Here is a 72,089-nt window from a genome sequence, read left to right as displayed (position 1 = left end):
GAGGCAGAGTCTCTCCCCAAACCTGTAAACCATTGATTCAGCTAGACTAGCCAGCCAGCAAGCCTCAGGAATTCTCCTGTCTCTGCTTCCCCAGAGCTGAGAATTCAAGCTCATGCCACCAAAGTCAAATGTTTTATGGGGATTCTGGGTGCTGGGTTCACACTCACATCCTCATGCTTGCACAACAGGCTCTTTTCTGACCGAGTCACATCATCAGTCCTTGTGATGTCATTTCTGTTGTTATTAGGTAATACAGAACAACCTGGGATCTGGCAGCGAGGGGGTCCTAGGTGGATGTGGAAGCTCATTAGGAAGAACTTCCTGGAATTCCAGAGCCAAGGCTGTAAAGCAGACAGCTTGCACTCCCCTGGGTGTGTTGTATAATGAAGATGCTCCCTGTGGACCCATGCCCACCTTTCAGTCAGTCTTCTAAGCCCAGTTTCTCTTTTCCCTGGAGCTTGCAAAGGCTCAGTGGACTCAGAGGAGCTGGACATCATTCCCCATCATGCCAATTAACTTGGAAACCTTAAAATAGACCACAGGCTCTGAGTCTTGCTACAGAAAGAAAAAATGCCCCTGTTCTCCACAGCTCAAAGGCTTCTATGAGCCATCCACCATGGGCTTTGTACTTCCCATTGCTGTGACAAAACACCAAGCAAGGTAGCTCAAAGTAGAGCTGACTAACAGACCACAACCACCAGAGACCTTATGCTGGGGATGTCTTTTTGTACACCATGAATATATGTTGTTCTCACTGGTTAATAAATAAGCTGCTTTGGCCAATGGCAAGGCAGCTTAGAGGAAAGAGGAAAATCCAAGGAGAGAGACAAGAAAGAGAAAGATAGAGTCTAGACAGTCGCCAGCCTGCCACCCAAGGAGCAACATGCCAGCAGACAGTTAAAGCCACAGAACATGTGGCAATACACAGATTAATAGTTATGGGTTGAGTTAAATTGTAATAGCTAGCCAGCAAGAAGCCTACCATAGGCCATACAGTTTATAAGTAATATAAGCCTCTGTGTGCTTACTTGGGACCAAGCAGCCACAGGGCCAGGCAGGACCAGAGAAAATTTTTGACTACATTGACCGAGGGCCAGGCAGGACTGGAAAAAGCTTTTGACTACAACCTTAGAAGGCAGGTTCACACCACAGGAAAATCCCACCTTGGCATCCTGTCTCCACACACTCAGACCTGACAGGGCTAGAACAAGAGCAGTCAGTCCTTCTGGGGCTGTCTTGCCTCTCTGCTCAGGCGGTCCCAGCCATCACTCTGGGACTCTGTGATTCTCTCCCTACCTTCCTCTTCTCTGGACATCTGGCTCAGGTGGGTCCTGGAACACTGAGTCTGTTTAGTGTCTGTCTACATTAACCCTGTGTTACTCCAGTCAGCACCTGGGCACTGGGGCCAGTGAGAACAAACAAGCCTTTAGCCATGTTCTAGGCTGTTGATAATACACACGCAGGTTCCTCTCTACATTCTGGATGCAAGTGTCCCGAGGCATTCACCCCCAACGGGAGAAAGGATTTATTTGGGGCTTTCAGCTTCAGAGGTTTCAGTCCATGGTCATCCAGTTTCTGCTAGGTTCTAACACAGCCTGAAGGTCCTCACTAGGTGCTAGTGGCCCCATCTTAGGCTTCCCCATCTCCAGAACAGCTGCTTACTGCTGGCCTGAGTCTTCTGCTACCATTCCAGTCTGCCTGCTGTCTGGTTCTCATCCTCCACCTCTGGTCTCACATCTGGAAAGAGGCGCCTCTGCAGAGAACTCTAGCACCTTTTGTTTGAATGACCACAGAGGGGGCAGTGAGGGTCTACACTGTTGAAGGATCATTCGTTGTGTCTGGGCTTGTAGCCTAGATGAAAGTGAGGGAGTGTTTTAAAGAGAGAATCGCCATGTATTAAGCCTAGTACCTCCTAGTCCAATTCTGGACAAACCATCCAGCTGACCAGCAGACCCTGTGTCTCCTCTCCTCTCAGCAGCCCCCAAATCTCTGGTTCTATACCCCATTGCTCAAGTGTTTCACCTCACACCACACTTGCCTATTGAGAAGCTTACAGTCACAATCAGGTGTAGTTATTACTGTCCTGGGATGGGGGTAGAGCAGGCATCTTACTACACTACAAAATCAATACACAACAGAGTTTATTTGTTTCATTCTGTTCTTCAATTTTCAGAAATGACTTTTAAAGTTAATTTTCAATGTGTGACCATGAAATGTTCATAGACTACAAAGTCAAATTTGCAGAATAAAAGGGCTCTGGGTGAAGCTGAGACTTGAACTGTTTGGCTGCTCTCTGCTCAATCTATGCACACTGGCTTTCGCTTAGCAGTACATCTTAGCAGTCTATGCACGGCTTAGTACGTCACAGCCATGTGTGTTGTTCCTGGACCAGTGCACAATTCCCCATTATTTATTACATATTCTTTTCCTTGAATGTGAGCATCATTTTCAACATTTTGCTAAGGTAAGCAGTGTTCCTGCCAACAGTCCTTTTGTATCAGCTCAGTGGTGTTGGGGACACCGCCTCCACACTGGGGTCTTTAGCTCAAAGGATAAGGAGTGCGTGTAGGATTTTTGCTGGCTGTTGCTAATGCCCTAGCACAGCCTTCATAGAAGAACACTAGAGTGGTTTCCATGGTGCCAAGTTGATCAAGTTAGATCCACTTTCCCACTAATTTCTTTCTCTGTATGATACCAAAGTACAGTTGGCAAACCTGGAATTTGCACAAAATTGGAAGAACAACTAGAACAGGACGTTTTCCTCATGGCACGTTGCCGTGGCCACCAGCAGTAGCCACAACCGTACACCAGACAGTGGGTTCCAGCCCCAGCTTCTCCCCACTTCCTGTCCCACTCTTCTCTTCCATTGCTAAACCCACTGCCTCAACCACACATGTAGCTCCATCGCTGCAATGAAACGGCACCTACACAGAGGCCCTGGCTCCCCCTTGCAGCTGGATCACACGGCTTCTCAGCCTGGTGGCTGCTGACCCACCTCTGACCCACCAGTTCTGCCTTCTCTAGCTCCTGAAAGGTGGCAGAGGGTCTAATCCTCCAGTGGACCCCTTTACCCACCTTGAGAATGTCTCACCCAGAAAAGAGAGGTGTGTTATGGAGAACAACCTCAGCCCTCAGCTGCAGGAAACCAGGCTAGTTCTTTTAGGCTTGGGAGTAAGACAGCTTGTCAAACCCTGACCTCCAACACTATAGGCTCAGCTGGCCTTAAACCTCTCACTTCTTGTGTACCGGCCAGCACTTGCCCACTGACTAGAGGCAAGGGGTGCTGTGAGAAATAACCCACACAAAGCTAGCAGGGCTGCCTTGCCTGTCTACACCAGAAAGCTGTGTGTGGCAGCTTTCTGATTAGCTTGTGGGTGGGAAGTAGTTTGGTTTGTTTCTCTCTCTCTCTCTCTCTCTCTCTCTCTCTCTCTCTCTCTCTTTAGCTTAGATCAAACAAACTCATTTCTGAAGGTGCAAACCTGGTGCCTATAAACACCGTGGGTCATGTTTTTAAGGTGCCCAAATGAAACCCTGTGATGACCAGGACAAGCTAATACGTAATATTGTACATAATAAAGCCCACAAGGCCTCTACTATAAACAGCTACAGGCAACTAAAGTGTGTTGAGAGCTGGAGGGGTAATTCTCCCAGGGAAGAGAGCAGCAATTGATTACCCAATGACAAATGGTCAGCCCTGAAAACATACAAACAATATTATGTGGACTGAGCAGGTAGAATTTATGTTTTTAGGAATACTATATATATGTATGTGTATACACACACATACAATTGAAGAAGAAAAGGTCATAAATTTGAAATCAAGCAGAGAGGAGAAAGAAGGGAGTATGATATAATCATTTGAAAAATATATACAAGACAGAGATAAGCCAAAGTAAATCTGGAGCCATTAATCCCACTGCTCCTCCCTCAGCTTTCCCAGCTTTATCTGCCGTTTTTCCAAGCTTCCACACATCTGCCCCACCACACTAAAACCCATGCTATGCTGGGTAAGGTACCCTGGTAGCTGGAAAGGGGAGCCCTGGCAACCATATTTTTCCTGTGGTTCTAGTTAACACACATGCCGGTACACACAGTTATCACACTCATCTCAACTACTGTCTCCACAGGGTCACACTTTGTACTCCTGTCTCTTAAGTGAGCCCCTCCCTTAGTGGGGACTTTGTTTGCTGCGGAGCAGAATACCCATATGGCAGATGTCACTTTAGAGACGCAAGGTACAAAGACAGTGGGTCAGGTCTCGCTTGGGTTCCACAGTAGTGGAGGTCAGTGGCCCCTAAGGGCTCTTTTAAAGATGGGATTCTGGCCTTTCCCCATGAAGTTTGATTTTTCTCTGTAGGCTTTCTGTACATACTAATTAGGGCTTACAGTTACAGTCAACAGAAATCCACTCCCATTACACTCACAACACGACCACAGCAGCCGAGTAGTATCTGGTGGCACAGAGAATCAATGCAGAGTCTGGCAAAATGGCTCAGAGCAGACCTGAGTCAGGAGAGGCCACAATTCAACCCAGAGAACAAGGAACACTCGGGAATAGCCCAAGAAAAACACAAGACGCCGCCTCTGCCCTTGTAGCCGGAGATAGCCCCGGACCTGGCTGCTCCCTTGTCTAGCCCACCGGCTCATGCTCAGGATCTTGAGGCAAGCACCAGGTTGACAGGGCTCAGGTCACCGGTCAGCCGGATGCCAGAAAAGTTGACAGCTCCTCGATCTTGAGATTCTTGGCGTTTACAACTATGAGAAATACCGTCTGCTCTTTATAAACAGTATTCTGCTACAGCAACACAAGACACATCTCCTAGGAACCCTTGCCCCCAGATGGACCGTGTGACCAACTTCACATTAACTATTCCTGGAGAGAGGAGCAGGCTGTGCATCTGGTCAATTTGTCTTTCTGCCTTATGGGAACGTATCATGAAGATTTTTTTTTCTGTTGCCATTTTCTTGATTTCTAGGTTCTCTTTGTTCTGTTTTGGTTTTTTGTTACTCTTATGTTGTTTCTTCTGTCTCTAAGAGTATTAACTCTTTTTTATTTTCTGGTTTTTTTTAATGTTTTATTTATTATTATTGTGTGTGTTTGATGTATGAGAGTGAGGGCCTGTGTGCCACAGCATCCATTTGGAAGTCAGAGCACAACTTCTGTTATTCACTTCTTCTCCTTCCATCGTAGAGGTCCAGGAATCAAGCCCGTGTCAGACTCAGGTAGCATGCACCCCTCACCCACCGTGCCACGCTGCCAGCCCTAATTCTCATCCTTAAATACTTCCTCTGCTCTCTCCAGATCCTTCCAATCACTGTGATGAACACCAGCACCAAAAGGAACTTGGGAAGGAAAGGGTTATCTCAGCTTACAACTCTCAGGTCATAGTCTATCACTGAGGCACGTCAGGGCTAGACTGAGGACAAGGCCTGAAGCAGAGGCCAGGAAGGAAGGAGTGCAGCTGGCTGGCTTGCTCCTCACAGCTTGCTCCATTTGCTTTCTTATACAACTCAGGACCACCTACCAGGGTTGGCACTGCCCACAGCGAGCTGAACCCTCCCACATCAATCCTTAGTCAAGAAAATGCCTCGAGGATTTGCCTACAGGCAAATCTGATGGAGTTAATTCTTAAACTGAAGTTCCCTCTTCCTAGATGACCCTAACTTGTGCCAGGTTGACAAAAAACTAACCAGCACAACTGACCCCCTGCCAACTCAACCCACAAATGCATGGCCTTTCTTTTGGATTTATCCCCAAGATCTCTTCTAAGTCACACAATACAAAATACAGTGTAACTTTAAAACTCCCACAGGCTTTAAATTTTTCAAAACTGTTAAAGTCCAAGTTCTCTTCAAAAAAAAAAAATAATAATAATAAAGTCATTTTAAAAGTCCAAAGTCTCCCAACTGAAAAATCTTGTAAAATCAAAAATAAGTTAAGAGCTAGAGAAATAGCTCAGTGGTTAAGAGCACTGGCTCTCTTGCAGAGGAGCCAGGTTCAGCTCATGGCTGTTTGTGACTCCAGTTCCAAGGAGTCCAGGCTTTTCTAGCCTCTGCAGACAGTACACATATGTGGTACACACACATATATATGCAGACAAACATAATCTTTAAAACCCTGTAAATGGGCCAGAGAAATGTATCAGTGGTTAGGAGGTCCTCTTCTAGAGCACCCTGAGTTCAGTTCCCAGCACCCACTTCAGGTGGCTTCACGACTTCCTTTAATTCCAGCTTCACATGCTCTTCTGACCTCAGAGAGCATCTACACACACATGCATGCACACGCACGCGCACATGCACGTATGCACGCATGCACACACATACCAATTTAAATGATATATTTCTCATTTCAAAAAGGGAGAACCACACCAAAGCAAAACCCAAACCGAGCAGTATGAATACCTGAGTGCCTGATGTCTGAGATTCACTCATGATCTTCTGGGTTCCAAAAGGCTTGGGACTTCACCTAGCTGACTCTGCCACCTGCAACACACATAGCTTGCTTTCTAAGGTCAGGCCAGTTCCACTACACACCTTCGGCCATACTTGATGGACATGGCATGGTCCTGGCATCTCCAGTGTGCTGGGGTCTCTATAGGCTGCACCTTCATGGATGGCTTCCTGGTCCCTCTTTGAGACTACTTTGCCACATGGCCCAAGCTTCAGTTGCTCTCCATGACCCCTTCAATCTTGGGGTTTTCACTGCTACTGAGGCCGCACCTTCATCAGTGGCCTCTCCTGGCCGCTCACCATGCCAAGCCTCAGCTGCTCTCCATGATCTCTTTAGTTCTTCAGCTCTCAAGAGGCTAAAACCAGCACCACATGGAAGTCTCTTGCACGTGACCAGCTGCCAGCATCAGATGCAGCTTTGGGCCCCTCTGGACTGAAGCTTCTGTATGCTGACCCTGAGGGTATATTTCCAGAAGACTTTAATTTCGTGCTGTTCTCTTCTTAATCACATCTGATTTTTCAGCCTCACATGGCTAGACACAACAGGTTCTTAATTCACATGAATGATACGATAATGATAGAATCTTTGAGAAACTCTCAACCTTCTCAAGTCAAGCCTCCATTGCCTGCATGGATCTCAGCAATCTTAACCTTACAAACCCCCACAGAAGATCAAGTTAAACTCTGAGCACTCAATGGTCTTATTAGCCCAGAGTTCCAAACATTTCCACAATCATCCCAAAACCATGTTCAGCTGTGTCACAGCAACAGTCCACTTTCTGGTTCCAATTTCTACTCAAATTTGCTCTCTATTGCTGTAATAAGACATTGACCAAAGGCACCTGGGAGGAAAGGGTTTCTTTCAACTTACAACTCTCGGGTCCCACTCCATCACACGGGAAGTCAGGGCAGCAACCTGGAGGCAGGAACAGAAGCAGAGGCCCTGGGAGGGGTGCTGCTTACTGCTTATTCTATATGGCTTGCTCAGCTTGTTTTCTTATACAGCCAAGGTGTCCAAGGATAGTCCACTATAGTGGATTGTTCTTCCCACATCAATAATTAATCAAGAAAATGCCCCAAAAGCATGCCCACAGGCCATTAGACTTAATTAATTCCTCAGTTGAAATTCAATTTTCTCAGATGACTCTAGCTTATATAAAGTTGACATTAAAAACTAACTACCACATCCTGCAACTAATTGCCTTAGAGTTAGCATTAAACATATGCTTGCTACCTCACAGTTTTGAAGGCAGAAAGTGTAGATGTAACAGTCTTATTAAATAAGAAACACAGAGCCAAATGTAGAGTTAAAAGCCCAAGAGGTCAGAGCAGTACCTAAGAGCTAATACTTAAAACCACCTTCTTACCCTTCCTGCCACTGCTGTCCTTCCTCTCAGCAAGAGGTCTACTTCCTGTGTATCTGTCTTTTTATTGACTTTCTGTTCTGCCTTCTCATTGGTTATAAACCCAACCACATGACCTTCTCATCACTGCCTGTCTGAACAGACCTCCAGGTCTTCTATGGTTGGTATTGAGATTAAAGGTGTATGTCTCCATGCTGGCTGTATCCTTGAACACACAGAGATCTGTCTGTCATGTGATCTGTATTAAAAGTGTGTACCATCACCACCCGGCTTCTTCTATGGCTTGCTATTAGCACTGACCCCCAGGCAACTTTATTTATTAACATACAAATAAAATCACATTTCAGTACAATTAAAATATCACCATAAGAAAGACTGCCACACTCATCAGAGAAAGTCTGTGTGTTACCATCTTACCAAGGCTATCCCAGGAGGTACTGGATAAATCCACTCCAACTCTGTGTTGCTAACAGTTTCAGCTCTGCAGGACTGAGGCCCCATCTCCTTCCTGGCTGCTAGCTGAGGGGCCCCATTCCCAATGCACACCCACCATCAGCTTGCGAAATGGCTCTTTCCCCATTCTGGAACCTCTGCGTAGTCCAGAGCAATCTCTGCTCTCAAAGGGCTCCCAGTCTGGACTCATCCAAGTCATGCCCCATGATGAACTCAAAGTCAACTGATCCTGAACTTTCATTACATCTGCAAAAAATCTGTTTAAATCATGCAATATGGCATAGCCACAGCTGTGCTGTCTCACTGGATTCTGTCCCAGAGATCAGAGCACAAAATCCCAAGGAACCATAACAGAAGTCCATGAACACCTTATAAAGACAGCCATCATCTGGCCCCAAATTGTCTAGTCTTGTTTTAATAACTTGGACTTCCCAAACAAAGATCTTGTGTGGCAGCTTAAACATCAGGCAGTTCTGGAAGTCTGGGGTCAAAGTGTTGGTCAACTCAGTTCCTGCTAAAAACATTCTTCTTGTTATACAAACAGATATTTTCTTATCCCCTATTCTGTACCTTCTTTGGCAGAAAGGGTGGAATTCTTGTAGACTAATTCATTACTTCTCAAAGCATTGAGCCCATCCATAAGGGCATTACCTCTCAAAAGCCCTCTGTGGTGATTTGAATAGGTATAGTCCCCCATCAGTTCGTGTGTTTGAATGCTTGGCCCATAGGGAGTACACTATTAGGAGGTGTGGCCTTGTTGAAGTAGGTGTGGCCTTCTGGAAGGAAGTGTGTCATTGTGAGGATGGGCTTTGAGGTCTCAGATGCTCAATGTATGCCCAGTGTGACACACAGTCTTCTTCAACTGCCTGCAGATCAAGACATTGAACTCTTAGCTCCTTCTCCAGCATCATGTCTGCCTACATGCCACCCACCATGATGATAATGGTCTAAACCTCTGAACTGTAAGCCAGCCCCAATTAAATATTTTCCTTCATGGTCAGGGTGTCTCTTTGAAGCAACAGAAACCCTAAGACAGCCTCCAAACATGACCACATGGAGAAATAGGCTCCAACATATGAATCTGGGGGGCACAGACAGTACACAGCAGGCCCAGCCCTGCCCAGCCTCTTCCAACTCTGATCTTTATACACGAGCATCCTCTTCCCTGGTCCACCATGTTTCTGCTTCCATCTCCCCAGAAGCCCCTGCTGCTCCTGTGTGAGTGGGCTCACTGAGTTTCCATTTGCTTGTATGCTCTGGAGAGCTTTTCTGGTACTTCAGAAATACTGTTGGTGCCTGTCCCATTTCCACTCGTCACAGCTACACTGTACTATCAGCCTCCTTAGCTGTCATTTTCTTTAATAGAGAATAAATTTCTGCCAGGTGTAATACACATCTGTAATCCTCGTACTCAGGAGGGCCAGTCAAGGGGATCGTGAGTTCAAGGCCAGAGTGGAAGGAGGGAAGGAATGAAGGGCAGGAGGAAGGAAGGAAAGAAGCTAAGGGAGTTAGGAAGGAGGGTGCTCTAGAAGCTTTATTGTGTTGATATGCGGCAGTCACTGGTCCAGAAGCTGGTGGGAAACTGATCTAGCCCAGCCAGGCCTCCTTTAAGATCTGTGCCTTCAACCCTCATCTGAATTCCAGGTATAAGGCAACAGGGTTGAACTTCTGTCTACTTGACAAACCGTTTCCATTCTCTGAGCCTCAGAGTCTGGGACTTCTCATGCATGGGGTCTCCTCTTCCACAGTTCAGAACCCGCAAATCACAGAAAAGTCCTAAAGGTTAACATCTCACCTCAAGCACTATGATTTAACATAATATTTGAAATCTCAAACCAGGAAGAAGGGAGCAGAAAGCCTTACTTGGTTCTGGTGTCATCTCTGGTCCACAGGTAAGTGGAACTCAGCTTCACCCTCTGAACATGGAGTGGGTGCTTGTGTCCGAGGCCCCTCCCTGTCTCCTGTTCTTGGTTCTAACCTGAGGAGAGCATTACCAGAATTTCTGCAGTTCACTGCACTAACATAAACATTATCTAATTGAGGGTGGGCTGGGTCTCATCACAGAAAGAGATCTAATTTCTGAGTTCCAGCTCCATCTGTGCTGACAAAGGGCTGTGCCCACAAAGCCTGCAGAGCCACAGTGCCTCCAGACAAGAAGAGAATACACAGCCTTGTCATGAGGGGCTGGCTGTGAATGGCCTGGCCCACCCTCCCCGCCTGCACATGCCAGATGGAAAGGATGCTTTCCCTGGTCCATAGACATCGGTCATAAGGTCCAGAATAATTGACAAACCTAAAATAGACCACCTTTCTCTACCACCTTAAACAGTTCTGCACCACAGGACAACGCAGATCAAAAAGGCTTCGAGACAATAACCAGCTACTTCTTCATCCAACCAGTGTTGCGTATGGCTACAGAAAGTCACCTGGGCTGGAGAAATAAATGGCTTAACCAGTAAAGGCACTTGTCACCCAGCCGGACAGCCTGAGTTTGATTCCCAGAACCCACACAGTGGGGGAAAAACAAAAAAACAACAACAAAAAAAAACAAGCTCCTCTAGGTGGTCCTCCAATGGGAAGGAAATCATTATACCACAGTTGTTTTCTGTGTGTGTGTGTGTGTGTGTGTGTGTGTGTGTGTGTGTGTGTGTGAATTCTTGCACATAGGTGTCACAGTACACCCATGGAAGTCAGGGAAGACAACCTCCACTGTCATTTCTCACTTTCCACCTTGTTGTAGGCATTTGCCACCTTGTATACCAGGCCACTTTGCCTGCAAGTTTCCAGGGAATTTCCTCTCCCATCTGGATAACACACTTCTGTTCCCAGCTTTACATCAGCTCTGGGGATTCAAACTCAGATCTTTTTGCTCATGTGGCAAGCACTGTACTCACTGATCCATGTCTCTAGCACCTCCTCTGGCTTCTTCATAATCCAGTGCAGACCACCGTGTCTGTCATAAAGTAGAGGAATGCAGGGGTGAGAGCCTTGGGAGGTGGGGAAGGAGCAGGTCATACTCTGCCCTCCCATGTGGTAGGAGCAGTTACCAGAGGTAGGGTGCTGTCCTCCACCAGGATGGTCAGGATATCCTGGCATGAGGGGAACAAGCTGAAGACAGCCTGGGGAAGGCTATTCTTTGGAAGGGTTTTTACACTAAGAGAAAAAGAGAAAAGAGGCAGAACTGGAGGGGGTGGTCTGGAAGACAGTCTGTGTAAACAGGGAGAGCATGCTGTGTGCTGAGGGACTGTTCCAGAAGGGAGGGGGTACCAGAGCTGCAGATGGGACCAGCCTTCCAGGGGCCCACAGACAGTCTCCACAGTGTCACGGAGAGGCAAAGTGGAGCTGGTGGGTGAAGAGAATTAGTGCCATTGAAAGCTGCCCATCTCCAGGCATCCCTGCACTTTCATGCCCAGCCCTCTGGACCTCCCTGCCGGCTTCCAGCTTCTGTTTGGTCCCTGAGGCTGGCAGAGGAGGTGAGCAGTACAGAACATGGGTACGGAGTTTTCCAGGGCTCTGCGGCATGAGATTTTGGGCAGTCATGTCAGAGTCGAAGGGAGACACTTCTGGTTCATCCACTTTATTTCCATTTAAGTGATACATGAGAGATCGAGGATCCAAACTGTACCTCAAAAACAAATAATTACCAAAGACGCCAAAGGCACAGCCAATCAATTCAGAAGATTAATTCCTTAAGCCTAAACAATAGAAAATTACGCCAGAGAGAGAAATTCCAAAGAATGGTTACCTACTGTCTGGATAGCTCCACACTGCTCACCCAAGGCTGACTGTCCCTGAAAGCATTTCAAACTGTTGCTTCCAAAATACGATTGAAACAAGAAGTCTCCTTGTATTTCAAAGGTAAGCAAGGCTCTTCAGCAATACTTTCTTAAGCATACAAAATCAAAGCCAAATTAAATTAAAAAAAAAAAAGTCTTTCCAGACACAAACATCAATGGAAAAAAAAAAAAAAGCCCAATTTTAGACCATATGGATATTGCTAACTTCAGAGGAGCTGTAAGTTAGAACCACCCACATACATTATGCTGCTTATAATTCAACTTTTATTAAAGATAAATATCATTATTAACAAATCATAAATACATATACCCGCTCCCAAAATACAGTACCAGCCTGTAGAACCTCCTCAATGTACAGGCAAATGACAATTTCAAACACCATTCAATGACATAGACTTCTAATTTTTTTATCCCTTAGGAAATCAGATTTGATCACAAAGTGTCCTCAGTTCGGAGAAGTTGCTTCCAGTCATGGTGGGTGTTTTTTTGTCTTATGTGACCGAGTGAAATGAGTCAGCTCTCCCCCTCTGTGAGGAGTTCACAGCTTGCTGGGCTCCCCTCTGTTTGGGACAGAGGGTTAGCACTGGCAATGACATCCAGGGGCGTGGTGGTGTGAGAAGGGTCCGAGACCCTGAGTAGGTATGGCCCTGAGCATCAGTGTGAGCTTCATTTCTGTGAGTGTGATAAACACCCTGACAAACAGCAATTTAGGGAAGAAAGGGATTATTTGGCTCACAATCCCAGGCTGCCATGTCTTACTGCAGGAAGCCTAGGCAGGACTTAAAGCACTGGGGCACATCTGTGGTCCAACAGAGACAGGGTAAACACACGGGTCCTTGCTTGCCCTCAGCTGGCTTTCTCCTCTCATACTGCTTAGGACACCCTAAGGAACTGCCTAGGGAACAGGGTCACCCACAATGAGCTGAGTCTTCCTACATCAATTGACAACAAAGAGATATTTCTCATTAAAACCCTCTTCCAGGGTGATTCCAGGTTGTGTCAAGTTAACAGTCATAACTACCCAGCACAGCACTCCAACTGGCTGCAGGCATCAGGAGCTGGTCTCATGACCCCCTGCATGGAGGTAGTAGAATGTATGGTGCAAAACAACTCAACAGGGTTTGGAGAGAGCATGTGTGCAGCCATGGGCTCCATCCCCAGCACCAAAACCACAAAGCAATACCACACACACACACACACACACACACACACACACACACACACACACAAAGACATTTGGCCACAGAATCCATATTTCTACTTGTATTTAAAATGACTATGCCTGGTAGTTAGAGAATGCTGCTTTTAACTGATTTAAACCATTTTGCTCTTGTTATTATGCTTCATTCCAACTCATTCATCTCAGGCCCATACGGCCTGTCTCAACTCTGAGCTTGGACAGTTTCTCCAGGAACAATCTAAGGCCATCTCTGAGGATCTGTCTTATCCTGAGAGTTAGGTTAAAAGACAGAGAACCAGCAACACCTGAGGCAAGCCCCCAACAAATTTTCCTATCAAATTATCAGCCAAATGAAAGCACCTTGCAAACCCTAGAGGTGTAACTGGGTCTAATACACCTCTGCCAGTGTTCACACACAGGGGTTTGCATCACGGAGAGCCATCGAGAAATAAAAATAAGCAAAGAGCCTTAGAGGTCAGTGTTTGAAGGAGCCTTTGCAAAAACTAGTTTTGCTTACATTTTATTTATTGTGTCTCTGCATGCACATGTGTGCAGGCCCACCATGAGCTTGTGGAAGTCAATTCTCTCTTTCACCATGTGAATCTCAAGGACTGAACTATATTTGCCAGACTTGGCAGCAAGCACCTTAACCCACTGAACCATGTTACCCAGGCCAAAGGGACACTGGTGTTCACCTCCAGGCCGGCACCCTCACAGACTGCAGCAGCCTGGCTGGTGTCAGACACCCCCTTTGGAAAGCCCCCTTAGGACTTATGGATAACTACAGGTGTCTCCTCCCCAACACACCTGAGTCAAAGTCCCAGACAGAGAGAGGAGCAAACGTCCCAGTCTACCAGGAGAGACCCAGCCTAGAAAAGACTAAGATGCCAGTTCCAATGCAATGGATACAGAAAATTAATTCTTAATTTTAAAAATGTGGTGTGAGAAAGCAAATGCTTCCAAATGGAGGGATGGAGAAAATGTAAGCACCATCTCATCTATTTTTTAAACGGTGCTCAGCAGCTACCATATTAAATTCGGTTTGTTAATTATTTAGTCTGCCATGAGGCCGCAGGCTCCGTGGAGAAACCAGGGAATGTCTGAAGCCTGGCTTTGTTCTTTCCAAACAGCATCCTGAGGCCAGCGGTGGGCACTAGAGTGCCACCGCCCGCCGTGCAACTGTGCTGGTGAAAGCAATGCTCGCTCAGCAGGGCGGTATGTGTTCCACTGCTGCCGGCAGGCTGGAGTTCAAGAAACCCTCTGGGTTTGTACCTGCGAGCCACTCCTTCAGCTCATGTCCTCACCAGAGCACACCTGGCCTTTGGCCCGCACATGCAAGACAACCTAACACACGAAAGAGAAGATCGGAGGCACTCGCTATGTCACATCCCAAGCGATAAAACTAGCCTGGTGCCCGCATGTAGACACCTGGATCTGTCATTCGTGCGTGTGCAAAACGCACAGGGCCTCAAGGGAAAGCTAGTCTAAACAGGAGGTTTGTGAGAATTCTACAGATAGCCCCAGGGCCAAAGCACAGAAATCAGACAGAAGCAGAAGAAGTAGACCAACACGCAAGCCAACACCCAGGACGGAGCTGGCAGTGTGTAGGCAAAGGGAGATGCTGGTGACTCCTTGGGTGGCACCAGCTCCAAGCTTCTGAGAGAAGTAAGCACATGGGAAGGTATGTTCGTGGTGTGCCAGTGGAGAAGGCTGAGGGCTGGGTCTCCACATCTCAGCCCCTGGGTGAGTCACTGAGTCTCCCAGGCTGCCTCTGCTGTCAGGCAATTTGGCTGTAAGAATGAAGAATGTCTACCTGCAATGGATGCCTGACATCTTTCAATGCAACAGCAACCATGAGCACAGGTGACCACATCTGTTTATACTCCAGGGTACTGTGCATAGACCAAGAGAACCTGTTCCCGACCATCTTCTCAGCACTGAGTGCTTACTCAGATCTGCTCTCTGCAGACCCCTAACTTTGACCGTGCTCATGATGTGTGTAAACGCAATGAGCAAATATGGCTAACAAATGAATAAATAAAGGGAAGGTCTGACGCAGAGTGGCTGGTGCTGGGTTCTGATGCCACCTCTTCCATCCACAAGACAACAAAGCCACCATATTGCTACGAGCCTTGGCTTCCCTTTCTGTCAAAAGAAGATCAGGTTGGGTGTGGTTTTGGTGGTGTATGTAGTCACTAGCACACATCCAGGAATAATTACCCTTTCTCTCTATCTGGCTCAGATTTTCACATATTCTGAACTAAGGGTCCAGAACTTGATGCTGCATGATTCTGAAGAATGTCGCAGACAGAAGAATTTTTCCCAAGAGTTATGGAAGAGATTCAGAGGAAGGACTCCTCCAACATAACGGTGTTCTGACCACTGAGTAGGTTTTCCTGAGTTCAGATGAGAGCATATTGCAATGCTTAAAATTACAGTCACATGAAGCCTTTGCTCCAAGCACATAGTAAAATCTAATAAAGTAAAAAGCAGGGAAAGCAATAATTCCCGCAGTACAGAGCAAGATTACGTGTCTGGTGACAGTAGCTGAATGGCCATGAGCCCCTGGTTTTACCCAGCTCTGGAAACCTTCAGGGTTAAATTCCAAACCACAACACTCAGCAGATCTATGACCATGTGATAAACCCAGTGTGAAGAGCTGGGGTCCAGCCTAGGTCCCAGCAAAGTTCCTGGATACCCATAGAGACCATGCCTGTGCCTGGCTGCCCTTGAGTTTAAACTTAGAGATCTGAAGTGCTCCAGGGCTGCCACTGCTTGCCATCAATCCATCAGTACATCCATAACAGAGACTAGGTGTCCCAGAAGGCTCAGGGGAGAGATCACCCTCACTGGGATTTCAGCAGTGCGATCGGCCTATACAGCAACACTCAGCAATGGCTTCTTAAGCTGATTTATACGGTCATATAACCCAGTTTCCTTCTAGCATGGAGGTGAGCGAGTGTCTGCAGGCATGCATGTCTCCTGGAACCATATTGAAGATACACTGGGTACCAAGTAGCTAACAGATTCTGCCTAGCTACATCATTCAAGTGAGGGGAGAGGCCTGAGAAAGCTGGTTCATCCCAGACTTAGAATTTAAAAAGTATAAGGATTGGGAAATGAGGGGCAGGGGACTCAGGAAAGGGACGGAAGGATGCTAGTTAGCTTTAAGACACCCACCCTAAACTCCTCCCACTACCACCCTCTCCCAAAGAATGGGACACTCAGTTGGGGCCACCAACTGAATTCTGATAGCACTCGATTCTCATTCCTGCTGTGTCCGCAGGCTGAGTCTTTGGACCAGGGAGTGACTTGACCCTGGCTGCTGGTTCCTAACCTGTCAAATGGGAATGATCACATCCATGGCTTCATATGTATACTAAGCCCTGAAATGAGCAGATGAAGGCGTGTCTCAAACATTGAGAACGTAGTGCAAAGGCCTGAAAGATGAGATCAGTTATTGCTCTGGGTGCCAAGTGGGAACAAGCAGCTACTCTGCAGATACTCCATTCTTGCGGCAGGGCGTTGAGATTAGCGCTTTGTCTTTCTCTGCCTTCTCTCTCTGCCCTGGACAGTTCCCAGCTAGGCCATCCCAGATCTTCACAAAGCATCACCAAAGGTTCTCAGAAGTTTGTCCCAGGGGCTGCAGGTTCCCCTCAGACAGCAGGACAGTCCTGTTCCTGAGAGCTCTCCAGTGCCTGCCAGTAAGTGAGCAGGTCCTGAGGCTTCATGAAGTGGCAAGCCACAATTTTCTGAAAGCGGCACACGGAGAAGCGTAAGCCACCGGGGAAAAAGGTCTGCTTGGTGTGGAGTTCCTCGGGCCGGATCTTCAGCTTGGCCAGGCAGAGCCCCACAAACACATCCTCCAGCTTGAGGAACGGAACACTCTCTGAGACATTGTATACTTGGCTCGCCACGTCGCTCGAAAAGACATAGCCAGTACCAGAGCAAAAAGGCGGGTACCTGTCCCAGGGATACTCAAACTTACTGACAAACCACTTGTTGAACCGCTGCCTGATGGGAAAGTCGTTGGGCTTTATGTAGCCCGTGAAGAACCGGGCCGTTTTGTTTTTCTTCAGCAGCAGTTCGGTCAGATAGCCAACGTTCACAAACATGTCTGAATCGGTTTTCATCACAAAAGTGGCCTGGGGGCAAAAGTGGTGGACCCACTCCATGCCCATCATGGTCTTCAGGGTCAAGTTGAAATAGACGTCCTTGAAATCCTTCTGGATGATGTCATGGTGCTGCTCGCTCTCCTGGGCTGTGGCATCCATCTCCTCGGTGCTGTCTGAGGTCCCCAGAAGGAAGAAGGTCCTCACGTGCTGCCCCTGCACCTCTGTGTCTCGACCCCATGTCTTGCGGATGGCCATGCGAGCCGCCAGCTGCCTGTGGGATGAAGTCACCAGCAGCACGAGGAAAGGGGGCTTCTGCTTGCAGTCTATGTCCGGAAGCCGCAGGAACTTGCCCTGATCTTTCTTGAGAAGAAACGGCAGCTCTTTGAAAGGCTCCATGCTGAAGTACAAGCAGAGCGCGCCCACCATCAGAATGAAAGCGTAAACCAGCCTCATCTTCGTGTAGACCATCTGAAAGGACAAAGACAAACTGCCAGGTCTCCATAGTGAGAGGGCGGAGTAACAGATACCCACACACAAGGAGATCAGAGGGCTCCGTTGAGGGGGGTGTTCCAAGTCTAGCACCAGGGCCAGAATTTACACTTTATAAGTAACTAACAGAGAAGTGTTTGAAAGTTCCTAACATAGGGCTGGAGAGACGGCGGCTCAGTGGTTAGGAGCTACCAGCAACCACCTCTGCCGTCCCAGAGGATCCAACGCCCTCTTCTGTGGGCGCTGCACACACGTGGTGCACAGATAAACATGCAGGCAAAATGTCCATACATACAAACTAAAATTGTTTAACGTTTACCCCAAAAGTACCAAGCACAAAGGAAAAATAGATATTTAAGGAACTGGAATTGTGAATCAGTGTAAACAGTACACATTATACATGTGTACTGAATTACATCAAACCCTGTATATACACAATTTTAAAATGAACTTCCAAAAATATGAGTTAATGTGCCAAGTAGGTAAGATAGATGAAGAGATCCACAGTTTAGAAAACCCTGGAAACTTTCAGCACACAGAAATGAAGGCCATGCCTCAACAGTGAGGCACACAGGACAGCCTGTCAGTACCACACTGAGAGCCCTGTGATTCTAGATGCTGGTCCCTGCTCTGGGAACTGCCAGTCATTCAATGATGAAGTATTCAAACTCCTTGTCCTTTAGTAGATGGGACCAGATTTCCCAACACGTCCTCAGCTCTGACCTCTGATGACTCCATGACAAAGAATGATACAATGTAGCTAGAAAGCCTGCAGGTCTGAAAGCTGTGCATTCTGGGTATGAGCACAGGTCTGGAAGCAGTGCATTCTGAGTGCAAGCACAAGTCTGAAAGCTGTGCATTCTGGGTATGAGCACAGGACTGGAAGCTGTGCATTCTGGGTATGAGCACAGGTCTGGAAGCTGTGCATTCTGGGTGCAAGCACAGGTCTGAAAGCTGTGCATTCTGGGTATAAGCACAGGACTGGAAGCAGTGCATTCTGGGTGCAAGCACAGGACTAGCCACAGATTTCTTTGCTCTAATTAAGCATGCTCAAAAATCAACGCTTAACCATTTGAGTTCCTGACAGACTCAAGTATTTGAGCTCTTGGTCTGCAGTTGATGGTGTTGTTGTGAAAGGTTGTGGAACACTTTATGAGATGGGGCCTGGCTACAAGAAGTGAGTCCTGAGGGATAGGCATTGCATTTAAGGTACCATCCACTCATGTCCTCTCTCTGCCTCCTGATCCACAAGATGGGAGCGAGAAACCTCACACTCCTGCTACCACAGCTACAAGCTGCTCCCAATGGTATGTCTGTATTCCTACCACAAAGGAGAATAGCCTCAAATCATGATCCAGAGTAAATCCTCCCTCTCGTAAGTCACTTCTCGTTAGGTATTTGGTCATAACAAGGAGAAAGGTAATGCACACAGAAGCACCACCGTTTTTCCAGTTTGCACAATTACCTTGAAATTCTAGAAACCTGGAATGTGGTAAGTTTGAGATCACCTGTGTCAGTTTTGTGACGCTGAGAAGCAAAGACACTCACTTTTGCTGAGTAAGAGCTTAGCTCGTCTGGGAGGCTAAGCCACAGGGTAGAAGCCACGAGGAAATGAATTCCTTCCAAAAAGGAGTCAGTGAGCAGCGTTCCACCCTACCTTCTGAGACAATCTTCTGGACTTGGTTTGTCTACCAAAAATGAAGACTGCATCTCTCAGGGATAACTAGGAAAAAAAATAATGACAGAGTTCAAGTTGTTTGCACTTTACTTTACACTTTGCCCTCATCCCTGTGTGACCTTGAGCAAGTGTGTGAGCTGCATTCCTGGCCTCACTTTTGTGACCTCTAAAATGGGTACAACTGAGGCACAGAGTCAACCATATGATTCACCTGCCTATAACAACAAACAGATATCTGAGAATCCTCTTGGGCCTCACAGATGAAGGTGGGAACTGTGGTGGTTTGAGTGGGAATGGCCTCCATGGACCTATATGTTTGAATACTTGGTTATTAATTGGTGGAACCATTTGGGAAGGATTGGGGGGGGGTCTTTGTTGGAGGAGGTGTGTCACTGGGGGTGGGGCTTTGAGGTTTCCAAAGCCTATGCCATAGACAGTGTGCTCCCTTTCTGCCTCATGGCTGTGGTTCAAGATGTGAGAGAGACAGAGAGACAGAGACAGAGAAGGATGAGGGGTTCCTGAGGTCAGCACCTTGTGGGAGAGATGCAGGAGAGAAGAAAGAGAGAAATGGGTGGAGTTTTTCCTTTAAAAAAGACTTTTATGTCAGGACATAGGGTGGCACCAAAGGGCGGGTTGTGAACATTAACAGTGGCACCGTGAGAAGGTGTGGTCCTGTTGAAGTAGGTGTGCCCTTGTTGGAGGAAGTGCATTATTGTGGGAGAGGGCTTTGAGGTCTCTTTTTGCTCAAGCTACTCCCAGTGACACAGTCCACTTCCTGTTGACTTCTAATCAAGTTGTAGCCAGCACCACGTCTGCCTGCATGCCACCATGCTCCCTGCCATGATGATAATGGGACTAAACCTCTGAAAATGTGAGCTGCCACCTGAATTAAATGTTTTCCTTCATAAGAGTTGCCGTGGTCATGGTGTCTCTTCACAACAATAGAAGCCCTAACTAAGACAATTTCACTAAGACAGGTGAATACTGACTTTTTTGTGCGCTTGCTCGTATGCAAATATATAATGAAAAAGAATAAGTGGGGCAAAAATTAATACAAAATGTACAGTTAGAAAAGAAAAAGAGCACCATAGAAACTTAATGTTGGAACCAAGGCTTGTGCTAAAAGAGATCAGGATATTAAAGAAAGGCCTGATCCAAAATGGAATAAAGGGAGGGTGTCCTCAGGACAAGACCCCACCCAGCTAAGCTCCCAACTCATGATAAGGAAAGACTAAGGAATTTTCTGCTCCTAAAAAGCAACAACAAAGGAAAAGTACAGCAAATGTGATTCAAGGGAGCAGCCAAACTTCTAACAGTCACTCACGTGGTTCTGGCTTCAGCATCATGAAAGGTATGTGAGTAGAGGGGTTGTGGAGTCCTCCTCTGTGGTTAAGGAGTGCTGATGAGGCCCGGCAGCGCATGGTAGGGAAGTCCCTGCAAGAGCTAGAAGCCCCAAGAGGCCACTGCATGAAGCTGTGAAACTGAAGTCTGGATTGCATGGAGACTCCAACATGTTAGACATGCCAGAGCCATGGATATTTGCCACAGAGAGCTGCACAAAGGAGTGGAACATGAGGAGGATGTATGTTTCAGGGAGAAAGATGGAAGGGAAAGGCCAGCTAAGCTCAATGACATTGGGTATGGAGCTACAGGATCTGGACTTTGCCATGTTTGCCATCTTGATTTTATCTAATATTTCTTCACTATTCCCCTTTCCTCCCTTTGTGGATAGTAATGTATATTACCTGCCATTGTGTGTTGAAAGCATCTGATATGCTTTTTGGTTATATTTTACAGGTGGTTGCAGTAAAGAGATTGCCTTGGTCTCAAAAGAGACTTCAGACTTTTAAACTGTGTTGAGACTGTGAAAGACAATGGGGACGTCTGAAGTTGGACTAAATTCATTTTTCAGTATTGTATGGCTGCAAGTCTTCAGGGTCATAGAGTGGACTGTGGTGGTTTGAATGGGAAGGGCTCAGAACAGTATTCCCAGAGGATCTGAGTTCAGTTCCTAGCACCCACATCAAGCAGTTCTCAACTACCTGCAACCCCAGTTCCAGGGAATCTGACACTTTTTCTGGCCTATACAGGCAACTATATTCTATGTGAAAACTCACACAGAGACACAAACACATACATACAATTTTAAAAGTAAATAAGAGTAAAATAAAAAATCCTCTGTGTGTGTGTGTGTGTGTGTGTGTGTGTGTGTGTGTGTGTGTGTGTGTACACCACAGTGCATGTGTGGAAGTCAGACAAATAAGTGCTGGAACCTAGTTCTCTCCTTCCACCATGTGGATCCAGGTCTCATGTCATCAGGCTTGGTGTCGAGTACCTTTACCTCCAAGGTGCCTGTTCTCTGACACTTCACAGAGGTTAAAATTGCCAGGATGGATACTCCCCTCCTTCACTGCATAGATACATAGATATCACTCGTCTCCCTCTACATAGATACCAAATGGCAGCCCAGGGCCAAAGCAGATGTCACACCCAATGCCAACACACCCTGGATTTTCTGTTCCCATAAAGGTTGCAACATTTTTCCTGTCTATATCAGAATTAGCAAGAAACTGTGTCAAAGTGACACCCTCAGTATTCCCATGAACAAAGAGGGTATCTGTGCCTTGAGTTGAAAGGGACACCTCCCTCTCAGACAGTGGAGTTGGGAAGGCAGTAGAACCACCAGGAAATATAGATTTAGATAGCATTTTCTGGAGGGTTACTGTGTACCCCCAGATTGCAGCTCTAAGCTTCTGGTAGGCAGGTACAGCTGGTCACTGTGTGTAGAATCAACCAAATGTGGCACTGTACCATAAATGAGTGATTAACCTTAGTTGTATGGAACAATATTTATACACTGTCAATATATACTGCTCTCATTGTTAATAAAAAGCTGATTGGTCAATAGGTAAACAGGAAGTATGGGCAGGACAGCAGACTAAGAGGATGGTGAGAGAAAGAAGGGTAGAGCTGGGAGTCACCAGGAGATGCGGGAGAAGCAAGATGGGCATGCCTTTCTGAGAAAAGGTACCAAGCCACGTGGCAAAACACACATAAGAAATATGGGTTAATTTAAATGTAAGAAGTAGCTAGTAACAAGTCTGAGCTACTGGCTGAGCATTTGTAATTAGTATGACCTTTAATGTATTTATTTGGGCGCTGCTGATGGGACAGAAACTTCCGTCTACACCTTAGGTCACTTAGTCTTTAAGCTGTGGAATCTGAAAAGATCCATTCTGGTAAGTGCAGTAGAGAGGAGAATGAGGGTAGTGGCTAAAGGTGCTGCACAAGGAATGAACTCATGGGTCACCCACAGCTTGAAGCCAGAGAAGACCAATGGTTCCCCCAAATAAATCCTATTCCAGTATTACCAGACAGACTAAACAAGCCCTTCTTGGGGAAATACAGTTCCATGATTTGCAAGGAAGGCAAGCCTCGGGCCCCACATTATTCTCTTCTTACAATGAAAGCCCTCCACCAAAGTTATCTAAGCTATGGAAACCACATGCCACAGAATAATATCTCTAAGAGCAAGATGGAGCAGGCATCCTTCATAGCTACCCAGAGTGAAATCCTCAGCAATGCCCAGACCCAGATGGGGCCATCAGCTCTAAGTTCCTAGCTAGAATCCAGCTCTTCGCCCATTGGGTGAGTACCAGGCATTTGCACGGCTCCTGCAGTGTGATGACTACTTTGTGTCAACCTGACTGGACACTGGACTCCTCTCAGACACTTGGATAAATATTATTCTGGGTGTCTGAGAGGGTGTTTGTGAATGAAATAGCATTTGAATGGGTGGACCTTCACTGTGGAGGTGAGCCTCCTGTACTCCGCTGAGGAACTGGTCTGGTCAAAAGGACTGCCTCAGTGAGCTATCATTCCCCGTGTTCAGGTGAAATACCTTGCCTTTGTGGTTACTTTGCTGGCTTTTGGATCGGACTTTTTACCACTGTTTCTCTGAGTTCTCAGTCCTCAGACGCAGATTGGAGCTAAGCCAGCAGCAATCCTGAGTCCCCAGCTTCTTTACTGCAGATGTGGAGACTTTGCAATCTCCGTCACTGAGTCACTGCTCCGTAATCTGCTGGCAGAGGAGTACATCCTGTTGACTGTTTCCCTGATGACCCCTGACCAGCACATGTAGGGATCCCCACATCTTCTGAGAACCCTGCCAGTGAGGCCTGGGAGGCTTTGAATGAGAAATGCGCCCCCACAGGCTCAGGTATTTGAATACTTGGTCCCCAGGTGCTGGAGGAAGTATGTCACAGGACTTTGGGGGTTGATAGCCTTGCCCCATTTCCAGTTCTTGCTCTCTGAGTCCTGTGAGCAACTGAGATGTGAGCTCTCAACTTCCAGCTCTGGCTGTTTGCTGCCATCTCTCCCCTGTCATAATGGACTAATCCTGGGACCATAAGTCAAAATGAGTTCTTTACTGTAAGTTGCTTTTGCTCGTAGGGTTTTATTGCAGTAACAGAGAAGTAACTACCATAAGGCCTCAAAGGTGGCTCATGTTGTGGAGGTGGAAAACGGATTCTTCTGGAAGCATGTGGAGGAGGCACCAGACCCTGAAAGAGCTTCTGGAGAGGATAGGAGTTAGTACCTCCAGAGCATTCCCCAGAACACATAGAGGGCAGACTGAGGCACAGAGCAATGATGTCACGCAACTCAGTTTACAACCAGGCTGACCTGGGTATGAAAAGCTGCAGCTGCCTACTCCTTATATTGAAACCATCTCAGGGGAACAACACTGAGGCAAACTGTCCTTTTGGATGAGTGATTCATTGTTAGAGTTACTGGTGCCATGGGGAAAGTATGGTGGGGAGGTCTGAGAAGAGTTCAGGCCCATGTGGAAGACCAGGGGTCCCTTGTGTGGAGCCATCACCCCACAGCAGATTGATCCTCAACCCACTGAAAGCCTGTGCTCACCCGCGCTGTTCACTTAATCACCCTGCCAGAGGTCACAAACAGCCTGCTTTGAGTCAGAAAAGACCACAAGAACACACAGGGTCTATTCTTCCCTAATCTATCAGGAAAATTTCCCAAGGGGCTGGGGAGACAGCTCAGCTGGTCAAGTGAGTGCAGGTGAAGCCCTCCCTAAGCAAACATAAGGACCTGAGTTGGATCCCCAGACCCCATTTTAAAAAGCCCTATGATGGCACATCTGGTCTGGCATCTAATGCCTATAGCTAAGTGTTCTTCACTAGGGGAACAAGCTAAACTACATATTACAAGAAAACTGGCACAAGGACACAGTTGGGGCAGGATCAAGAGGCCAGAAACAGACCCACATGTACACCTACACACACACACACACACACACACACACGCACGCACACACGCACGCACGCACGCACATACACATACTGAAAAAAAATGTAATAGCCACCATTGTCCTGGCTGGTTTTATGTCGACTTGACACAAAATAGACTCATCTGAAAGGAGGGACCCTCGATTGAGAAAATGCTTCCATAAGATCTGGCTGTAAGACATTTTCTTAATTAGTGACTTACAGGGGAGGGCCAGCCCACTGTGAGTGGTGCCATCCCTGGGCTGGTGGTCCTGGGTTCTATAAGAAAGCAGGCTGAGCAAGGCAGTAAGCAGCACCCTTCCATGGCCTCTGCATTAGTTCCTGCCTCCAGGTTCCTGCCCTGCTTGAGTTCCTGTCCTCACTGCTTCTGATGATGAACTGTCATATGAAACTATGAGCAAAATAAACCCTTTTCTCCTCAAGTTGCTTTTGGTCATGGTGTTTCATCACAGCATAGTGACCCTAATCAAGACAGCCATTTAAAAGAACGTATTATGATATCATATAGTCTGATATCAAACATCAGAAGGCCCAGCACCCGTGAAAGGTCACCATCACTAGCGTGAGGTTGTGAATGAAAATGGCCCCCACAGGCTCATATATTTGAATGCGTGATCTGTAGCGGGTTGCACTGCTTGAGAGATTAGGAGGTGTGACTTTGCTGGAGTAGGTATGGTCTTGTGGAAGGAAGCGTGTCTAAGGGTGGGCTTCGGGATTTCAAAAGCCCAAGCCAGTCCCAGTGTCTCTTTCTACCTCTTGCCTGCATATCCGGATGTAGAACTCTCAGCTACCAAGTCTGCCTGTGTGCCACCATACCCCCTGCCATGAGGATGATGGACTGAGCCTCTGAAACTGGAAGCCAGCCCCCAATTAAATGTTTCCTTTTGTGAAAGTTGCCCTGGTCATGGTGTCTCTTCATATCAATAGAACAGTGACTAAGACAACTAGTCATTAGGAAATGAAACAAAGTTGTAATGAAGCACCATGAGCATGATCAGGGCACAAGGAGCAGCACCTAGCTCTGCCAAGAGAAAGAGGAGTTGATGTTCCAAACCTTCCAGTAGGTGTCTATTATAAGAAACACTTATAAAAGCCCCACCTGCCTTGGCAGAACCCACCCAAGGAGTACACACATGCCATGACTACATGTCTTCTGATCCTTCTCAACAGAAATGGCTGCTTATGGACACCAAGAGACAGGGCCCAGAACATTCACAGTAGCATGGCTCATAACTGCCAAAAATGCCTCTGAATCCAAACAAGAGAGAGAAACCACTGAGTTATTTGCAAACAGAAAGTTTAATGCAAACAATTTGCTACCTCAGGGGCATATGTGAACAGTAAGAGATTAACCACAGGAAGAGAACTCTGAAGGACCAGGAAAAGCCACAGCCCAACCCAGACTGAGATTCACAGCCAAGGAAAAACCTCATAGCCCCAGGCTGAGATCTGAACCCTGGGGGAAAGGCAGAGCCATGCAGTTCCAAATCACAGGAATATGCTTGAAAACACACACAGAGAGAGAGAGAGAGAGAGAGAGAGAGAGAGAGAGAGAGAGAGAGAGACTTCTGGTTTGCTTGGGAAAGCTATTTGCAAGTTACCTCACAGCCACACTCTGCTACAAGAGCAGGAGGAAGTGTCTTCTCTGAAGCTACTTTCCACCAGGTGCAGTGAGACTAGAGGAGCCTGCCAGCAGTGCTGACCTGCAAAGAAAACTCTGTCACCCTCTACTAATAAGCTTTAAGAGCTGGACTCTGAGAAGCTCTACTTCTCCGGTCCAGATCTACTTTCACAGTCCCTGAGAAAAGGGTAAATTTGGAGCACAGCAGGAATACACTGATACCTAATACAACTATTACCAGGAAATATCCATTAACAGAAAGACAGAGAAGTGGAATGCCACACAGCCATAAAACACAAATGACATATGCACCATATGCTAACACAACAGACTCTATGTCGTTAAAAAAAATAATAATAACTGCACAAGCATAGATATGTTTATACAAAGCAGAACCAGGAAAAACCTTTTCAGGGTAGAGGAAGACAGACCAGTGATTGTCTTTAGTGAAGGATTGTTGACTGGTAGGGACACAAAGAACATTTTGGAGAGTTGGAAACAGTCTGTTCTTGATCAGAATGGTGGCTATAAGGATACAATTGTATGTTAAGAGTCACTGGACCAGACAGCTAGGGCCTTTTGCATACACTGCGGATGGTGGTTTGAATGAGAAATGCCGCACTGTAGCCTGAAGTCTTCTCCAGAGGGGCCAGGCAGAGCTGGAGAAACTTCTTGGCTACATTCGTTGCCCAGACATGGTAGCAAGAATTTCCACTCAAAACCTGAGAAAGCTTTAAAAAGATTCTAAAATGGAGCTAAAAAAAAAAAATAGCCTCCTAACTGTGTCTCTCAGGCAAGCCATGATACAGAGACACTGCCATGTGCAGGCTTGACCTACAACATGGAGGATTCCCGATGTGGTGCACAGAGCTATCTCCAAACTGCTCAGCACGCTGCATGGTGAATTTAGCTTTTACTCATACAGACACAAAGGGTTTATGAGCCAGATGCACACCATCTGGTGGCAGCATGGAGCCAGAGTTGACGGGGTAAGCATGGCTTTCCTGGGTACCTCCGCCATGTTGGGATGCTGAAGTGGGCAGAGTCAGCATCCAGGGCTGCTGCTTCAATCTTAGCCACAATGCAGTTTGCAATGATCAAAAAAGAATTATAGATACACAATAGACAGATTCAGATGGAATAAACCTTTAAATCATTTACATTGTATATAAAAATGTATGTAGGCTGGAGGAGAGAGGAAAAGGAAGATAGACAGTTATATAAAAAATAGTTTAAAAAAATAAAGTCTTTAAAGAATCAGTAAAAGTAATATAATAAACCATGTAAAGATGGAAATTACATACAATCTGGATTATATTGTCTTGAGGATTTTTTACTGCAGAAAGACATTTTATTGTAAAGGCTGTTAAGTTAAATATATATATATAAAGGTATCTTGACTTCAAAATTTATGTCTAAGGATACATTGCTTTGGAAAAGAGGTTCTGCTTTTGTTTCCATAAAAAATGAGAACCTGTGGATTGCTTCCTGGTTAATATGGATTGATCAACCAAGACCCCCTGAAAGGTCTCTAATTACACCATGGCCCAGATGATCCAACACCCAGATCAGCTTCAAGGCAACTGGCTGAGATGATCATCCTTACAGACTACTACAGCCAAGATTTAACTATAATTCTTAATTTTCTCAGGATCCCCATAAGATTACCAGCACCCCCAATCAGCAGGAAGCAGTGGGAGAAGCTACACCCAAAATATTGTTTATAAATGTTTAATTTTGCTTAAAGGGGATTGATTGGTTAATAAATAAGCTGCTTAGCTGGGAGGTGGTGGCGCACGCCTTTAATCCCAGCACTCAGGAGGCAGAGCCAGGTGGATCTCTGTGAGTTTGAGGCCAGCCTGGGCTACCAAGTGAATTCCAGGAAAGGCACAAAGCTACAGAGAAACCCTGACTCAAAAAACCAATAAATAAATAAATAAATAAATAAATAAATAAATAAATAAGCAAGGTGCTTTGGACTATGCAGCTTAGAGGCAGGCAGGAAATCCAAGGAGACAGACAGGAAAGAGAAAGATGGAATGGGGAGAGACCAGACTGCCATCCTAGGAGCAACATGTCATGGGACACAGGTAAAGCCATGGAACACGTGGCAATACATAGATTAACAGTTATGGGTTGGATAAACTATAAGAGCTACCTAGCAAGAGGTCGGCCACAGGTCATACAGTTAATAATTAATATTAAACCTCTGAATAATTATTTTATAAGCAGCTGAGGGACTGCAAGGCCAGGTGGGACCAGAGAAAACGTACAACTACACCCCATAGGCTCATGTGTTTGAACACTGGTCCCCAGTTAGCGGTGATGTTTGGGGAGGTGGAGCTTTGCTGGAGGATGTACCTCACTGGGGACAGGCTTTGGGGGTTTACCTCCTAGTCCAACTTCCCCTCCTCCCTTCCCCCACCCCCTGCTTCATGTCTGAAGATGTGATCTCTAAGCTCCACACTCCTGCTGTCATGCTTGTTACCATACCTCCATGATGGACTCTTATCCCTCTGGAACCATGGCTGAAATAAACTCCTTCCATATGTTTTTATGACACTTTTAGCATAGTGTTTTCTCATAGCAACAAAAGCTAACTAATATAGTATGCTAATACTTTTATCACAATTAGAAATAAATCTCTGAAATTTGGTATCTTCTACAGAACTATCCAAATTCATTTGGTCACAGATTCAATTTGTGTCCCCTACCATACAGTTCATGTTTCTCTGTGTCACGAAGCAGGCAACAGGAAGACAACTGAGTTTGCTCTTTCAGTCCAATCCAAACCTCACATCAGATGGTGAGAGGTGGAGGCTGGCAGAACCCTTGATCACTGTGAGTTTGCACAGTGACTCTTACAATATTTCATTACTTATTGAGTCAGTCAATTACATACTAATGCCTATTCTGATTTCTATTATGAATGGGCTATGAGGCAGCAGACTCAGGTACAGGAGCCTGTTTGCAACCAGATGGAAAGAACCAGGATTTGGAACCAGAAGACTGCTCATAAGGCTGGTTCAGTTGGTGTAAACACAGAGACATGAGTTCTATCTTCAGAAGAAAGCTGGGTATGGTGACATACACTTCTGATTCAAACACTGGGGAGGAGCAGACAGAAAATCCCTGGGGCTCAATGGCTAACCACCTTAGCCTATTTGGCAAGTTACAGGAATGAGGAATGATACCTGGAGCTGGCCTCTGGTTTCCACATGCACACACACACACACACACACACACACACACACACACACACACACACACACAGACACACACATACATATATACATATACACATACACACAGACACATACACAGACATACACATACACACACATACATACATACACACACATACACATAGACACACATATACATACATACATACACACACACATACACATATACACATACATACAAACACATACACATAGACACACACACACACACACACACACACACACACACACACACACACACACAAGAAAGCTATCCCCATTCCAGCTCAATCTCAGCATGGTGTGTAGTGCTCCACACCTGGATCCTGAGTCCCTCATCATATGGAGGAAAGAGTAACTGTGACTTCTTCCAACTACAATATCGTAGCATCTACATTATGGTACTCAGGGTGCCAGCTTGGTTCTGCCCCTTGTGCCTCACCTTTTCATAGGCCTTGTGAGCACCAGCCTTCCTGTCTATAAACAGAAGTTTCCTCTCCATGGGATAATTGGAGAGCCCAAAGGATAAGAGCCTTGCTCCAAGCTTGTTGTTTATATTCTAAGCCTCATCTCTAGGACAAAGAGCACAGTCAGGGACACATATCCCTCAGAGGTCAGTGACTTTCTCTTAAAGGGCAATGTGAGCACACATCTGGCCCTCATGACTGGCTGGGACAAGGAGTTTTATCCAAAGCCAGTGGGCAGGGCCCAGGCCAAGGAAGTTTCACATGGGGATGTTCCTACTCTAGGAAGCCAACCAATAGAAATGGGACATCCAAGACGGCCCAGTGAAAAACAGTACAGTGTGTGTGGAAGGAAAGCTGCAGCTGAGGGAGACCAGGGAGGTGGTTCACATGGAACGACCAGTCTCAAAACCAACAAATAAAAGAAGGGAGTGGTTTAGGAGGTTTCTCTGCTTGCTCAGCTGCGGTGGAAAAACATGCACAAGTGGCCAAAATCACAGATGCACCATCCCATAGTTCTGAAGTTGAAGTCCCCAAGCAGAGAACCAGCTGCTTGGGGAGGACTCTCTCACTGCCTTGCTGTGTCTTTACACAGGACAGACAGAATTCTAATGCTTCTTCCCACTTTTTTTTTTTTTTAAAGGTGTGGTATACATAGCCCTGATTGTCCTAGAACTCACTCTGTAGACCAAGCTGGCCTTGAACTCACAGAGATCTGCCTGCCTCTGCCTCCCGAGTGCTGGGATTAAAGGCGTGTGACACCATGCCCAGCTGTTTCTTCCTACTCTTAGGGGACATTACTCCCTTCACTAGGACTTCACCCTGCTGATCTCACCTAAACCTGCTCAACTCCCAAAGGTCCCATGTCCAGGCACCAGTGCTCTGGTGGCTAGCTGAGGCTCTGTCTACGAATCAGAGGATGCTAATCCAGTCCAGGGCAGGAATCATCTCCAACCATCATGGGGCACCTTTCTCAATCCTACAGGGGTAGGGTTGTCTCTGAGGGAGTGCTGCTCTTTTCCAGGAGCTTCCTGCTGGGAAATTACACTTGACCTCAGATTTTTCCTTCTCGGACATGGAAAAAGTCATCTTACATTGCCTGGAAACACAGATTGCAAGGGGGGGCGGGTGCTGATGGTGGGGTATCTGTGCTGTATTCAAGCTTTGTCCCTCAGCTTGCAATCTGCTCCCTGTTAAAGCTGCCTCTGTCTTGTATGAATCATCTTTTTTACAAGCAGTGAGCAACATGCTGGGCCTTCACCCAATATGGTGCGACATGTTTTTCAAGCATAGAACTTCTGCGAGATTCCTTTTTTAACAAAACCCCAGATGATACTGAAAATTTTGTGGAGTACAATTTACCCACAGTGTCAAAAAAAAAAATGTTTTCAGATTTAAGGATGTTGAGTTGTTTTTGTTTGTTTGTTTTAGGAAAATAAGTTGATGACTTCAATACACTAAAAATATCGAAGCAATAGAGTCTTCTTAGCAAAAACCAAACAAAACTACAAAACAAATTTTAAAGCTCTGCAGAATGACATCAATAGTGATGCTGGGGATTTTGACCTTCCAAGTTAGAAACTATGAGAATTCTGTATTAGATCCTTGACCACCAAAGTACAGTGAAATAAAGTAATGATTCCTTGAGCCCTATGGAGGTCTGAATGAGAATGTCCCCCACAGGCTCCTATATTTGAATACTTGGTCCTCAGTTGGTGGAACTCAAAGGACTAGGAGGTGTGGCCCTTGGAGGGGGTGTGGCCTTGGAGGGGGTGTGGCCTTGGAGGAGGTGTGGCCTTGGAAGAGGTGTGGCCTTGGAGGGGGTGTGGCCTTGGAGGGGTGTGGCCTTGGGTGTGGCCTTGGAAGAGGTGTGGCCTTGGGGTGTGGCCTTGGAAGAGGTGTGGCCTTGGGGGTGTGGCCTTGGAGGGATGTGGCCTTGGGGGTGTGGCCTTGGAAGAGGTGTGACCTTGGAGGGGGTGTGGCCTTGGAAGAGGTGTGGCCTTGGAGGGGGTGTGGCCTTGGAGGGGGTGTGGTCTTGGAGGGGGTGTGGCCTTGGAGGGGGTGTGGTCTTGGAAGGGGTGTGGCCTTGGAGGGGGTGTGGCCTTGGAAGAGGTGTGGCCTTGGAGGGGGTGTGCCATTGCAGGTGGGCTTTGAGGTTTCAAAAGCTCCTACCATCCCATTTGCTCTCCCCTTCATGCTTGTGGATCAGATGTGAGCTCTCAGCTACTACTCCAGCACCATGTCTGCCTGCCTGCTGCCATGCTCTCCAATATGATGGCCATGGACTCATGCTCTAAAGCTGTAAGACCCCAATAAACTCTTTCTTCTAAAAATGTCTTTGGTCATGGAATCTTATCAGAGCACTCTGAAGATAACTTCCGCAAGTGACAAGCACTTCACTGACAAGTCCAATCCCTTGTTTTTGACCACACAACCACCTCAACTCTCATGGCTTTTCTTGATGAACAAATTCAACATTCTGAAAGACATGGCTGTAGTGGGTAGCCATCCCAGCTTTGATCTGGAAGTTCCAACCCCCATTGAGGCTTTGGTAACTGTCACTCCTACAAGGCAAGGCCGAGAGAGGACCCTAAAGACACGAGATCCAGATGGGCTGACTCTCTTGGTTCCTGAACCCTGGACACTGGAGGTAGACCAAGCAGAGTTATCCAGAGAACACCAACGGACTGCGCTACCCCTTTGCCAGACCCTGCTACCTATCCCTTCACTTGTAAGTTACCCCACAAAATAAACCTCCCTTTTAAGTACGTGGAGTGCCCTTAATAATTTCACCAATACATGGCTCCCTCAGTCTGCAAGCTGGTTTGTCTAGTCCTGGTAACTACACAATTCCCGGCCCTCACATCAGTTTGTGTACCTTGGTCACTCCCACTCTGTGTAGATCTCACCCACCTCTGCCCTGCTAACACATATCTCCCTTAACTGCCAGCTCCTATTCAAAGCTCTTCCTTCACGATCTACTCACATCACCAGTGTGTTGTGTTGTGCAGGGAACCATGAAGTTGGCCTGGCCTAGCTGCCTTATGAGGCACGCATCATAGGTTTTTTTGGATAGAGTCCATGGCTCCTGATCCACAACGTGCCTTCCAGTTCCATACAGACCAAGGCACTCCCTCAGGCAATGAAGCATTCAGGCTGCTCTGTCTTTCTCAGAAGTCAAAGAAGCATGGAAGCTTGACTGGACAACTGGTCTTACTCTTTAATCTTGTGTGCCCTGTGTAGCTTGCAAACATCACTGTATCCTGGCAACTACAACTGTATTGATCCTGGAATTTGCCGTTATCTTCTGTTTCTGATAAAGATATAAAAAGTTCATTGCTGATGTGCCATGCTATGTTCAAGCCCATGGGAGTCCTGCCCCTTTCTGAATGGAGACAGAGGAGAAGTGGGTGAGGAAGGGGTAAATGGAAGTGGGAGAAGGGGAGAGGAGGGAAGGGAAACTGTGATAAGTATAAAATAAAGGGGGGAAAGTTAATTTAAAAAAAAAAAACTTAAGAATCATCAAAAAAAAAAGTCTGATTGCTCTCAATAAAATTGTCACAGCCTCAGTTGTGCTGAGGCCCATCTAAATGGCCTGATTTAATTCCTGGAGGCTATATCAGATGACCTTGGCCTGGGAAGTAAGCTCAGGCACTTACAGCTTTGTGTTGTATGGATCTAATTACAGGGTTGTATTCCATTAATTCTTTATACAGCCTACTTTCTCATTAGTTGATAATTCCAGAGGACCACAAATATTATCTATCTGTATTTTTCACTATTGTAGAATATAATGATATTAACCTTTTATTTATTTGTTTGTTTGTTTGTTTGTTTGTTTTGGTTTTTTCGAGACAGGGTTTCTCTATGTAGCTTTGGCACCTTTCCTAGAACTCACTCTGGAGCCCAGGCTGGCCTCAAACTCACAGATATCCACCTGGCTCTGCCTCCAGAGTGCTGATTAAAGACATGTGCCACCACCGCCCAGCTAACCTTTTATTATTTTAGACAAAAAGGAGAAATACAGTGATATATTGTGTACCTAATAAAGCTTTTATTATTTTAGACAAAAAAAGGGAAATATATTGTGCACCCCAATAAAGCTTGCCAGGGGATCAGAGGACAAAGCCAGCCACTACATTAAACATAGAGGTCAGGCAGTGGTAGCACACACCTTTAATCCTAGCGTTCCAGAGGCAGAGATCCATCCGGATCTCGGTGAGTTCAAGACCACACTGGGAACAGAACCAGGCGTGGTGGCACTTGCCTTTAATACCAGCACTAGGAAGAAAGTAAGATGGCAGGGCACAGAAAGGTATATAAGGCATAAGTAAACAGGAACTCATGCTTCTTGAGGCTGAGGATTTCGTAGAGTTAAGAACGTGGCTGGCTTGTTCTGTTTCTCTGATCTTTCAGCTTTCACCCTAATGTCTGGCTCTGGTTTTTCAATTCATAATACCATTTAGCAATTCATGTTACATCTGGCGACCCAATGTTTGTGGCATGAATTCACAAAAAAAGCTGCTTTCCTGAGGCTCAGGCTGGAGCTCTGTGCAGCTGGAATCTCCACCCTCCCTGGGCCAGCAGTCCCTAACCCACTGGCTAAGTTTCTCTTGCAGCAAACTCCCCAGGACCAGGATCCAAACATGCTGGAATTAGCTGCTTTTGCGTGTTCCCCATGCAAACAGCTGGCTCTCTAGTCTCCTCCCTTTGGCTCTCCCTGGAGCACCGTCTCCACTGCTGCCACACTGCTGTCTTGAAACCCACTTGGGATTCTCCTGTTCTACACAGTTGGCAGAGTTGGTGAGTCAATTAAGGTTTTATAAAGGGATAAATTAGTTAAAAGAGAATTTTTTCCCACATTAAAAAATGAGAAGCATTTTTACAACGGAGGGTTTTTGGTCTCTGTTTGATAACACATTAGGTGGTCTGAAAATGTAACAATTAAAACAGAGGATAATTAATGTTGATGGGATAGATGTAATGCCAATTATAAATATTATTTGTTTGATCATTTCTGTTTTGTCATTAAAAAAGTTGGTCAATGTGAGTGCCAAGATAAAAGTTTTAGAAAAACTTGTTAAAACAGATTATAGAGATATTCAAACCCAGACAGAAGAATTTAAAGGTAAACCAATCTCAGGACTGCATTATATGGTTACATCCAACCTTAATCTATCCAGTAACCTTACAGGAACTGCCAAATGCTCAAGACTGTGTACAAGTTGATTGGACTCCTATGCAAATGTTAGATTTGAGGAGATTCAAGGAAGCTACAGTGTCATATGGTATGCATTCTCTGTAAAGCAGATGTTAAACTTGTCATCAACTTGTAATAGCATTATCACTCAAGACAGGGAAGATTTGGTTATAGCTGTTCTAGAGGCTGGTCCACAGTTACAATGCCTGGTAGAAAGATGAAGCTAAGATCATTGAACAATGATGTAGGGCTAGAGGTGTGGAAATTTGCCAAGATCAACTTCTTGGAGAATGTGATTATGCTGATATACAAAGACAATCTTTGTATGGTGACCACACCCTAATTTTATGCCAAATGGCAGCCTTGAATGCTTAGGTCAGAACTGAAGAAGTAGGGAAGAAAACTGGGTCATTTACAAAAGTTATACAGGGCCCAAAAGAAACTTTCAGGATTTCTTACAAAGGCTGTCTTCAGCAGTAAATAGAATGATACCAAATTTGGAAGCTAGACAGATAATAAATGAATCTCTGGCTTTTGAAAATGCTAATGCACATTGTAAAAGGGTAATTAGGCCATTAAAGACAAGATCAGTACCCTTGGAAAAATGGATCCCAGATACAATTAATATTGAATCTGATGACCATGATGATGCTTGGATAGGAGAGGTGATTCCAGAGGTTTGAAGAAAAATAGTAATGTCAAGTGTTTCAATTGTGGTAATCAAGGTCACCTACAAAGAGACTGTAAACAGGGCATTCCTAGAAACAATGTTTTTTAAAGGAATAATCCCAACAGAATGCCCCTCCTTTCTGGATTATGCAGAAGGTATGGCAAAGGCAAACATTGGACTAATAAATGTAGATCAACAAGGGACAAACAAGGTAATCCTTTGCCTTTGCCATTGGAAAACTCCCTGAGGGGCCTCTCTCCCAGGCCCCCATGACAAATTCGGTTCAATTCTTTCCTGTCATCATGGAAGAAACTCCTTCCAAGAGCAATTAAAGAACATAATGCCTATTGTAAAACACCATACTGCTATGGATGATAGAACAGTTATAGAAGAGAGAAAAAGTCAGGAGAAACCAGAAATCAAAACTGATGAAGATTAGACTTGGGAATTTCCCAAAGTTAGAGTTGGGGAAGTGTTTTGTTTCTGTCTTTTCAGGAAAATAAAAACAACCATCTTGAGGAACTTAAAGGCCTTTGGACAAATAAGCATCCAAAGAAGAATGAAGATCTACCCAGAAAAAATTACCAAGGAAAGGAATAATCTGACCTAATGCAATCTCTGAAGTCTCCAAAAAGATTATGGTAATACCACCAAGATGACCAACACCACCCACAGGTCTGCTTTGAACTACAAACTGCTCAGGACAATTTCAAGATGGCTAGCTGAGATGATCCAGCCTCACAAACTACTCCTATAAGAACTTGAGCCAAGCCCTGCATTTTCCCATTATGCAGAGACTGGACAACAAATGATACACTACCTCTCCCAGGACTAGATAATTAACCCAAAATTTGTCTTTTCAGGATCCCTTAAAGATGCCATTGTCCCCAGACAGCAGGAAGTAATTTTAAGAACAGACGCCCAGATTCCCAAGAGGTGGGGTGGGTGGTTTTTGGTCTTACAATGGGTTCTGGATAATTCTCATTGTTTAGGATGGTTGGTTACAAGTTGTTCATTGATAATGGTCAGTAAAAAAAGCTAAACAAGGAGGATAGATTGAGAGTTCTTGTTTGAAAAAAAAAAAAAGAAAAAAGAGGATATAGACAAGAGGTAGATTATTGAATCTACTCTGTAAAGAAAAAAGTTAACAAGAATATGATAAGATAAAAAGGTAGATTACTGAATTTACTCTGGAAAAAAGAGGATATGGATATGATAAGATAAAATGGTATATTATTGAGTCTACTTTTTTAAAAAAGCAACTAGTTTTAAATATTTTACATTAGATTAGATTTTTTTATATTGTATACAAATTATGTGTTTTGATACGAATTTGAGATTGATTTTTGTTGGAAAATACTGTATATATATTTCTAATCATGTTCAAGGCATACAGCTCATTTAACAATATAATGCAAATTGCTAGTCCTTGAAAGTTATTATTACCAACTATTTAGGATAATAAAGAAATGTAAGTTAGTAGTTAGTCAGTACAATTGAACTTGTAGTCATGTTAGGTATGTTTTCAAGGTCAAGCAGAGATGTATTTTAGATAGATAGGTCATCTTCAAACACTTCGGAGAGCTATAGAATATGGCATTTAATAACATAGACTTTTTTTCTTTTTTAATGACAATGAGACATGTCTGCTCCTAGCAGCACCAATCTACTTCAAAGATGATGGGTGTTGAAGAAACTTCATATGGAGTTCACTTTCTTTGTGCCAAAGTTAGCCACTGAGCAAGAAAGTGCCCTTGCCTCAACTGCTGACAGTGTGCTGTCCAAAATGGACAAGCAGGCCACAAAACAAAGGACTGCCAGTCCTTGCCAAGACAGAAAACTGGTTCACAAAAACTTCTGTCAGATATGCCAGGCCTGTAGGCCACAGATGATGCCCAACACTGCAGAGGAGCCTTGGGTGACTGTTCAGGCAGCCAGCTGTTTCTGTCATTTCTCATACTTTTTGGAAGTCACTTGTTTGCACTTCCTGCTTACTCAGTTAATATTATTGCCTTCTTGGGTTTCTGAGGAAGTTGAAGATTAGATAGTTACAGTTATAGTTTTCCTTGTTAACAAATTCAGAAGGGAAACTCACTAAAGGGGTGTAACATGTATAAGTTTGAAAGACATCAACAGATAGTTTTCAGTTGGTAATACAAGTTATGATAGGAAGTTAATTAGGTACAACATTTTAGACCCACCAAAATAGGATAAATAATGGAGGTTTTTGCCTGAATCTGTCAAATGTTAATGGACTAGATATTGTTAATGGAACTCTTGATTGTATATACTTATTATATATTTTTTCTTATATTAGTTATAACCTTTTATTATTTTAGACAAGAAGGGGGAAATATGGTGATATATTGTGTACCCTAAATGTGGTGATATATTGTGCACCCTAAATGTGGTGATATATTGTGCACCCCAATAAAACTTATCTGGGGATCAGAGGACAGAGCCAGCTACTAGATTAGACATAGAGGCCAGGCAGTGGTGGCATACACCCTTAATCCTATCACTTGGGAGAACTCACTGGATCTCTGAGTTCAAGGCCACACTGAGACAGAGTTAGGCATAGTGGCATACATCTTTAATCCCAGCACTTGAGATCTCATGCCTTTGCTTGTAAAGCACACACGCCTTTAATCTCAGGGAAGTGACATGGCTGGGTGGAGAATGGTATAAGGTGTGAGGAGACAGGAACTAAGCAGCAGTTCAACTGAGACCCTCAGAGGTGAGGACTCAGAGACTTTCAGTCTGAGGATTCCTAGAAACAGGATGGGCTGAGGAGTTGAGGTGAGGTTGCTTGTGGCTTGTTCTGTTTCTCTGATCCTTCAGCTTTCACCCCAATGTCTGGCTCTGCATTTTCAATTAATAAGACCATTTAGCAATTCGTGTTACAATAGAGTCTGTCAGGACAGACAATTCAACACGCAGCAACCCGAGGAAAAGTTTTGAGTCAGAGAAGAGAAGAGACTCCTGTCTCCAAATTCCCAATCGCACTTCTTGATTCAGGCACATTTTTCCCACTTGGAAACAGACACAGGGTTTATGTGGCTTCTCAGCTCTTGTGCAAAAAGTTCATTGAGTATTTGCTTTCTGCATCTTTTATAAGAGACTTTGAGATTTTTGCAAGGTTAGCCTGGTTTATTGCAGAAATGAAGTGGTCATGTGTTTCACTCCCTGCGTTCATGGGGTGGGGCTTTTGAAAGAACACTGACGGATTTTTCATAAGTGCTTAGCACTGAGAATGCAGGGAGTTAGAATAAATGTGACCATGTGTGTCCACCAGCTGCCAGATCACCATTTGAGCCTAAAACTTCTCTGGGAAGTATTTCCTCCTTGGTGACCCAGCTGAACAATGAAAGGTGTAGGCTAGCATGGAGTAGTTATTATATATCTCCCCTTTGACTGCTACCTGACCTGGCTCATGACATTTCTCAAAGGCTGTTACCTAGGAAGAAATTTAACTAGATTGGCTGGGATTCAGAAGTCAAAAGTTAAATATTCCCAGCTTACCTTTGGCCAGCAGAGACTCTGAGCAGAACCTCACCTAGACATCACTATTCACTGACCTTTTAGCCACATCAACATCCCCCACATGCAGCTGATAGAGACCAGACACTGGGGCACAAAACAAACAATGCTGGGCTATTTACTTGGCTTGTGTCAAGAAAGCAATCCAATATGCGTGCACTCTGGCATACTGCTAATGAAAAGAAGGACCTGCCTCCGGATGAATCCAGTGCCATATAAGCCATGTATAAGAACCAAGGAATGGATTCCCACGAGTGGAAAGGAGAACAAAAGATATCAGTCAATAGAACTGACTTTGTTGTGTACCTGAACCACATCATGACAAGAACAACTGTGCTATTGGTGCCTGAGGGCCAGACTCCAGACACAGTAGGGACGTATCTTTCCTTATGTGCAACATAGATTCCTCAGTTAGAGATGGGCTTGACCATCTCAAAGGAGCCTTCCTCCATGACTTAACAAGCACAGTGCTCATCAGTCACCTGGGCCTAGATCCCCTGGACCCTGTGATCTCTTCTGACTGTGATGCAATTTGGACCAATCATCTGACAAAGAAGGGAGCTGGAAACTGTTCATCTTCTTAGCTCACAGCTGTTCTGGTAGAAAGGGCTAGTGGGGGCATAACCAGCTTCATGGGAACACCAGTTTGATATTTCAAATGATACAGCAATGTCTCTGTGGCTCAGAATTGTCCTTCCACCTCCAAGACAATGCAAAACACTCCCAGATAGTATGGAGGAACCCCTTGGGTTCTTGTCATGCTCAAGGAGAGAGGGGGAACTAGCATTGATTAGCCTCTTACTATATTCCATGAACATTATCTCCTCCTCCCTCTCCCTCTTTTTCTCCCTCTCCCCTCCCCCTCCCTCTCCCTCTTTTTCTCCCTCTCCCCCTTCCCCTCCCTCTCCCCCTCCCCCTCCTTCTCTCTGCCCCTTCTCTTGAACTAAGCTTAGAACCAGGACCAGAGCTGGGATAACCTTAAGCTGGTATCAAAACTGGGGCTAAGCTTGAGGCTAGAACTACAGTTATAGATGAATTTGAGTGGGATTTAGTTAGGCGTGGATTTGGGATTAGGATTAGTGATGGAGCTAAGGTTAAGGTTAGTGTTATGCTCATGATTAGGGTTAGGGTTAAATTTAAGCTTGGTCTTGGACTTGGATAGGGTTTGCATTAGGGTTATCTTTTCCATTAGGGCTAGAACTAGGGACATAGAGTTAGTCTGGGTTCTGGTCAGAGTGTCTTCTGTGATATAAGGATTCACCTGGGGTTTCCCTCTTGTGCCCTGAGGGCAAGGCTATTTGGCCGGCTCCCCAGACCCTCCTCATTCAATTCTCATTGCTCTCCCCTTCACCTACATGATCACCCTGCAGCATAGTGGACACCTTGATGCCTACAGCAGGAAAATGTTCTCAGCCTGCCATAACTCCCCATGCCCAAGAACACCAAGAAACCAGCCTCCAGCTCCAGCCTCCTCTAGGCTGGTGAGGAGCATTCTCTCTGCAATACCCAAAGGCTAACTTCCTCTGATTCAGCCCAGGAGAGCTAGCTCACCCTCTTGTAGCCAACCACAGATTGCTTCACATCCCCACTCTTTACTCAAAAGGCTCATTCAGCATCCAGCGCTTTCCAGTCTTTCAAGAAGAAAAGATCATTCTATATTGCTTCCCTGGGTGAAAGACCATGTATGAAGAAATTGCCTTTGGTAATTCCATCTGAAGCGTATTAAGTCTTTTAACAAGAGTCCCCACCAAGCATGGCTTCACCTGTGCTGGCTGCAGGAGGAAGGAAAAGCTGCAGCCAGTGAGTCACCCAGGAAGTAGTCAGAGGCAACCCAGCAACAAATGAGTCTGGGCACGAAGGAAAAGGGAAACCAGGCGTAGTCTGTCTGTCTGTCTGTCTGTCTCTCTGTCTCTCTCTCTCTCTCTCTCTCTCTCTCTCTGCCTCTCTTGACCTATCTGTCTATCTATCAATCCCTCCATCCATCTCTATTTCTATATCTCTCTCCATCTCTGCCTCCAACTTAAGGATAAGATGTAAGCTCTCAGCTACATGTGCTCTGCTCCAGCACCACTCCTGCCTGCCTGCTGCCATGCTCTCTATTATGGTAATGGACTCACCTTTGAAATGATAAGCAAGCCCTCGATTAAATGCTTTGGTCACGGCGCCTCTTCACAGCAATGGAAAGGTAATGAAGATAGTCCTTTATTTTATTAATCATTTTAGGAGAGAGAATGTGTATACAGGTACTTTTGCCTACTCATACACACATGAAGGCTAGGAGAATCAGAAGGCTCTCTGATGAGATTCAAAGTCTGGCCTTGACACTGGCCAAAAGACTTCCCTCAAACTTCTTCAACAGTATCTGAAGAAGAGAATTAGGAACGGGAAAGAAATTCTGAGCAAACTAAGCCAGTCAACAGACAACAAGTCAAGTCAACTGAATGCAAAGGAAGGGGACAGAGTGGAATTATGTCCTCAACCACTCCATCCACTGCCCAGCTTTCCACATCTTCTGACAACAGGCCACATGACCAGACCTTCCTTCTTGCCCAACCACAGAAACATGTACAAGTCTTTCCATCTCTCCTCCATTGCCAACATTCCTCTAGTTCCCAGATAGGCAAGTGAATACAAGTTTCATTCAAACTCTGTGTCACAGCCTATGTTTGTATCATGGGGTCACTTCAATATGACAGGATACTTAAAGGAAAATAGAACTGAGTAACTAAAGTAGAAACTACAGGCGTAGTAGGTGTAGGTGCTGTGTGAAGGATCCTGTGTGTGCTGCTTAGTTTGTTGTTGTTGTTTATTTTGTTTTGTTTTGTTGTCAACTTGACACAAGCCAGGGTCATCTGGGAAGGAGGAACCTCGTTTGGGCACTATCTTGATTGATGATTGATGTAGGAGGACCTGGCCCACTGTATGGTGCCACCCTATAGGCAGGTGGTCCTATATTATATAAGAAAGCAAACCAAGGAAGCCACATGCTACATTTCTCCATGGCCTCTGCTTCTGTTCCTGCCTCCAGGATCATGCTCTACTTGAGTTCCTGCCTAGGTTCCCCCTGATAATATACTGCAACGTAAAAGATAAAATAACCCCTGTGCTCCCCATGTTGCTTATGGTCATGGTGTTTATCACAGCACAGGAAGCAGATTAATATACTATATGCGAACCAAGTCAGCTGGTGGCAGGGACTCACTGTGGTTCATGAAAGTTAGAAAGCCAGTGGTATAGAGACAACCCAAAGTAGTCACCCCATACACAAGATTATAAAGCCTGCACCTAGTGCCTGGGGCTCCTTCATCTATGCCATCCTAACTGTTTGACTTTAATCATGTTTCTTAAAACCTTGAGCCTCTGTGTCTTCAAGCTTAAAGTAAGAATGATGATACTGGATTACAAGAATGTATTTGCAGAATAAAGTAAATATATGGGAAGGGATTTATAAACTAAGAAGAACTTTGCAAATGCAAGTAGCTATTGCCTTACAGTAAGGACTCTGCACATTTCTTTGCAAACTGCATGTCTAGTGTCATAATATGGGGAGACCAGGGCCACTGTGCGGTTCTTCATTCATGCACAAGAACACAATGACCGGTACAACAGTGCAATGACGGGGCAGTGTAGTGCTTACCTGGTGTGCACAAGGCCCCGAGTCTTAGCTCTAGCACTGAAGAAAAGGAAAAGGACTACTGAGAAAAGCTTGAAAGGGAAGTCTTGGGTGTGTCTTTGTAGACCATCTAAGAAAGCAAGCTATAATCGACTATTCTAGAGTCATATTTTGAAATTGCATTTGTACATAGATACTGTGTTGGTTGCCAAGATCACAGTTCAAAACTGATCAAGGTGCCCCATAGCAATATCCTCTTAACTAGCTTGAACTGATTTCAATAGAAGCCAGGAAAGTCAGTGTCTCAGCACAGCATGAAGTCGCCCTTTTGAGCTGACCTTTCCCCTTCAACTTGGAACTGCCCTATGGCACAGGAGACAAACACTGTTGTATCATCTCTGCTCTCATGATTCCCTCCGTGCCATGGGATGAAAGCACAAGAGAGCTGGCCAAAGCAAACCCTCATGGAGTCCAGTGGGTGGGAAGGCCAGTCTATTAACATTCATTTCTCTGGTGAACCAAGATTGTGCCCAGCAATCCATCACTCAGCCTTCTAATGAAAAAGCACAGTAGCTACTTTCCAGTGGCAATCTTTGGGTCAGGAAAGTTTGTACAGATGGACATTGTTGTCTGCATTTCCATAGCATGTTGTTTTCATGATTTCTTAGTGGGACAGGCCACAGCAGCCTTAGGTGAAATTCTATTCACAGGAACATTGAACCTCCTCCTGTCTCTATGTGTTTCTTCCTTTCACTAGACCTTTATTATGTGTATGTGTGTTGTGTCTGCATTGTGTCTGTGCACCACATGTGTGCAATGCCCACAGAGGCCAGAAGACGGTGGTGGATTCCCTAGGGCTGAAGTTACAGATCATTGTGGGCCACCAGGTGTGTGCTGGGAATCGAACTTGGGTCCTCTGAAAGAGCAGCCAGTGCTCTTAACTGCTGAGCCATCACTCTATACCCTAGATCTCCATTTTTTTTTAGTAGACCATGCTATATGTAGTGATATTACCAGAAGATAGGTGGTTACAGAAGGTCTTTAGACCTAAAGACAGCAGGGAACTGTTTTCAGAACTGTATCCCACTCTTATGCTGGTGTCTGCTTCATCTTACCTCTCAGAGTTGGAAATGTCAGGGAACCACTTGTCAAAGAGGGTTTAGACAGAACTCAAGACTCTGGGGCTGCCCACTCCAGCATCTGGGTTTATTCTAGAATCTGGTTTTAGCTTCTCACACTCACATCACTCCAAGTCTGGCTGCAAACACATGGCTTGCACTGAAGATGACTTTGCCAGGAATCTACAGATTTCACTGTGAAATGATTCACAGCTAACATACAACACATTTTACAACCTTGTTAAAATTGTTAAACATTGATAGGTTTGTTAGAAAGTCCTCCTGTTTGGTAGAAAGAGGCCTCCTAAGTTTTAACAGGTGTCTGGCTTTCCATTTTGGCTGTTATACAACAAGCTGGAACTGTTTTCTCACAAAAACCCACAGTAGTACTTTTGTCTAAGAATTGTATTGATAATATATATTCTACTTGTTTAAAAACTAGTTGAGTGGGGAGCTAGGGAGATGGCTGAGCAGATAAAGATCTTGCTGAAAAAGTGTGATGATCAGAGTTTAGCTCTCTAGCACTTGTGTAAAAACCTTGTTAGGCACAGTGACTCACCTGTAATCCCAATACTAGAAAGGCAGAGACAGTGGATCCCTAATTAGCTAGAGAGCAATGGGTCCCCTGGGAATGAAGTTACAAATGATTGTGAATCACCATACATCTGTGGGGAACCAAATGTGGGTCCTTTGAAAGAACAGTAAAATCCTTGAGCTCTAGGTTCAACAAGAGACCCCCACCCCATTAAATAAAATGGAGAATGATTGAGGTAAAAACCCACCTCTGTTATCCACATGCATCCACCCACGTGTGAACATGCACACATACACAAATACACATGCAAAAAAAATCTGTTGAGGGAACAAAAAACTTAGTTTTATTCTAAAACTAGTGCCTTATGAGTACTAGTTCCAGATTCTAGTTGCTTCCCTGTTAAATCAGCATCATTGTTAGTGTGTGTACATCCACACCTCAGCATAACCACATCAAATTTAAGAAATGGGCCATCATCCTGGTTACAAGGCAGCAGTTAACAGCAAGCTTCATAAAGATTGAAATTTCCAATTACTTAGAAAGAAAGAAAATTAGTACCAGGCATGGTGGTGGGTGAGATCTCAGCATTCAGGAGACTGAGGAAGGAAGAGCTTGAGTTGGAAATCAGCCTCACTAGATAGCAAAACTTTGTCTGAAGGAGGAAAGGGAAGAGAAAGGGAGGATGGGGTGGGGGTAGAGATTTGAAGTCAAGTCAAATGAGAAACTAGCTACACAACAGCAGACTACACAACAAAGCATGTAAGAGTTCTAGGTACAATCTCTTGAGTGTATTCAAAATTACTTTCACAGGTAAATCCAAACACAGCCTTATGAATTTTCATTATTAGGCCAAGCTTGGTGGCACATGCCTGCAATCCTCACAACTCAGGAGGCTGAAGCAAGAGAATCACAAGTTCACAACAGGCCTTGACTACATAGTGAGGTCTTGTCTGGTACTTCCAGTGCTGAGGAGGTGGAAACAGGAGGATCCCTACAGTTTGCCGGCCAGCCAGTCCAACCAATGAGAGACCCTGTCCAAAGATGGACATCTCCTGAGAAACTACACCCAAAATTGACTCCTTGCTCCTGAGTGCATGCACACACAAATGGGAACACTGAATGTCACTTTGAACTAGTGTTGTGTCAAATTATCTCAGCAACTACTGTTACTCTTAATGTGTAGTAGAGCATGGAGCTTGTGTTTCTCTGCTGTTCACGCTAAAATAAAAACCAAGTTCAAGCCAGGAATGGTGATTATACATGAAATCACACACTTGGGAGATTGGGGCAGGAGGATCACCATGAGTTCAAGAACTGCTGCAGAGCGAGCTCTAGACCCTGTCTTCAAAAGCAAACCCACAAAGTCCAGAGTGACCAAAAATGCACAAATCGCACACACAGAGACACAACTCTAGGCAAATTTCTTCATACAGGGGGCCGGAGGAGGGACACTGGATGTGTCAGATTTTTACACATGCCTTTTCAGCAGAAGCAGGAAAGGTGAGGCTCTGAAATTTTACAGTCTCACGAATAATCCCCAGGTTAGAGGAAAGTGAACACAGGCAGTGAGTAGGAGACACATGGGAGATGATCCCTTGGCATGAACTCAGAAGTCTAGGCTTGCCTCTGCACTGATCACAGAGACAGAAGGTTGAGGCTAGAAGGGCCATTTTTATTAGACGTAATTGTCTCCACCTGCAGAAGTAGCCTGAAGAGGCTCAACCTACTCTGATAAACACTGCTGATAACAAGAAAGGGGAGAAATCAGGGCTGGCTATGAGGAAAAGTTTGCTGACAAGTATGCGAAATGGAAAATGTGAATCCTTACATCAAAGCTGTACCCTAACTACCACCAAGACAGATTCATACTTCATCATAAAACAGTGAGAACTGTTATATAAGAACTCTCAAAGGAAAAAGGCAAATTCCCTAACAGCAATTTCCTATAATTAACAATATAAGCCAAAGATATCTTCAAAATGCTGAAGGGAAATATTTACCAAGCAAGAATTTTTATACTCAGCAGAATTAACATGCAAAAGTGAAGCCATGATTGAAATATCTTCAAACACATATGTAGAAAGCTCACTATCCATGTAGCTGTTGTCATAGAACATAGTTCTCACTACGAAAAAGAATGAGAGAGTTTATTCCGAGCCAAACATGAGTGAGTATGGCTGAGGGAATATAGATTCACATTGCCCCCAAATAACATGTTCCACTGTGGAACTAGTTAAATGTACTTTTTATAGTCACAAAACAAAATCCACCAATAGACTTACTAAGTACATTGGTGGAGATGACAGATTTATAGCTAAGTAGGGAAATCTTTGCTATAGGTTCAGATGCTAGCTAATAACATTCTTAACTTTGGGTTGGTGGAAGCCAATGGTCTCTTCAGTTCATGCACTGCAAAGGTCTTACCTGATAATTGAAGATTTTAGGTTAGATACAGAAGTGAGTGCTAAATTGCTATTAATGAGACTGATGATTGTGTAAGATAATTTTGGCTCTTGAGCTACAACATTCCAACTCTACACAATCAGGAAGTTATGACCAGTCACTGGTGTGAAGGATCTCCCACAGAGATAGGGAACTTCAGTTGGTATAGCCTTGTTCCAAGATTAAAAATGGATATTCTGGGACCAGACATTGCATAATCCATGTGTATGTCACAGGATATAGGACATGAAAAAGAACATCAAGCCAGAGGCTGAGGTAGTGGGAGATGAATGTCTGTTGCAGTGGGTGAGCTGGAGGACCTTCTGTGTCAGGAGAAGCAAAGCAATAAATGAAGCCATGAGACCAATCAAGGAGACAGAGATGACCACAGCTGATAGCTGAAGGAAGAGACCTCCCACCTTTTACAGACAAAAATAGGGTTGAAGATAGAGCCTGGTGGGGACTAGACAGTAGCATTAAACAAACAAAAAAGACAGAGAGAGAGAGACAGAGACAGATTGGACAAACCAAAAGCAGTTCAAGAAAATCAGTGAAAGGCTGAGGTGGAGCGTGAGTTAGCCCAGTGGCACCCCGGAAGTACTGCAGTGCACCCATTCCAGGTAATACTGATAAATCTGAGGCTTTTCATAAAAAATTAAAACTAAAATATGAAAGACCGGCACCATGGGTATCCAATGAATGGAATGAGTCTGTTGTAATAGGCCAGCTATGAAATGTGTCTCGGCCTCTTTGGTACCTGAGGCTTCTGGTGGTCACTGTTTGGGGATAAGATCCTGCCCCATCTCATCTACCCTCCCTGGGAAGCAGAACAGCCTTGAAGCTCCCAGCAAGGCAGCACACAGTCAGCTCTTTGTCTCTTCTCTCCCACTAATCCTACCACCCATCTTCCCTCTCCAGCCAGTAACTTCTGTTCAGTGTGTGTAATGGCTGATGGAAGCCGCAGATACAGAGTCCTTTTCTGCTTACAGAAGCATAGCACAGATTTAACACTAAGCAAACGAGACTAACCCACATTTAAAATGCTGGAGAAAAGTATAGGAATTGATCCAATATGTGATTGAGTTCAGTTTATGTCCATTAAAATGGCTACAATTTCATGTTTACCAATAAAGACATGGGCAATAAAGACAAGGCAAAGAGGTCTCTTGATGATTAAAGTAATATGAACACCAAATCTTGCATTGTTTATACCTAAAAAGCAGGTCTCAGAATCTAAGACGGACAGCAAACAGATGGAAACACGATTTCTAGACTGCACAGCAGTGAAGGGAGGAAACCCAGAGAGTGGGAAATATCCAACAAAAGACAGAAAAACAGAGAATGGAGCTGAAGAAAATGTGGCAAAGAGGACACACACAGTGATCTACTCACATCCAATTGCCTAAGAGAATATAAATGGAGTAAGAAATTTATTTAAGAGTCTGGAGAGATTAAGAGCACTGGCTGCTCTTTCAGAGGACCTGAGTTCAATTCCCAGCACCCACAATGGCAGCTCACAACTGTCTGTAACTCCAGTTCCAGGGGATCCGACACTCTCACAGAGACACACATGCAGGCAAAACACCAATGCAAAAAAAAAAAAAAAAAAAAAAAAAAAGAAGAAGAAGAAGAAGAAGGCAAAAAATTTTAAGATTTTTTTTAAAGACAATTTATTTAAAATAATATTATCATATTGGGAAAATGAGCTATACATAATATCTTTAAAAGGAAGGTATAAAGAAAGGTGGGGAATGTGTCTATGGAAAAATATCCATAATTGTAGAGACCTTTTAAAAAACTGCTTCAAAAAAAAACCTGCCTCCATTAGAATACTATTAATAGGCAGGTAGTGGTGGCTCACACCTTTAATCCCAGCACTCAGGAGGCAGAGGCAGGTGGATCTCTGTGAGTTTGAGGCCAGCCTGGTCTACAGAGCTAGTTCCAGGACAGCCAGGACTACACAGAGAAACCCTGTCTTGAAAAAACAAACAAACAAAATAATATTATAAATTCTGTGAATGGATTCAAAATCTGAAATGATTTTTTAGCAAATCATGAATTCATAAAATTTGCTGAACAAGAAATAAGATTCGTATAAAAAAAAGAACAATCAGACAGTAAGACTGTAATCAAAAGCTGACCTGCCTCTACTCTAAGTACAACCCAGATTAGGGATACGTTTTGCAAAAACTTTAAAGGGACAAAAATGATTTCATATATATAATTTGTGTCATATATACATATATAGGTGTATATACATACATACATATATATATATGATACCAATGATTTCAATGAAACAGAATGGCTAAGTATGGTGACACCTACCAATAATTCCAGTATTGGAGAGGTAGAGTGTGGTAGTTTGAATAGGCATGGCCCCATAGACTCATGTGTTTGGATGCTTGGCCCACAGAAATAGGTGTTGTTGGAATAAGTGTGGCTTTGTTGTATGGCCTTCTTGGAGGAAGTGTGTCACTGTGGAGGAGAGCTTTGAGGTCTTATATGCTCAAGTGTGATGATACACTGTCTCTTTCTGCTGCCTGTGGATCAAAATGTTGAACTCTCAGGTCCTTCTCCAGCACCATATCTGCCTGCACGCTGCCATGCTCCTCACCATGATGATATTGGACTAAACCTCTGGAACTGTAAGCCAACCTCCATGAAATGTTTTCTTTTATAAGAGTTGCCATGGTCATGGCATCTCTTCACAGCAATAAAGCTGTAACTAAGATGAGCTATATTCTCCTCTCTGTATTTGTAATCAGAATATCTAATATAATTAACTGCATTAAAACACTCAAGACAGGAGCTGGAGAGACACCCCAGTGGTTGAGAGCTCTTCCTGTTCTTTCAAAGGACTCAAGTTCAGTTCCCAGTTGCCATTTGGGCAGCTCACAATTTCCTGTAACTCTAATTCCAAGGGATCCAATTCCCTCTTCTGGCCCCTAAAGAATTGTATACACATGGCATGCATTCACAAAGATACAAAATATAGTAAAAGTTAATTTTTTATTTAATGATATTTATTCACAGGTCCTTTGAATGCTATCCTTTTTTTTCAAAGTCTGATCATTTATTACTCTTGAAGACTCGCATTTTTTTTTTCAGAGCTGAGGACCGAACCCAGGGCCTTGCGCTTGCTAGGCAAGCACTCTACCACTGAGCTAAATCCCCAACCGAAAGTTAATTTTTTAATATAAAGACATCTTACATATGAACATTCGAACTAATAATGTAGCTAGGTTATTAAACCTTTACAGTATTTTTTTTTTCTTTTTTTGGTTTTTCAAGACAGGGTTTCTCTGTGTAGCCCTGGCTGTCCTGGAACTCACTCTGTAGACCAGGCTAGTCTCAAACTCAGAGATCCACCTGTTTCCGCCTCCCAAGTACTGGGATTAAAGGCATGCACCACTACTGCCCATCTCCTTTACAATATTATTAATAAGAATTCATAATTTCATTATAATGATAAGAGATGTCAGAAAAATTCAAACTGAAGGATATCCTATGAAAGAATCATCCTGGCCCTTCTTAATACATTAAACTCACGAGAGACAAAGACTGAGACACTATTACAGAGTGAATATGGGAAGATGAAAACCAAGAACAACATGAGGTTCTGGATGTGATCCCAGGCCAGACTGATGTCAGCAAAAACACTGTGCAAAATGTAAAGAGTCTAGAAATTAAGCACATTGAGCCAGGTGTTGTGGTGCATGCCTGTAATCAGAGTCTGGAGATTAAGCACATTGAGCCAGGTGTTGTGGTGCATGCCTGCAATCCCAGCACTAAAGGAGCTGAGACAGAAGGATTTGAGGCCAGCTCAGCCACATAGCAAGACTCTGTCTGAAAAATATCACCCTGGAATGATAATAATAGTAATAATAATAAATGAATAAATTGCATTGTATCTGCTCTGAAACCAGTAAATTACATCCTGACAGAACAACGGTCCTGAAAACTGACAAAATTTTTAAGTCAACTTGACAAGTGAACTTGAAATTCATATAGAGGACAAAAAACCTTACAGAGAAAAACCTGACCAGCACCTTACAAAGAAAAACAGAGGGAAACCTGATGCCTGTGAATCCTGCCATTTGCTCATTAAGTCAAGAATGTATTAGTGAAGTACAGGCCAAGAGACTAATGCTATGAAATAAATGGTGCCTCCCCAAACAGTCACGCTGGAGTTCTGACCCCAGTATGGCAGTCTTCAGGCTATAATTAAAGTTAGATGATGAGGCCCCTAATTCAACTGACTTATTAGAAGAGGAAGAAAGAGAAATGTCAGGCCCTTTGTAACAACAGAAAGTAGAAGTCTACAACCAAAATCGAGACCTCACCAGGGGCCAGCCATCCCAGGACATTGGCCTAAGACTTACTTGGTCTCAGCAAGTTTCTAATGCCTAAGTCACCTGGTCTGATTAGCAGACCAAGCTAATCAATAAAAACAATAAACAAGTCAGAAACAGAATTACTCACTTATAAAGAAGTGGTAGCACACGTACGTCACCAGAAAAACACCTGACTATGGAATTCAAACCTGAGAGCACTGGCTATTTCACATGGAAATATCACATTGGAGTCCTTAGCTCACAGCTGATCAAAACCAAATGCAAGGCAGGTTAAAACCCAAATGGTTTTCTCAAACTTTAAAACCTTTACAACTTGTATAAGAAAATACACCAGAGTGTCTTCAAGAAAAGCATTTTCTCTTAAGACAAAAGCACAAACCATAGATTTTTTTTTAATTGATGAATTTGATCAAATTAAAAAATAAGAAGCTGTGGTTAGATAGACTGTGACAGTACAAGCCTCAGATGAGGGTTTTGTCCACAGTGTAACTGGAGGCTCTAACAAGACTCTGCGACCATTAAGAGACATCAAAATGGAAAATGAACAGAAGGTACAAACAGATCACTCACAGAAGAGGAATCCCAAGTAGTAGGCAGACAGACAGACAGACAGACTTTCATCACATGAATATGAAATGCCCCCTGCAGGCTTGTGTGAATAAATTATTGGTCCTCAGCTTCTGTCCCTGTCTTGGGGAAGCAATGGGTCCTTTGGTGTGGAAGCATGACTAGATATGGTAGGGGCAGGCCCTTAAGAACTGTAGCCTGGCCTCCTTCTCACCTAAGCTCTATACTGCCTGGTTGGTGTGATTTGACTAGTCACCTCACCTTCCTGCTGCCAGAGACAAGAGTTGGTCCTGACTCCATGCCATCCCTGCTATAATGGACTGTACCTTCTACTGTGATCTCAGGTCAATCCTTCCTCTCAAGTTGCTTCTGTCTTGTCAAGTATTTGGTCACAGTGACAAAGAGACAGAGCTAGATAGATGATTAATGATAGACAGATAGATAATAGATAAATAGATAGATAGATAGATAGATAGATAGATAGATAGATAGATAGATGATAGAAGATGAATAATGATGATAGATGATAGAGAGAAAGATGGTAGATGATAGATGGATAATGAAGAAGGAGAAGAAGAAGAAGAAGAAGGAAAGAAGAAGAAAGAAAGAAAGAAAGATAGATAGATAGATAGATAGATAGATAGATAATAGAGAGAAGATGGTTGTTGATGATGATGATATATGGATAGATAGATAATAGAGATAGATGATAGAAGGTGGATGATGATAATGATGTGGATAGATAGATAGATAGATAGATAGATAGATAGATAGATAGATAAGAGATAGGTGATAGATTATAAATAAGTATATGGTGGTAGGTGAGAAATGATATGTGATTATAAATCTTTGATAGATGACAGATAGATAATAGATATACCAAAAAGATATACAGTAGAAGTTAGGTAAATTATGTAGATTATAAATAGGAGATAGATGATGGATGGATGAAAACATACATAATAGACTGCTGATAGGTGATAGAGATGGATAGATTATAAATAGATTACAAACTGATTGATAGATACACCAGGTAGATATTAGATGATAGATAAATGGTACATATTATGAATAGAAAATAGACAAGTGATAAATACATACATGATAGAAAACTAGTAGGTGATAGATGGATAAATGATAGACAGGAAAATATAGATGATAAATACAAAGGCAAGTGAAAAATGGACAGATCAATTAATAGATGATGACGACAGATTGATAAATACACAAGAGATAAACAGATAATAGGCTAATACCTTTATGTGAATGAAATCACAACCAGCTGTGCTAGAAACAGGTGAATTCTTATTCTTATTCTTATTCTTCTTCTTCTTCTTCTTCTTCTTCTTCTTCTGCTTCTGCTTCTGCTTCTGCTTCTGCTTCTGCTTCTGCTTCTGCTTCTGCTTCTGCTTCTGCTTCTTCTTCTGCTTCTGCTTCTGCTTCTGCTTCTTCTGCTTCTTCTGCTTCTTCTGCTTCTTCTTCTTCTTCTTCTTCTTCTTCTTCTTCTTCTTCTTCTTCTTCTTCTTGCTCTTCCTCTTCATCTTCATCTTCATCTTCATCTACTTTGGTTTTTTTGAGACAGGGTTTCTCTGTGTAACCCTGGCTATCCAGGAACTCACTCTGTGAACCAGGCTGCCCTTGAACTCACAGAGATCTCTCTCCTGAGTGCTGGGATTAAAGGTATGTACTACCACCACCACCCAGCTCAGGTAAATGCATCTTAAAGCAATGAGACTGAGTTACTACTTTTTCTATTAAAAATGTAAGGGTGATTCTATGTGTTGGCAAAGTGTTGGGAACCAGGCACTGAATTACTGAATCATGTGGTTGGTGGGAGTGTGATTTAGTGCAGCTTCCTACCCTCCCAAGTAGCATCCTTCAGAATCTAGGACCGATGGAGACACACATGACCTGGAAGTCAGTTATGCTCATACAGATAGATCCTAAATCTTCAGGAAATCACACAGTTGTGCAAGAGGAGACACACCAGGAATGCTGGTTTTATATTCAAATGTAAAACATCTAAATATCCAGCAATAGTGATGAAAAGGCAGAAATTTGTGGTACACCTTAATACCAGTAAATTTCAAAAGCATACAGGTAGTGATGTGAGATACAGACTCACATGTAGAGATCTGAAGGATGGAGGAAGAATCCAGAACAGTGAGAAAGGGTAAAAGGAGGGATGAGAGATAAAAGGCGATGCTCTATGACCCACTCACATTTACTATCTCACCTTATAAGTCACAAGGATGTGCCACTAATGTGACAGGGACATGCTCACACATGACTTGTCTGTTGCTCTCTGACTTTTCTACATGCCTGAAATAGTTGACAATTTTAAGGAATATAAATTTGATTCCTACCTGACCTGAGTAGGATGGAAAACATATTTTGGTAAAATGTCGTGGAAAACAATCTGCCTGTCATGATTATTCACACTGCCTGATGCCTCTCCCCTTTTTTCATAGCCTGGGACAACAAAGGAGTAGATTGTGATACTCAGGGCTCCACTAAAGCTCTGAGAAGAATGTGAATAAAATCTGTGTACGAGAGACAATAACGACTTCACTTGTACCTACAGAGGCAGCCAACCAGGTGTCCCTGCCCTTGTTAAACAAGAGTGGCCGCCCAGCTACTCTGGAAGAAGGAACTCCCAGAAGTGGATCAAAGGCGAGGCGAGAAATGCACTGCTCCATAGAGAAATTGGGAATACTCTGTCAGCAAAACACAATGGACACAGGAAATGACAAGAGACCCGGGAGATTAAAAGAGGGACTTGCAGAGCTAACACATGGCAGTTAAAACACCCCGAGGGAACAAAGAAATGAGGCCTTGCAAGAAAGAGAATAGACAGCCTTGAGCAGTGACACTGGAAAGGGAGTTTAGACACAGAGAATCAAAAGCTACATGGAAGAGACCCCAAACTCGAGCCAGCACACTAGCCGCTGTGCCCCAAAGTCTGTCCTCTATTTTTGCCATTCTACTGTGCCCCAAAATATATGTCTCATACCAACTGGCAATTATTCTTAAAACCAAGTTATTTTATAATTGAGAAGCTTCTTTATTTCTCTTTATACCTAAGCAAAATTCAGCAGAGAGCTTAGAAAATGGTAGGTAAATGATGGCTGTGATAATCATTATCGCTGGTGCCACAAGGAAAGAAGGGACCATATAGTCCTCATGTGCACCCAGAGAAATAATATTATCAGCCTCTATGGTGTCAAGGGAGAGAACAGAGGTACAGGGTTGAAGTAATCTGCCCGAGTTCTGCTGTCTCTCCATTGAGTACATAGGGAATAAGGGAGTGATCGACTACATTTTTAGCCCTGTTTGATCCCAAATGACTTTTAACTCTTATTGAGGATGTGGGATGATGATGTTCAAAATCAGATATAAAAAGTCTGGTTGATATCTTTACCAAGTGAATACAATTACATAATATTCTGAACCCTGGATCTTGGTTTTCAACTCAATACCATGTTATTTTTGTCAGGTCCAAAGAAACCAGGGACAAATAAATGGCTTCTCTACGATGCCTATTAGCATCCCAAAGCGCAGACTGGCTTCCAGGCTCACGAAGTTCCTGGGGCTCCTCTCAGCCCTTCTAACCCTGCCCCTAAACCTCTCCAGCTCAGGAAATTCCCTTGTCCCCAGCTTCTCATTCCTACATAACCCTGCCATTTCATCCATGCGTCCTCTTGATCTTCTCTCCTCTTTGTGTTCTCTCTCTCTCTCTCTCTCTCTCTCTCTCTCTCTCTCTCTCTCTTCTTCTTCTTCTTCTTCTTCTCCTCCTCCTCCTCCTCCTCCTCCTTCTCCTTCTCCTTCTCCTTCTCCTTCTCCTTCTCCTTCTTCCTCTCTCGCTCTCCTCTCCCCACTCCCTGCTCCTCTCAAAGCCCAGTTCAGTCTACTGGTCAGACTGAGTTATAAGGGGTATAACATAAACACAGAGTTTATCATGGGAATGGGGCAGATTTCCAGGAATCAGGGTGCTTCCTCTTTCCCTCCTTAACTTGGGCATCAAATCTTTCTCAGCATTGGTGGGTATGTTCGTATCCCTATATTGAAATTATAATGAGCCTGGGTTCATCTGGTATGTCAACATGGCATCTAGACCAGATAGATCTGGTCTGGAACATCACCACCCTTCCTCCCTTAGCTGGGTGGTTGGGAATACTAACTAACTTAATAACTAGCACCCAAGGACTGTGATTTCCAGAGTCCAGGGTTTAACCTTTGCCATACAATGACAGGACAGCTGGTCATCAGTTGTTTCAGGGTTCATTCAGTCTGGTGACATTCAGTCTGAGAGTCATGTGACTTTACCAAAACCTCTATCATCCATCTTACCCACCCTTTTACTTTGCAGCTTCAGGCATGGGATTAGAAAATTCCCTTACCGGAAGCAAAGGAAAGTGTTGTCCAAGCCCATAGGAGGCCAGCCACAAAGCCTAATGGAGTGCAATCCCCAAGCCTAGCCAGAGGACAGCCTGAAATCAGGGAAGTGGAAAGATCCCTTGCCAGTCATCTGTTTCCCTGATGGCAGGGAAGTGAGCAGAGACAAGCCATAGGGATCAGGAGAGAAGCCAATTGTGTGTCCTGGAGACCACTCTCCAACTCCCATCCCCACACTCCTCACCCCCAACCCCACCCCAGCCCCTAAACACACACACACACACACACACACACACACACACACACACACACCCTCAGCTCACCCAACCCAGGGTGGGGCAGGGACAATGCAGTGAGTTCCTGGTGGCTGATACTTAGAGTCAGGGAAAGGACATGGTAGTGCAAGTTCTGTCAGATTCAAGGAAGAATCTCATCCTGCTCAGTCATCTCACTTATCTGGGGACAGCTGTGTGAAGCCACAGGAACTGTGAGTGGCTCTCAGGACCAGGATCTACTCTTGACAGAAAACCCAGGAGAAATAAGATCCAATGTCCAGTTAAATGGGTAAACAAGACAGATGGCAGATTTCTGAGCTCCAAACCCAAGGCCAAGGCCATGCCCAGGAGGGCATAGATTGCCTCTGGAAGTCCTTCTAGGATCCTCTGCACTGACCTAACCTTTCCTGTAACCAGAGAGTGAGAACAGAAGGAGGAAAGCCCAGCTGAAAGGGGACTCACCAGCAGGCCAGGACACCTGGCCTCATCTCATAACGTCCATTCTCAGAGATGCCCATTGTTTATTCAGAGCACCTGCCCAAAACCCACAGAGGAAGGGACATCTGTTGAGAGGAATGTTCATAAAGGAATAACTGTCTGGGTCAAGCTAGGGCGGGGTGGGGAGTGGAGAGGAGGAAGAAGAAAGGATCAGCTCCCCAAGATCACTTCCGGGACTTGAGGACAACAGCCTGAGCTCCTCCCTCAAAATTAGACTTTCTTTTTTAATTCGCCTTTCGGGTGAACTACTTGGAAAGAGAAGACAAAATCTGAAGGTAACAGAAAAGAGACCTCTGCACAATCACTCCTCAAGACATACACGATCTCTCTGAAGACAAATTTTCGTATTACTTAAACTATTCTTTTAGAGAAGAAACACTGAAAAAGATGGGGACACAGATACAGGGAGCATACACAAACTGGATGGATGATTGACAGGCAGGTAAACAGGTTTTTTCGTTGATGTTGTTGTTGTTTTCAGATCTGAAGAGCTGGGGCCTCCCACATGCCAGGACGACTCTGCCACTAAGGTATATTCCTTGCCCAAGGCTATAATTTAACTGAAAAGCTTCATTATACAAGAAAGGGCAAGCGGGTGATGGTGGCAAAGGTGGTGGTGGCAGTGGCGTGCACCTTTAATCCCAGCACTCTGGAGGCAGAGGCAGGCAGATCTCTGTGAGTTCAAGGCCAGCCTGGTCTACAGAGTGAGTTCCAGGACAGCCGGGGCTACACAGAGAACTCTTGTATCAGAAAAAAAAAGGAGGAGAAGGAGAAAGAAGAGGAGGAGGAGGAGGAGGAGGAGGAGGAGGAGGAGGAGGAAGAGGAGGAGGAGGAAAAAAGAAAGGAAGGAAGGAAGGAAGGGAGAGAAAGAAAGAAAGAAAGAAGGAACGGAGGGAGGGAGGGAGGGAGGGAGGGAGGGAGGCAGAAAAGAATGGGCATATAAGCATGTATATAACTCAGCCATGCAACTAAAAATTCCCTACATTCATAAAATGGACAAGAGCAGCCACTGGGGACCCCAGCACTGACTGGAGCAAAGCCTTTTCCCAGGTCCCACCTCATTAACACCTATCCCCCATCCCTTTGACCCAGCGCAGAAATAGAAAATGAGAGAGACACAAACATAGGAGGAGATGCTATTTACACATAATAAAGAATTTAAATTTGTTGAGCAAATAGAAAAGTGAAAAAGAAATTTACAACAGACTTCTTCTGATTTAGTTTCCATTATTTGGAAGGTGACTCTGTTCCCCTAAAATTAGAAACCTGTGAACTGAAACGGGATGAGGGGCCAAGGGAGTCCCCCAAGTGCTGTGTTTTCTGTATGTTTACCCTTAGTGGGTGCACACACACGCACATACTCATCATCATCATTATCATTATCATCATCATGCAGCTTTCCCCTAACGACCTCCTCCATCCCCCAAAGAAAATGTTGATTACCAAGCTCAAGGCAATTCCGGGATTTAGAAATGACCAGAACAGCCATCCCCAGGAAGTCATCCCCTGGCTGTCACCTCTGGCTGAAAAGATGGCTTTTTCCTTTCTTGTTCTCAGCCCTGGGCCCACACACTGCAGGAGCTGCTGCGGCAGGATGCTTCTGAGTTGGGTTTTAGAATTTGATTTGATTGATGTTATTTTCTCTAGCTCGGGCTGTTCTTTTGAATCATGTGCTGTGTGCATATGATGTGTAGCCTTCATTTATGTGTGTGCTGTAACCCACCCAGAAACACAACTTCCTTCAGTGTGGTGTGTATACAAGTCTCTGTCAGTGAACCCAGGCTCGCACCAAGCTCTGTGACATCTCTGCCTCAATTTTACAGGAAGAAGAAACACAGGGGTGCCAGCCTGCCCTGCGGTCCCCAGTCCCCTCGCCCTGGGACCCCAGCAGTCCCTTACCTTTGTCCGGCTGGAGCTGAGGGAGGGGTTGGGCCAGGGCTCAGGCGGCCCCGCAGGCGCTGTCCAGGCCGGGGCGGTCTCTGGCTGGGCAAGCCTTTGCAGGTGGGAGGAGCGCGCGGCAATGCGCTCAGGGACTGTGATAGGTGCGCAGTGACGGAGGAGGCGCACTTGACTCCCACAGTGTAGTGGCGGGTCAGTCAGTGCCCGGGCCCCAAGACCACAGACCCGCTAGCTGTGCTGCAGAGAAGCAGCAGAACTGTGTGTGAAGGTCCCGCCTCCCTAGCTCGCTGGCCAGAGCATCTTCCCGGGCACCAGCAATTGCGCAGATCCTCTGCGGGGCCGCCGCTGGCTCTGCGCCCTGGCCCTCCCCGGGGACAATATCGAAGTTAACTTTGAATTTACTCCAGTGCAAGCCAAGCTTTTTGGGGTCCCGTGCTTCCCAGGCCCCAGAGACCTCCAAAGACCACGATGCTCCTTGCCGGGGGGGGGGCTGGGGGGGGGGGAGGACACGACACGACGACACCGAGGGAGGGAGGTGATTCTCATACGAAACATTTGTGCAAGGTCAAAGAACCTCATGGGGAGATGTGCCTGCATCCTAATCACTAGGGCAATGAAGGTACAATCATTTTCCCGTTTTGCAGATGCAGAAATTGAGGCACAGGAGAGTTAAGAGGTCGGTGCTGAGTAATGCCCTCTGCCACAGGCCGAGTGGAAACAGAATACAAATGTGTTGGTGGAAGAGAGGGAAAAGAAGCTAGCTGGGATGGCAGAAGACACCAGACCCTTCTCTGGCCTGAAAACCGTTCATTTATTTATGGGCCCTTATGTACAAAACTGCACAATATTTTTGCCAATTGAACACTGCTCTAATTCTTTAACCTGAATCACACAGTAAAAATCTTTGGGAAGCTCTGATGATGCCCAGTGCACAGCTCCCACCCCAAAGCCGTGGGTGTCGCTTTTTCACCCCTTAAAGTCCTATCTTTAGTGGTCTCAGAACAATGCAGGTCCTTGTTTGCCTACAGTTAGAATGCCATTGTTTTCACACAAAGACAAATGTGCTCCTGGGCTAGGGACTTGGAGCAAAATTTTAGAATGACTGGAGTTCACAACCAGAATGATATGAAATCCTTCCAGAGAAGGGGAGGGGGGATCTGTGGGTTGTGGGGACTGTAGTCTCTGTGGGAGAAGAAAGGAGTTCAGTGAAACAACATCATCACCCACAGTTATTAAACTCCCACACTATTCTGTGCAGGGCTTCATGCAGAAGCTCAGTTTCCTGGGGTAACCAGGGCCTGGTGTACAACAAGCAGAACCAGGTTGTCTAGAGCCTCCTGCAGCCGGGAGGAGGTCGGGGCTGAACCACCCACAGGGTGGAGGACTGTAGCCACTACCCTCCACACCCGGTCTCTCTGTCCTGACCCTCCCTGACCTCAGGGCAGTCCCTCTCTCCACCTATCTGGTAGCTTCTCAGCCAAGGTCACCTTGGCTCTGACAGTTCATGCAACTGAGGGATGTGACCAGGGGGAGGCGTGTTTCTTTCTTTCTGTGTTTGCCTAGCTTACAAAATGGTGGGTTCGATTATGACATTACATTGTCCTTTGCTAAGATTCTCTCTGGCCTGGAGTGATGGGACTGGGGGGGGTCCCCTCTGAGGGTGCAGCCTGGGTTGCAAGGGTAAAATCCTGTCCTGGGCAGAGTTTGTGGCTGAGATCTGGAGGATGAGATACCTGGAGGATAAGGAGAAATCATTCCAGGTAGAGGGGCCGGCCAGATTCAAACCTGCAATGGGAACATACCTGCCTGGGACACCGTATTCCTGTGTGGGAAATGGGCCAACAGCAGACAGCAGGTGAGGTAGGTTCATGTGTTTAATTGCTGGGCCCAGGGAAGCCCACTGGGAAATGAGCTAGGCTTGGCCTTGGGCCTTGGCGGTGTCTGTTAAGAGGGGAGATGCTCCTGACCAAAGTTCAGAGACTAAAGCTCTGACACTGTTCCAGGTGGCGAGCTCTGCTGTTTCTGTCATGAGGGTGGTTTTGTTATCTGTGAGCTACACCTCTTCTCTGTACGTCCTCAGTGTGTCCCCAGTCACCACCCAAACCCTCTCCAGAGCCTAGTAACAGAGACTACCACTCAAAACATCCATCCTTCAGGGACCACAGTGACCCCAAAACAGCACACCCTACCTCAGCTGGAGTGACTGTTGTTAGGTCTAACCATTCTTGGTTGTGGTAAGGTATTTGGCAGTGTCCCTGGTATCCATCGACTACTGCCAGCATTGAGTACATGTGAACGTGTGTGCACACACACATGTGACACCCAATAATGTCTCTGGCTCGGCAAATGTCCTGTGGAGAGAAAAACTGTCTACAGTTGAGAACTACTACTCCAGTAGAAAGAGGACCTCGCCTGGCATGTGGAAGATGAGCCAGCAATGCTTACTGCACCAGTTAACGAGATGAGGCGTGGGTGTTGTCTGGTGTCTGTGGTGTGGCAGCTGGCCATGGTGGAAGTCATGAGTTCTTTCACAGTGTGGATAGCACTGAAAGGAACAGGCCAAGGCCTTCTTCCAGGCCTGACCTGGCTTGGTCGTGGGACACAGGGGAAGTGTTGCTCACCTGTCTCTCATTCTTTTCAGAGTGCCTCAAGCAATTGCCAGCAAGCTAACCCTGGCTCCTGAGCCAAGAATCTGGGGAGGGGCAGCCTCTGGCTCAAAGATCCAGAGACTTTCTGTGAGGTTCTGTGAGGCCTGGAAGATGGTTCTCCCAGGGAAGCCACTATCCTAATTACAATGACTCTGCTGGGAAGGTTTTTCAGACCCACAGCAGTTTTCTGGACCATTAAACACAGCTGTCTAGTGGAACAGGAGGAGGCTGCAGTTCAGAGTTTGAGCACTGGGTGCAGAGTACCATGGACAATGAGGCCTCTGCCCCAGGGTCCTTGTGATCTGCATTCCTGTACCACCAGGGGACACACTGCTTCTGTGTGCCAGGCTGTCCTTTCCCTACCTGTTGGGGGGGGGGGGGGCCTCAGGAGGACGGCAGAGTAGAATAGGGTTTTATACTCTCCCTTTCCATGGCAGAGAGGTAAGGCCAGTAGTATCATCCATACTGGCATGTGAGTAGCCCTTATTCCTGTAAGCAGGTGGATCTCATTGACCACGTGATGGGGTCCACCCTCTGGAGGGCTGAACAGACCTCACTGGAGAAGTGGAGGGTTGGGTTAGCAGAGGAGGCCTTTGGTGACCACTGAAGCTAGAACCTGACAGCCGCCACAGGGAGAGGATGGGTCTCTGGATGTGGAGTGTCCTCCCAGAGGCTCATGTCTTAAAGACTCGAAGCAATGGGATCCCAGGGACTCTGGCCTCATAAGTGGTTTTAGTGCCTTGGAGGATTTGCCACTTGATGGGGGGAGTGGGGGAGGTAGAGGGTGAAACACGGCTGAAGGAAATGATCACTGGCAGTGTGTCCTGGGAAGTGTGCGTTAAGAGAGGTTCCTGATAGGCAGCAGATAGGGAGAAGGGTCTCTGATAGATAATAAAATTGACAAGCTCAGCTTCTTCCTCCCTCTTCTCACCTGAAACAAAGGCCTGGTGGGCTTTTTCTCCTGCCAGCCAGGCCCCTCTGTCAGCCAACCAGGACATGTTTACCTAAAGTGTGGGCCTAGCAAACTCCCTGTCTTTGTTCAAATTGACCAGCCCTAAGTTAGGGCGAGAAGAAACCAGATGTCGGGCTTCCAAGTGCTCCCTCTGCCTCACAGAGGGTCTTTTTCTGTAAAAGCTTGTCTTTGCTGGTTCTGAGATTTTCCCTGCTGCTCCCTGTTGTGTTCAAGGTGTTTGTTTGTTTGTTTGTTTGTTTTGTTTTGCCTCTTCCTTTAGCTGGCAGAGAAAATGAACTCTAGTAGGATTACTAGAAGGTAATGTGTGTATGTTACACATATTTGTGTACATGTGCACCCACCCATATCTGCACAGATGCACATGCCAGAGGTCAATGTCTGGTGTCTTCCTCAGCCTCTCTCTACCTCGTTTTTTTAAGACAGGGTCTCTCATTGACTCTGAAGCTTACTATTTTGGCTAGACTGGGTGGCAAGTCCAAAATCCTCCTGTTTCCACTCCTGCAGCATAATCACAGTTACAGCCAAACACCTCTGCGGCTGAGTACTCAGGATCTAAACTCAGTCCTCGTGCTGTGCGGCAAGCACCTTCCCTGCTACACTGGCTGGTTTTGTGTCAACTTGACACAAGCTAGATTCATCGGAGAGAAAGGAGCCTCAGTTGAGGAGATGCCTCCATGAGACCCAGCTGTAGGGCATTTTTCTTAATTAGTGATTCATGGGGGAGGGCCCAGCCCATGGTGAGTGGTGCCATTCCTGAGCTGGTGCTCCTGGGTTCTATAAGAAAGCAGGCTGAGCAAGCATGGGGAGCAAGCCAGTAAGCAGCACCCTCCATGGCCTCTGCATCAGCTCCTGCTTCCAGGGTCCTGCCCTGTTTGAGTTCCTGTCCTGACTTCCTTCAATAATGAACAGCAATATCTAAGTGTAAGCCAAATAAACCCTTTTCTCCCCAACTTTCTTTTTGGTCATGGTGTTTTCCTTGCAGCAGTAGAAACCCTAAACAAAGACACCTACCGAGCCATCTCCCTTTGTCTCTGGCCACTTGCTCTCCATCTGCGTCCTAAATGCCATGAAGTGAACAGTCTCTGCATGCAGTCCTGCCTCCCGGTGCACTGCCTCACTTCAGAGAATTCAACCAACCATGACTCAGATAAACCCTACCTCCTTAACAACTAGTTTCTCTCAGATATTTGTCAGGAGGGTAACTAACAAACACTAACAAATATGGAACATATTGGCACACATCGGTACACTTTCCAGTTTGTATTTAAATATGTCATTCATTTAACACTTAGGGTCTCTCTTTGATTTCCTGTTGCTGTGGTAAAACACTTGACAAAATCAACCTAGGGAGGAAGGGTTTACTGGGCTCAGAATTCCAGGTTATGGTCCATCTCCACAGGGAAGCCCACCAGGCGGTGAGGCCAGGAGTTAGCCCCTCCCAGGCAGTGAGGATGGGGCTCCCAATGGCTCTACAGGTTTTAACTGATGAGCTGACTGCTTAGTGAAAATAGCTGAAGACATCCTGGTTTCTAACTCATTACCTCAGCAGGAACTTGAAGCAGCTAGCCACTTCACATCCTCAATCAAGAGCAGAGAACAATGCATGCATGCTGGTGCTCTGAAGACTTTTTCCACTCTTACCCCACCCCCTGGTGAAGGAGTAGTGCCACCCACAATAGGTGGGTCTTCCCACCTCAGTGAACTTAATCAAGATGTGCTCCCCCCCCCCCATAGACACAATTATGGACCAACCTGAGCTAGAAAATTCCTCATTGAGAATCTCCTCCCACATGGTTCCAGACTGTTTCAAGTGGACAGTTAAAGCTAGCCATCACACTTGGACATGGGCCATCTACTTTAGCCAGTAGGCTAGCTATCCATATAAAAACACCACCCTTGGCCTTGGGCTGCTCTCTGACATCTCCAGCAGGTTCTGGAAAGTCTAACCCTAAGATGAGCCAAAGGTCTTCAAAACTAAAATCCATCTGGAATTTTAGGACAGAAGTTCTAAGCCGGAGAGGGGACACATTGGTTGGAACATGAAGAGCTTGGCCAACTGTCTGTAACCTTCCTATTCTGGAAGTTGGCTCTACCCATCTGTTTCTTCATCTAAAGATCAGGTACCAGCTCCAGGCCACTGCAGGGACTACAGAATAACATGGAACCAAAAGCTGGGAGTCTCCTTGGAGCCTTGCACTTGACTTTGCTAACATGTAACATTTGTTTGATTTCATTTCAGCCTTTCCTTCTGGGACGTTCTATGGGCAAGAACCAGAACTATCTTAATGACATCATTTCCCAGCTGCTATTTCAGTGCAATGCCTCATGTGATGGTTAGTATAAACTGTCAACCTGACATAGCCTAGAGTTGCCTGGGAAGAGAGTGTCAGTGAGAGACTGTCTAGGTCAGGTGGCCTGTTGCATATCTGTGGAGAATTATCTTGACTATGTTGACTGAGGTGAGAAGATTCAACCACTCTGGGTGGCAGCATTCCCTAGGCACAAGATTCTGAACTGAATGAGAGTAGAGGAAGAGCCTACAAGATGGCTTAGCTAGCTAGTAATGGTGCTTGTCTGAGCTGGAGCTATACAGAAGAAGGAGATAACTCCCAAAAGTTGTCCTTTGACATCCACACATACATGTACTCGCCACATGTGATAGACACACACACACACACTCAATGTGATTTTCACACAGTGGAAAAAGGAAGGAGTGTGTACACATAAATCTATTGCTCCCTGTTCTTCACTGTGGATGTGATGTGACCTACTGCTTTCAGTTTCTGACACTTTGATTTCCTGTGATGACAAACTATAACTTGGAACTGTAAACCAAATAAACCCTCTCTCCATTAAGCTGCTTTCCTCGGGGATTTTATCACAGCAACAGGAACAGCAAGGACCATGTGAGCACTTAGACAGTGGTACAAGGGTAGACAAAGCAATGGAGTACCAAATGCATGTAAAAATGAGCAGAGAGTAGAACCAACACAGAGCCGAGAATGCGGTAAGCATTCCATGTACTATCTGCTCCGTTTGCCGGCTTCAGCGTTCATCATTTCATCTTTGCTTTTAGGACAAAGGGTCCTTTGCTAAGAAAGTTGTTCAATACAAAGATGACAAAGATGGTAATTTGGGAGAAGGGGGACCACAGGACCTCTCTCTTCCTGAGTACAAGCAAACAGAAGACACGTCCCATTGGTCCTTTCTATATCTCCTGCAGAAGAGAGGATGGAAACAGCGTGGACAGGTCTGGGGAGGTTCAGTGGGTAAAGTACTTGCTTCATAGCATCCCGAGTTCAGATCCTCAGCATCCGTGTAATACGCTGGGTGTCATAGCACTAGGGAGCCACAGACAGGCAGATCCCTGAAGCTCATTGGCTGGCCAGCCTCACTGACTTGATGAGCTCCAGGTTCACTTCTCTCACAAAACAAGGTGGGAAGTAGCTGAGGAAGGCATCTAACATTAACATCCCTCTGGCCGCTACATACTTGGTGCTGCCAAGTTCTGCTGCCAGCTTGCTATGGAGCCTTATCTCCTTGGACCACCATTCTGCTACTGTGTGCTGATTCTGGGGAAACACTTTCCTACGCGGCTGTTTGTTCGTTTCATTGAGAGCCCTGCCAGTCGCATTGTCAGTTTGGATTTCACTCTAAAGTGAATTTGCATTTTTCTTTTTTCTTTCTTTTCCAGAGCTGAGGATCAAACCCAGGGCCTTGAGCTTGCTGGGCAAGTGCTCTACCACTGAGCTAAATCCCCAACCCCGTGATTTTGCATTTTTACAAGACACTCTCCCAGAGTAGAAGCAAGCTCTTCTCTTTAGTGTTGTTAATCTCTTCAATAATTTCAGCTGCTTTGAACTGTGACTTCACAGCTTAAAAAAGGTAAACATCTACTGAATGATGTTGTAGCCTGGACTCCACGCATTTGGAGTCTCTGTTTTTAGGTGTGACCACAATCATAATTTGCCTATTCATTTCCATGACCCTTACCTCAAGCACACAAGAGCTGTCAAACCTACACACATGTAAATGTGCACGTAGCCAAGCATGTACATCGCATACACACACACACACAAAGAACTTTCTCCCTGACACTAATGGCACATGCACATTCAGAGAACCAGAGCTGGGAGAGATGAGACAGCTCTAGCTGTCAATTAGATTCCAGGATTTCCTGGACTTTCTATAGAACTATCTAGAAGCAGAGTTGAGCAGCTGATAGCTGGAGCAATTAAGAAGAAACATCATTCCAAAATAAGAAGCCGTTCCTTTGACGATACAGCAGCCTTTACACCTGTAAGTTACCCTGTCACATTAAAAGCCACCTCCTTATCTCAGCCTCTCCTAATGCATCTGTCATCCTCTTCAGAAAGTCTTTCTTATCAGAAAAGCCACCTGCGATCACTGGGTGAGCTGGTGACACATGGAAATCAGGTCCATGTTCAGAGAGACAAGGAGTCTTTTGGTGATTCTGCAAACAGCTAGAAAGAGATGAGACCTGTGGCCATTTGCACTAGAGGACACTTGTCTGAGGTATACCAATTCTTTGTTGGCTTCATATGCTGACCTACTTTTTTTAAGTCTGCATCCCAGAACTCCCATTTTCTTTTAAAAACCTAACATGGTAAATGCATGCTTGTGACACCATTGCTGGGGGTGGGGGTTGCCAAGACAGGTGGATCTTTGAGGCTCACTAGACAGCATACCTACTGGGCAAGCTCCAGGCCAGTGAGAGACCCTCATCTTAGCTCCCAAGAAACAACACGAAAAGCTGCCACAACCTCTAGACATGTGTCCACATATATGCACAAGCACACACACACACACACACACATAAGCACATACACACACTCACATGATAGCCTTTCTTCCTCAGGAACACAGAGTAGCAGGAAGAAGAGCAGAGTAGTGGCCAGCAGCCTTCCCAGTACAAGACCAGGATTCACACACAGGGACAGCTCAGCACAGGATGGCAGGGACTGGAGAACCCCAACCTTCCAGCTCAGCGGGACTTGATCCACTGCCCTCTCTTTAAAGGTTAGGAGCGCGCCTTCTTACACAATATGTGTGGACTTGAATCGGATGAGCTGAGGTAGCCTTCACTGAGCAAGTGGCAGGGCACAGTGCCGGTGGTCCTGTCAGAGGAGCAGCAGGTGGCAGTTAACTCAGATGTCAGCCCACCAGAAGGCAAAATCCTGATGGGTGAACCTTGGATGGGTGAACCTTGGACAGGTAATGCCCTGAGACCACAGACGCGGCAGTTGACTCAGGGTGTCAGCCCACCAGGAGGCAAAATCCTGATGGGTGAACCTTGGACTGGTAACGCCCTGAGACCACAGACTCCAGAATGCCTTTTGCTTCTGCTGGGCCTTTACATGTTTGCCACTGCCATCTTCCTCTGGTGTCTGGCACGGTGTGAATGGGTGTGGGGAGACACCCACTGCCTGTAATGTTGTGTGTTTATATCATGGAAACATGCCATTCTACTGGGCATTTTTACCTGTGGATTATTACGAAGATGATTTCTTCCGAAGCTGTACTGTCTAATTGATAATAATAATAATGTTCATTTAAATAGAGTTTTGATGACTGAAAATAAATACAAGGGAGTGTCACACAGCTAGGGCCTAGGAGTTTCACTTAAGGAGCTGCAGAGATTAATGATTAAGGAAAACAACTGAGTCCCGGGGGCCAGGATGGTTAGAAGTCTTTTAATTTTGATATTGAAATATACATTCACAGGTTTCAGTTTCATCGTAGCTGAAACAAAGCCTTAAAATAACTTCAGGTTAGATTGAGATGTTTTGATAATAACTTTGAGATGAAAAACCCCAGGAAACAATCTGAAGCTCACAAGGGCTCATAGCCGAGGGACAGATTCACTAAGTCAGGGATCATAAAATAAAGCAGTCCAATTATTACTAGCTGACATACTTTCCTTGTTGATCAAAGATGACAATTCCTTGTACCCATTCTGCCCTCCATCTCCTGATATAAGAGTGGGTATGCACCCTAAAGATTTAAAGTAGAGCTGCCTGACTGTTATTCATCTATAAAAGTTTAAGTTTTTCCTTTAAGATTCTTTATAAGATTATCTTTCAAGGTAGGTAACAAAATGATTGATTCTTTCTTTGTAATCAAGAAGCATCCTGCCAGTAAAAGAACTGGCTGATTAAAAACACCCTGACTGCCCACATTCTGTTAATCTTTAACAAGTTACTTAGATGAAAATGTATGTGGGTTCTTGGGATGACTTTGTTTTAATCATGGAAGGGGAATGAAAAACATGTTCTTCCCTATACTCATTATAATCGTTCACTTGAAAAATAGAATGTAACCATATTGTATTTTCTATATTGCCTGAAAGATTTTATTGGGGTATATAAGCTGTCAAGGAAAAATAAAGAGTCTACAAAAGAAGAATAAAGAAGTGTCTGAAGGAAACGGTCGAAAGAATGTGTGTGTCTTTATCCCACCCCTACCCCACCCCACCCCCCACCCCCACCCCATACCTCCTCAGATTAAAAAAAAGTCTTAGTACTGGATTCCTTTTGAGCCCTGTGCTGCTGGATACTGGTCCTCACAGCGGAACCATGGGAAGAGGAAGCCCAGACAGCTTGTCACCCCAGTGTCCCAGGCATCTCCTACTGTTGCTGCTTTCAAATGGTCCTTTATGGCTGGTCCACGTGGCAGGGTCCAGGAAGAGACCTGACAAAAGGGTTCTTGTCAACCCTCTGCAGAGCTGGGATGACACATCAACAAAATTCTGAGTGAACAGTGACGGGTGATTGTTGTAAAGAACATGAGATACTGGAATGGAGAGGTCCAGAGCATCACTCTGCAAATTCAACATACACAAATAAAAAGTTTAAGGACTAAAACGCTGAAGTGAGCTTTGGAAAATCTGCCATCTCCCGCCAGAAAGCTGCGGCTTTCAAAGCACGGTTTACAAGCATCCAGCACAGCCTCTGAGAGCCCCTGACACCGAGTGGGCAGAATGTATTATTTACACGTGAAACTAAGACCCACCGGTGACTGAGCCCATGGCCTCTTGTTACCTCTAAGTGTAAGCCTTCCATGTGTTAGTGCTGGTCACTGAGTGAGCAGCCCCTTGGGAGGAGGGGAGGAGAGAGTAGCAAGACCAGGCGCAGCCCTCTGGGTTCCCTCCTCTTCACTCTGCCAGGCTAGTGTCCTTGGAGTGGCTGTGTCCACCGCAAATAAATAAAAAATGCAATTGGTGAATACAGAGAGCACCATGGTGGGAAGACTGTTTTCTGTGCTTGGTCTTGTTGAGTGAAACCTGGGAAAAAGATTTAATCAGGGACTATTTGGAAAACACATTTAAGTGCCGTTTTAAGGCAAAAATTTAATTATTATTATTCATTACTATAAAATTGTGTCATTCATGATTCTAAGGACTGGCATATTAACTCATTTCTTCCTCACCACATTCCTGTAAGGCAGATGGCATTTTGCAGATGAGAGAAACGGAGCACAGAGCGGTCACAGCCTTGGCCAGGTAAAACAGCATCGTAACAACGAGGGGTGGACACTGTAATACTTTCTTAGCACACCTAATTCCTCCTTAGCTGCCTTTTAAAGATTTATTTTTATCTTGTGTGCATTAGTGTTTGGCCTGCATATGTGTTTCATGCACCATGTACATGCAGGTGCCTGTGAGTATCAGAAGTGGGAGTCAGGTCCCCCGGAACAGGAGTTACAGGCAGTGGTGAACTGCCTTATGAACGCTGGGAACTGAACCCTGGCTCTTGTGAGGTCATTAAGTGTTCTTAACCACTGAACCATCTCTCCAGACCCCTCTCTTGTTTTTTATAATGATAAATGAGTCTGACATCTCCAGTGACAGAAGACAGAGAAATCAGCCTGGGGATGTGGGATGGTGGAGGTTAACAGCAGGGGTTCATTTCAAAGGGAAAAAAAACCCTAAAGCCATAATTAACTGCTAAGCCAGAAGGCAGATGAGACACGTTAAAAACAGAGACAAGGAACTAATTGCCCTACTTTCATCTGAGGTAAAATATCAAGAAATAGGATAAGTAAGAAAATTCTAATGAGAGAGTAGTGGGAAATAGAAGATTAATGCAGAAGATACTTGACATCTCCCCACAAGTCAGGGGATGCCCCCACTCCAGCTCCAGGGCTGCCCAAGGCTCTCCCACTTCCAAGGACCCTCAACGTGACCTTAAAGGTTAGGCTGGTTTGAATGTGCTATGACGATATTTACAGTGGTCTAACCCCAGGTATTAAAACTATAGTCAGCAAAAAAAAAAAAAAAAAAAAGTGCAGAGCAAGGGGACCAGAGAGATGGCTTCCTGGCTAAGAGCGCTTACTCATCTTGCCAAGACTGGATCAGTTCCCAGGACTCATGTGTTGGCTCACACCTGTCTATAATTCCAGCCCAGGGATCCACTGCCCTCTTCTGGGCTCTGTATACACATAAAATAAAAATGCAAAACAGCAAACAGGGGCTTGTGTCCTGACAACCAATAGAGAATGTACAGTTTTGAGGACAGAGAGTGTGTGTGTTGTGTGTGTTCATGTGTGTGTACAGACATAGGTCTAGTACAAGTGCTCATGTGTGCACATACGTGTGGAAGCCACATGGTGGCCCAAGACACCCTCTTCTATAGTTCTCCACCACATATATAAAATGGTGGAGAGCCTGGCGGTGGTGGTGCACGCCTTCAATCCCAGCACTCGGGAGGCAGAGGCAGGCAGATCTCTGTGAGTTCAAGGCCAGCCTGGTCTACACAGTGAGTTCTAGGAAAGGCGCAAAGCTACATAGAGAAACCCTGTCTCGGGAAAAAAAAAAAAAATGGTGGAAGAAAACAGGGTCTCCTCTGAACCCAGAGCTCACTGGTTGACTAAACTGGCTGGCCTGGGAATCGGGCATCCTCCTGCCTCTGCTCTCCCCACAGATCACAGATATGATGTCAGCCCCACCTTTTACTTGGGTACTGGGGATCTGAACTCAGGACCTCATACCTGCTCAGCAACAACTCTACTTACTGAGCCATCAAGTCCCAGCCCAAGCCAACAGTTTACATTGCAGACTTTCTCAGAGCCTTGATTATGAATAGAGGATTCTAAAGAATGGTGTGAGGGGTACAGCCTTCCCCACAACCATCTGACACTGAAACCCATTTTTCAAAGAATGCATTGTATAGACGTGTTGAGAATCCCACTATGGGTA

At 45.2% G+C, this 72,089-nt stretch overlaps 1 protein-coding gene across 7 annotated transcripts; it reads right to left on the bottom strand.

The window, feature by feature from the left end:
• Positions 1-14,439: 14,439 nt before the first annotated feature.
• B3galt5 (beta-1,3-galactosyltransferase 5) lies at positions 14,440-59,623 on the bottom strand. Of its 7 annotated transcripts, none has more exons than XM_036203674.1 (3): positions 59,252-59,623; positions 19,397-19,571; positions 14,440-17,827 (listed from the first exon to the last, which is right to left on the bottom strand). In XM_036203674.1, the coding sequence occupies exon 3, from the start codon at positions 17,825-17,827 to the stop codon at positions 16,901-16,903; it is 927 nt and encodes a 308-aa protein (XP_036059567.1). In that variant the 5' UTR covers positions 19,397-19,571; positions 59,252-59,623; the 3' UTR covers positions 14,440-16,900. The 7 variants fall into 7 exon arrangements, with proteins under 7 accessions (XP_036059567.1, XP_036059571.1, XP_036059570.1 ...); XM_036203678.1 differs by having other exon boundaries at positions 19,506-19,571; XM_036203677.1 differs by lacking the exon at positions 59,252-59,623 and adding an exon at positions 26,434-26,499.
• Between the last annotated feature and the right edge of the window lie 12,466 nt (positions 59,624-72,089).

Source organism: Onychomys torridus, chromosome 12 (assembly GCF_903995425.1).
Source record: "Onychomys torridus chromosome 12, mOncTor1.1, whole genome shotgun sequence".
Taxonomy (NCBI): Eukaryota; Metazoa; Chordata; class Mammalia; order Rodentia; family Cricetidae; genus Onychomys; species Onychomys torridus.
Note: the sequence above shows the minus strand (reverse complement) of the source record. Positions and strands in the feature narration are given on the sequence as shown.

Coding starts and splice junctions, on each gene's coding strand:
- B3galt5 (XM_036203674.1), bottom strand. CDS start 17,827: ATGGTCTACACGAAGATGAGGCTGGTTTACGCTTTCATTCTGATGGTG.